At 37.8% G+C, this 72,089-nt stretch overlaps 3 protein-coding genes across 4 annotated transcripts in view; all 3 read left to right on the top strand.

Moving 5' to 3' along the window:
• Positions 1-1,041, top strand: part of LOC109205590 (pentatricopeptide repeat-containing protein At3g46790, chloroplastic) — a 2,599-nt gene extending 1,558 nt beyond the window's left edge. Inside the window, exon 1 of the mRNA XM_019368304.1 lies at positions 1-1,041. This exon is cut by the window's left edge and continues 1,558 nt beyond it. Coding sequence (XP_019223849.1) covers positions 1-632 — 632 coding nt within the window. The 3' untranslated portion in view covers positions 633-1,041.
• A 22,474-nt stretch (positions 1,042-23,515) lies between these two features.
• LOC109205588 (transaldolase) lies at positions 23,516-27,719 on the top strand. Its single transcript, XM_019368302.1, has 7 exons — positions 23,516-23,801; positions 24,976-25,147; positions 25,280-25,329; positions 25,815-26,115; positions 26,438-26,626; positions 26,721-26,903; positions 27,337-27,719. Exons 1-7 carry the CDS (start codon positions 23,611-23,613, stop codon positions 27,580-27,582), a joined length of 1,332 nt encoding a protein of 443 aa, XP_019223847.1. The 5' UTR covers positions 23,516-23,610; the 3' UTR covers positions 27,583-27,719.
• A 1,297-nt stretch (positions 27,720-29,016) lies between these two features.
• LOC109205589 (peptidyl-prolyl cis-trans isomerase FKBP19, chloroplastic) lies at positions 29,017-34,159 on the top strand. 2 transcript variants are annotated; one of them, XR_002064706.1, is made up of 10 exons: positions 29,017-29,229; positions 29,313-29,379; positions 29,467-29,586; positions 31,826-31,911; positions 32,007-32,057; positions 32,331-32,411; positions 32,521-32,565; positions 32,795-32,850; positions 33,634-33,714; positions 33,799-33,821. XR_002064706.1 is itself a non-coding variant. In XM_019368303.1 (10 exons), exons 1-10 carry the CDS (start codon positions 29,134-29,136, stop codon positions 33,892-33,894), a joined length of 774 nt encoding a protein of 257 aa, XP_019223848.1. In that variant the 5' UTR covers positions 29,020-29,133; the 3' UTR covers positions 33,895-34,159. The 2 variants fall into 2 exon arrangements, 1 of the variants encoding a protein (XP_019223848.1); XM_019368303.1 differs by having other exon boundaries at positions 29,020-29,229; positions 33,639-33,714; positions 33,799-34,159.
• Positions 34,160-72,089: the final 37,930 nt, after the last annotated feature.

The raw sequence follows: 72,089 nt of genomic DNA, 5'->3' as shown, positions 1-72,089 counted from the left end.
TGCGGATTGAACCAGGACCCAAAGTTTGGGGGTCTCTTCTTGGATCATGTAGGATTCATTGTAATGTTGACCTTGCTGAGAGGGCAAGCAGAAGGTTGTTCGAGCTTGAACCCACAAATGCTGGGAACTATGTACTTTTGGCTGACATTTATGCAGAAGCTAGGATGTGGGATGAGGTAAAACGAGTTAGGAAGCTTTTGGAAGCCAAAGGGTTGCGGAAAGTCCCTGGTTGTAGCTGGATTGAAGTAAAGAGGAAAATCTACTGTCTCCAGTCAGTTGACGAAATTAACCCACAAATTGAGCAAATTCATGCATTGTTGCTAAATCTGTCAATGGAGATGAAGCAGAATGGGTATGTGCCAAATACCAGAATCGTGTTGTATGATCTTGAAGAAGAGGAGAAAGAACGTATTTTGTTGGGTCATAGTGAGAAATTAGCAGTTGCTTTTGGGTTGATTAATAACAGTAAAGGAGAGACTATAAGGATTAGTAAGAACTTGAGGTTATGTGAAGACTGTCACTCCTTCACTAAGCTCATTTCAAAATATACAAACAGAGAAATTCTAGTCAGAGACATCAATCGATTTCACCATTTCAAGGATGGGGTTTGTTCATGTGGAGATTATTGGTAGCACTTGTCACTTGTGCATGTCATATCTATTCTTTGGTTTAACAATGGCACCTTCTTTATGGGGTTCTCGGTGGAGATTAGAAAGTTTTGGCACATGTACAATTTGAACACAACGTTTCCAGCTGTTACATCATATACGTTCCTTGTGATAACTTCATGACATAAACTGGAGTGGGATGATGGAATTGACGCTCACGATGATAGGCGAGACTATGAGAAGTTGCTCTTTATCTTATTAATTTTCATATCTGATAGCACCCTAATTGATATTTACATCACAGACGTGGCACAACAAGAAATTTACTTGCTTAGTTGTAAAAAGAAATCCACATTTAGTTTTGTAAGAGAAGTGTGTCCTGCGCTTGGTGTTGAAGAATTTTAATAAAGTATTAGGCTGCTTGTTTCATTGCGTTACACTTTTCAGTTGGATGCTGGTATTCTTTCACATCGTATCATAGATCACCTTTAATAAGCCTGTTCCTTTCATTTTGATCTTTTATCCATGTTTGAATCCTGGAATTGGATTATACATACTGATCGGTGCTATTTGGAGGTTGCATTAAGGCATGGCCACACTGGCGGAGGCAGGGATTCCGCTAAGGGGGTTCAAAAGAGAAAAAGTTAAAAAATTAAAAGAGACCGTGGCCCATGGGAATTGAACCGGTGACCTCACAAAGGTTTTAAACCCACTTGACTACTGAGTTATACTTTTGGGCTGTGTCAAGGGGATTCAAAATGTAGTATATAGAGGTACAAAATAAATTTTGCCTTATATGTACAGTGTAATTTTCTAGCGAAGCGAACCCCCTTCCGCCCCTGCATCGCCAGACCATCTTTAAATGTTATCTTCTTTAAATTTATCCTCTATGTGTACTACTTGCACATTCCATATAAATACTGGTATACCTTTTGGTTTGGATAAATCTTAATTGTCAGCTTCTATCACTGAATTTATTCTGTATGTGACATGTTCATTTTGCAATATCCCTTGTTTTTGCCTCTTTTATGCTTAGGTGTTGCTAGTGTCAGTACTCTAAACATCTATCTCAGTTTCTGGACTGGCTTAGGAGTATTATGTGCCAGTAAATGAATAGAAGCAGGAATTGACAACTTTTCAAAGCTAGAAGTTAACTGAGTTTAGCAACAAACAAAAGATACTTCACCTTATCTGATGATTGTGCTTTCTGGGAAGGGAATTGTATTCCCGCAACTTGCAATTGCTGGTAGCATTTTCTGATAGTCCATCAATCAAATTAGGAAGGTTGAGAAGGTATGTACTGCTTCATTGAATAGTATTAAGGAATAAATAGATAAAACAAAACAAATCCAGGAAAAGACCGAACAATCTGTGAATGCTTAGGGGGAAGTGTTATCATGCAATTGGTTCTTTTCATTTTTTCTTGCCGCTTCTCGAGATATGAAGTGTGTCAGTAATTTGACTGTTTTGTTTCTCTCCCTTTCAGAGATAAAATTTCGCAGCGAAGAATGCTCCAACTATAGACTTTGCTGATAAAACTGGTTGTGCTGTGTTATTTAATTTTTATAAAATATCACACTGCTCGAACTTTTTACATGTCGTACAGATATGAAATGGCTCTCTTGCCAATGTGATTCTTCTGAATCTATTGTTGGGTTTGGAAGAAAGTTTGCAATAAACTTGCATGCTTAACTGATAGAATATGGGAGCAACGACACTATTTCAGTTCCCCTGAAGGAGACTCCGAAGGTCTTCTTTTATTTACTTTTGATATAAAGTAAACTTTGGGGTCTCCTTCACTAGACTGTATAGTATCTTTGATCCATTTGATGTCAGAGTATAGAGAGACAAGAAATCTCTTCTTCTTTCTTTAGTTAAATCAATAAATGGAATATTTCTTATTGATCATTAATAGACTGAAACATTTTTAGCTACACCATTAAGGGTCATTTGGTAGGGTGTATAAGAATAGTGTTGAATAAGGTGTATATTAGTAATGCATGGGTTAGTAATGCAAGCATTAGTTATGCAGAGATTATTTCATACCCACTATTTGGTGTGGTGTATTAAAAATTAAAATGCATTACGTAATTTTAAAGAAAATTAGTTGTTTACAAAAATGCCCTCCATATTCTTTAGCTTTAAGGGACTTTGGTATTGCTAATAACATGGTTTGTTATGTATTAGTTATACATAGGATAATACCAAATAGGTTGTATAACTAATTAGTAATACATAGGTTGGAAAAGTGTACCAAACAAGGGATTAGTAATACCAAAAGCTAATGCATGCATTATTTTCTCTAATGCATCCTACCAAACATCCCATAAGTGTAAGCATTTTTCTACTTCAGCAAAGAAAGACAGAAAGTAGGCCTTGAGATTAGCTATGTGGCATACGGATGAAAGATAATAGTGGCTTATTCTATCCAACTAAATAATTAATTTACAATGTAATGGCATTTGATTAAATAGCATCTTCCTAAGAATGCATAAACTTGGACTTGCTTTTCCGCCCAGACCTCCAAAATTGTGACCTTTATAAGCCATATTATCTGCAAAATCTAGGACTACATTGCTCAATTCTCACACTTGAAATGGGATTGTAAATGTGGTGAATCTACATATTATCTTTTAACCCAAGCAAGATATTGCTAGTTGTGTACTCTTCTCCCATGATGCTGGACTTAGCAACAAACTATGGTAGTGTGGCTTATGGATGTTGTGCAGGCTCATTGAAACAAACTGCAATGTTGGCAGATTTAGCATTGAATCAGTTTCTTTGGTATTATACTACTTGTTTGTTAAACTTCCCATGATATCTTTGACATCATTCTCAGTTTTGTTCTTTCACTCCAAAAGTGAAATACTGCGAGTTTAGTACCAAATAACCGGCTCTTTTTTCATCTTGATTCATTCAAAGGTGTCCAAGCATTCATTTATAATTATTGTGATATGTCTTTTCTTCAATGCCTTTACAATATTCAAATCTTCTTTTCTTCTCAGGAACAATTTGCTTACTGCTTATCCGTCTGATGTACAAGGTAATGATTCGAATGCAGAGGTCGTAGTGGCATACTGGAAACTGAGGTGCTTGGTTTTACTCTCAAATTTTTGTTAGCTTAAAGGCTGAATATTTGCTTACACGGTGTTATTTACTGCCCTCTTGCTCAAAGCATTTGACGTTTGGTTCTATCAATTATTCATGGTTGATCTTTGTTAGTGATCAAATTTGAGAGAAGTACCCAAAATACTTAGCTAGGGAGTTGTAGTTGAGTTGATTATTCTCAGTTTGTTTGTTTACGTAACTAAACCTGCTTTGGAAAGGGCTAGTCTTGAACTGAATTTTGGAAAAACCTTTAAACCTCATTGAATGAGTGCTGCACTGCACTGTCTTCATTTACCAACCAACATCCATTTCTGTAATCTTACAAATTGCATCTGGTATTTTAGTATTAGGATTGTGGTCGCATACAGTTTTGTTTATGTACGATAACCATTGAATTGTTTTTCCAGATATGTAGTGGAAGTTCCACAATTGACTTGACCCTCACAGAGAATTTGGAAACCTGATATTTTCTCTTTGACATTATGTGACCAAAAACTCATCCAACTTGGCTAATCTTTAGTTTTCAAGTTCCAATGGGAAAAGGAATTATTTCTGGATGTAAAAGAATATCTTCAGAGTTGTTTATGCTGATTTTTCATCGGAATTTTAGAAAATCCCTCACATCTCTGTCGATGTAAATACAGTCTACGATCTAGATAAACAACTCAAAGTATGTAGAAACGAATGAGAGACATGTTAGGAAGGAAGAGCAGGCTGTTAGTTGGTTAGAGATTGAGCATGAATTCATGAGTCCATATTTTGGATGCAATATGTTGAATACTTTAGAGAAATATACACACTATTTTGCAATTGCAAGCTGATCAGACTCAAGATGATGATTTATTACATGATAGTAGAAGGTAAATTTTCTTCCATCTTTTTCCTCTGACACCCAAATGTTTGCAAAATAAATGGAGTTTACACGTTATGGTATTTGTTGCAGTTGCAAAAGTTTGTTGGATGTCCTTCTCTCTTTTGAATATCTGTAATTAGAATAACTAGTATTAGGACCCGCACGATGCGCTGATAATTAAAAAGAACAATCTACACCGTAAAGTTTAATATCTTAGTATTGTATATTTAATTTATTTTATTTTCTAAACTTATGATTTATAAATATCCTTGCATTATCTCTAATTTATTTCTATTATTCAATATTTTTAGTTTTTGATTTTATCTATTAGACTTGAGTTACGTGGACCTATTCATATTATGAATTTTCTTATCAAGATATAAAAAACTTTCTCATCTCAAATTTAAATAAGTTTTACCTTTTTTTCTATAATAAAAAATCTAAATTTTTTTCTCTATTTATTTTTTATTTTTGATATTATATTATTCAATAACTAATATTATTACATTGTCATGTAGATTTTTATTAGCTTGTTTGAATTTAATATCTATTTTTACCACACTCATTCTAATATAATATAGATAAAAATTTAAAAACTTTATCAAATTCAAATGAGTTTTATTATTCTATTTTCTAAATTTGACTGCATTTTCAAAAAATTATGTTATGCTTTCAAACTTAAACTAACTGCACTCAATTCAAATATTAATCACAAAAAAATATTTTCTTATTTGTTTGAACCCATTATATCTCAATGTTGTAGTAATATTTATGTATATAATATTCGTTTGCCCGATTTATTAATATTAATATGACATTATTATTCTTGTTATTAAAATATTTTTTACTAAAAGTGCTATTGTCCCTTATTTTATTTGTATTTCATTGCTACGTCACTGTAACTTCACGAGTTTAAGATAATGTTTTACCCGTATTTTCTAAAAATAGAAAGTATCACCGTTTTGATTTCATGTTGAGTTTTTCATTTTGTATTCAGGTTTATTAAGGAGTCATTTATATTTTTTATTTGTCGACAATTTGGTTACGCTTTTAAACATGTTTTAAAATGAGATTGTTGTTAAATTAATGGGAGCGAAAATCTTAGAAAAAAACTAAAATTGTTATAAATAGAATTGTATTTAAGGTGAATGCCTATATTCTAGAGAGATTCTAGGGTTTGTTACTTGGTGGCTAAGTCACGTTTCCCCTATAAATAGAGGGGCACTATTCTATTGTAATTAATCCCAAAAAGCAATAAGAATTCTCTCTCTCTTTCTTTGCAATATTCTTCTTTATTATTTTATAACACGTTATCAACACGAGACTCTAACCAATTGAGTAGAAGCTTTGGGATTGAGCGTAATGATTGTCAATTGTTCCATGAACTTCCCTCATGATTAAATTCTGGATTTAATGTAAGTATTTTACTTTATTTTTCTCTTTTAAATTCTTGACATTCTATAATTTGATTTTAAATACAAGCAGATACAATAAATTTTGATTGTAACTCTAATGGAGTTTATAAGAAATTATAACCACCCAAAGTGGTAAAATTTTTATGCCTTGCCATGATCAAATTCATGTATGATTGTGGGCAAAGAATTGAAAATCCGTCACATTAAATTTGCTTCATTCTCATTCTCTTAAGAGGATGTGATAGCAGTATGTAATAAGTCTGAAAGAAGACAAAATTATTACCGTGGAGTTATCAATGGATGTGGATGTGGCAATAGACGAAATTATAATCGGCATCATTGTGATAATGAGAATAATAAGGATTCTCAAAAAAATACTTCACTCTGTGAAAGTAATATTTGTCATCGATTTGACATAAGATTTTGTAAAGCACATATAGTTGATTATGGTACATTCATGATGCGAATGTGACAACATGTGATTTATGAATACATATTTATTCTTCAAAGAATATGAACATGCTAGTGGTAGTAAATATACCGCACTCACCTCTAGAAGGAGGTTTGAGATGATATAAGAAAATAGTGTCATTATTATGACATGGATGGTCATTGGTCACGTACCTATTGTACGCCAAAAACAATGTGATTATAAAGGACAACAACAATGTAAGAAACATATCTTGCATATAATTTTGACCATGACCATAATGGTATAACTTTCTCCTTGAAAGAGATATATTACCATATGGTTGTAGATGAATATGTGGTAGTACAAAATCAATTGAGAGCTCTGGAAGAGCCAATTATCACAATTTTGGAGAAATAAAATTGATTATCAGCAAGATATTGTGTTGTAGTAAGTCTCTAAAGTATTCGCGAAAGCGGTTGGTTATATTGAGACTATAAATAATCAGAAGATTTAATATCTTTATATTACTACAACTGTGGCGGGGTAATATGTATACAAAACTACCCGCTTTATTGCCTGATTTATACGACACAAATAAAAGAATACCGCAACAAAATGGATGTTTATTGATATAAAACCCATATCATAATAAACTTGATTGCACACGTCAAGGTGTAAACCTGAACTTTATCAATATTGATAATTTATCCAGTTGGCATAATCAGTTTAGCCATATCAATTTAAGCATGATGTGCAAAAATAAAAGACAATTCATATGGGTAAATATTAAAGAACTAGAAAGTTCTTTATGAATTCTCTTATATTGCATGTTCTCATTAATTATTTGTCACGATCCGGATTTCCCACCCTCGGGAGTCGTGATGGCGCCTACTAATGTGAGCTAGGCAAGCCAATTATTTGAACAATTTACTTTTTACCCATTTTATATTCATTAACAATTACGAAGAAATAACATTTTAACAGCGGAATTTAACATAAGCGGAAGAAAACAATAAGCTATCTGAACATGAATATCTAATACAACTGTTTGAGTCTCGACTACCCAGAACTGGTGTCACAGTTTACAGACGGTCTAAGAATACTACAAATAAAAGTGTGAAAGAAATAAATACCTCTGGAATTGCATGAAAGAAACAGGAATAGTAGATAGAAGGAGACGCCAAGGCCTGCGGACGCCTGCAGGACTACCTCGGGTCGCCTGGTGAACAAGAATCAGCAATCCCACTGCGGTTCGAAGTCTACAACACTGGGATCTGCACAAAAGACTGCAGAGTTTAGTATCAGCACAACCGACCCCATGTGCTGGTAAGTGCCTAGCCTAACCTCGGCGAAGTAGTGACGAGGCTAGGACCAGACTACCAAATAAACCTGTGCAATTTAACTATATACAACGGAAAACAAGTACAGAAAGAAACAATCATATACAGTCAAGTATGGGAGGGGGAACGCATGCTGCGGGAAAACATCGAATAGTAACAGAAGAGCAACAAATAAATACGAGGATCACCACAGTTCAGTTGAAAATAGGAAGGGGAAATCATGTTGCGGGGTACAACAAGTATCAACAAGAAACCACCAATTTGGTGTAGAGAAATCGTAACTCAGTTATCAAAAAAAATTAGGAAATCAAAGACAAGTACACGGCATCACCCTTCGTGCTTTTACTCTCTCTCACTAAAACAATACACGGCATCACCCTTCGTGCTTTACGCTCTTCCTCAACCAAACAACAATCACAAGGCAAATAGGGTAAGGGAATCTCTAACCTCGAAATGAAATCAAGTAACAACAGAAAATCAGTAAATAAACGTAAAGGACAACATAACTCAATTATCAGGAAGAATCAGGGAAATCAAGGACAAGTGCACGGCATCACCCTTCGTGCTTTTACTCTCGTCCTCACCATAAGAATCAATACAATAGGCACGGAATGGTACATCGTGCGGCACGGCATCACCCTTCGTGCTTTACACTCTTTCCTCTCCATGAAATCGATATAATAGGCACGGAATAGTACATCGTGCGGCACGGCATCACCCTTCGTGCTTTACACTCTTTCCTCACAAAACAAACAATGCACGGCATCACCCTTCGTGCTTTAACTCACTTCCTCACCCAAACAACAATCACAAACAATAGGGCAAGGAAATAAAGGAAATTTGCAATAAGAATCCCGGCAAGGGAGAAACAAGTCAAAAATTAAATCCCCGCAAGGGAACAACATCAATAGCATCAACATCCCGACAAGGGAGATAACAAATAAATCAATAATAGCCCGGCAAGGGTGACAACATAATGATCTCTTCTCTTTCTCACTTTTACTTCACAATTCAACAGCTCGAGCCAATGCTCTAGAGGTTTAATTATCACTTATACCTTCGCAACTCATTTCACAACTCGAGCCAATGCTCTAAAAGTTCAATTGACACTTATACTTTCACAATTCGTTATATAACTTGAGCCAACGCTCCTCAATGTTCATAGGTCATAATTCTTTCCACAAACTTTATACAACAAATAGAAACCATCACCACGGCATGAAAGACACAACAAAGTCATGATAATCACAATATAAAGACTCACGGGCATGCTAGACACCAACGTATAGATACTCGTCACCATGCCTATACGTCGTACTCAATAATTATCACATAGCAAATAGGACTCAACTCTTAATCCCTCAAGCTAAGGTTAGACCAAACACTTACCTCGATGCCACGAACACAATTCACGATCCAATTATAGCTTTACCCCTTGATTCCACCACCAATTCGCTCGTATCTAGTCACAAGTTACTTAATTACATCAATAAACGCTAAATGAATCAATTTGAATGCATGAAAATATATTTTCCAAAGTTTTACCCAAAAAGTCAAAATCGCCCCCGGGCCCACATGGTCAAAATCCGAGATTCAAACCAAAACCCAATTACCCAATCCCCCACGAACTCAAATATATAATTTGTTTTGAAATCGGACCTCAAATCGAGGTCCAAATCCCCAATTTTCGAAAAAACATAGGTTCTACTCAAAACATCCAATTTCCTCCATGAAAATCATTGATTTTGAGTTGAAATCATGTTAAAAGATGTTAAGGAGTGAAGAAAATGAGTTAGAAATCACTTACCAACGTTTTGGAGAATAAAGGTTGTTTAAAATCGCCTCTTATGTTTTGGGGTTTTGAAAAATGTAAAATAACTGAAAATCTCGTCTAAATATACTATTCTCAGATGCCCTGTGCGGACCGCACAAAATCAATTGCGGCCGCACAGCACTACTCGTGTTATGCAGTGACAGGTCTTAGTATTTTGGCCATAACTTTCTCTACAGATGTCCAAATGCCTATTATAATATGTTTCTGAAAACTAGATTCAAAGATATACAACTTTTATTTTTGAATCATCCCCAAATCCTTGTAGATCAAAAGATATGATCTTCCGAAGTTGGACTAGTGAATCTGTGCGGACCGCACAAAATCAACTGCAGCCGCACAGTCACCAGTGCGGACAACACAAAAACTACTGCGGTCAGCAATGCGGGTTCAGAGGTTTGCACTTCTCTGAATCTGCAATATCCATATTTTTAAGCCTAAGACATCCCAGGACCTACCCGAAACTCACCCCAACCCTCGGAACTCCAAACCAAGTGCACACAAAACCTCAAAAATATCTTACAGACTTATTCGTGTAATCAAATCGCCAAAATAACCTCAATAACAACGAATTAAACCTCAAAATCAAAGAATTTTCTCAAACTTCTCAAAACATCAATTTTTTTGCAATTTAAGTCCGAATCACGTCAAATGACATCCGTTTTACACCAAATTCCATAGAAACGTCTTAAATCATATATAAGACCTGTACCGGGCGCCGGAACCAAAATACGGGCCCGATACCATCATGTTCTAAGCAAAATTCATTTCAAATTCCTTTAAACAGTTTCAGAAAATAGTTTTCTTTAAAAATTTATTTCTCGGGCTTGGGACCTCGGAATCCGATTCCGGGCATATGCCCAAGTCCCATATTTTCCTACGGACCCTCCGGGACCGTCAAATCACGGGTCCGGGTCCGTTTACCCAAAACGTTGACCGAAGTCAAATTTATTCATTTTACACTCAAAACTTATCATTTTTTCCACAGATTTTCACATTTAAGCTTTCCGACTACGCGCTCGGACTGCGCACGCAAACCGAGGTGATGATAAGGGAGGTTTTTAAGGCCTCGGAACGTAGAATTTTATTGCAACACATGTGACAGAAGAAGGAAGTACCTGAGTCGGGGAAAAGATGGGTTTAACGGCTCCGCATATCGGACTCCGACTCCCAGGTCGATGCTGACCTCTCCACTGAACACGAACAGAAGGAAAACTCTTCGATCTCAACTGACGAACCTGCCGGTCTAGAATAGCTACCGGCTCCTCCTCATAAGACAAGTCCTTGTCCAACTGGACAGTGCTGAAATCTAACACGTGGTTTGGATCGCCGTGAGACTTCCGAAGCATGGACACGTGAAACACTGGATGTACGGCTGATAAGCTCGGCGGCAATGCAAGTCTATAAGCCACCTCTCCCACTCGATCCAGAATCTCAAACGGGCCAATGAACCTAGGGCTAAGCTTGCCCTTCTTCCCAAATCTCATCACTCCCTTCATAGGCGACACTCGAAGCAATACTCGCTCACCGACCATGAAAGCCAAATCACGAACCTTGCGGTCGGCATAACTCTTTTTCCTGGACTGAGCTGTACAGAGCCTATCCTGAATGATCCTGACCTTGTCCAAGGCTTCCTGAACCAGATCCTTTACACAATAACTGAACCTCTCCCGGCTCAAACCATCCAACCGGAGACCGACACCGCCTACCATATAAAGCCTCATAAGGAGCCATCTGAATACTCGACTGGTAGTTGTTGTTGTAGGCAATCTCTGCTAAAGTCAAAAATTGATCTCACGAGCCTCCAAGGTCAATGACACAAGCTCAGAGCATATCCTCCAAAATATGAATGGTCCGCTCGGACTGCCCGTCCGTCTGAGGATGAAACGATGTGCTCAACTCAACCCGCGTGCCCAACTCTCGCTGAACTGCCCTCCAGAAGCGTGAGGTAAACTGCGTACCTCGGTCCGAAATGATAGACACGGGCACACCATGAAGGCGAACAATCTCCCGGATATAGATCTCAGCTAACCTCTCAGAAGAATAGGAGACTGCCACAGGAATGAAATGCACTGACTTGGTCAGCCTATTAACAATGACCCATACTGCATCGAACTTCCTCCGAGTCTGTGGGAGTCCATCAACGAAATCCATAGTGATCCGCTCCCACTTCCACTCGGGAAGCTCAATCCTCTGAAATGAACCACCGGGCCTCTGATGCTCGTACTTAACCTGCTGACAATTCAAACACCGAGCCACATATGCAACGATATCCTTCTTCATTCTCCGCCACCAATAATGCTGCCGCAAATCCTAATACATCTTCGCGGCGCCCGGATGAATAGAATGACCAGGAGTCCCTTTCCACTCTAAACGAGGCAAACCTGGTAAGGCTAAGGTCACAGTCTTGGCATGACAGTCCAAGATAGCGCGGTAAGGTGATAACCAGTCCATCCCCAATATAACATCGAAATCGACCATGTCCAGAAGCAACAAATCTACTCGAGTCTCAAGACCCTTAATCACAACTACACAAGAGCGATGGACTCGATCCACCATAATAGAATCACCCACCGGTGTAGACACATAAACATGGGCACTCAAAGAATCACTAGGCATGACCAGATATGATGCAAAATAAGACGACACATAGGAGTACGTAGACCCTGGATCAAATAAAACTGAAGCACCTCTGCCATAAACCAGAACAGTACCTATGATAAGTGCATCGGAAGCCTCAGCCTCGGGCATGGCTGGAAGGACATAACATCGGGGCTGGGCCCCACCACCCTGAACTACATCTCTAGGACAGCCTGCTGCTGGCTGGCCTCCACCTCTAGTGGCCTGAGCTCCACCTCTAATACCTCTACCTCCACCTCTAGCTGGCTGGGCGGGCTGGACGAGTCCCTCAATGAACCTCCCCACTCTCTCTCTCAGTGGGAAGTATGATAAGAGCATGACGAGCCAAGTCGATGAATCTGATCTCGTACTGAGTAACAGTCATAGAACCCTGCTGGAGACGCTCAAACTGCCTCCGATATGCCTCTCTCTGAATGATGGGGAGAAACTTCTCCAGAAATAGCTGCGTAAACTGCTCCCAAGTCAAGGCTGGCGATCCGGCTGGTCTAGCTAAGCAATAATCTCTCTACCAAGTCTTGGCGGATCCAGACAAGCGAAAAGCTACAAAATCGACCCCATTGGTCTCAAATATCCCCATGTTCCTGAGAACCTCATCACAGCTGTCTAGAAAATCCTAGGGATCCTTAGTAGATGCACCGCTGAATGTATTAGTGAAGAGCTTGGTGAAACTTATCCAACCTCCACAAAGCCTCCGAAGATGTAGCTGATCTACCGCCGGTCTGTGCTGCTGCTCGGCTGAAGAAGCGGTACATGACCTCGCCATTTGCGAAAGGACAAGAGTAGAGGTTTCAATTTAGCTTTGAGAGAACAAAATTGCACGACAGGGAAGAATAGAAGTGAAACTTTTCCTAACTCTGTAGCCTCTGGGGGATAAATACAGACGTCTCCGTACCGATCCCTCAGACTCCACTAAGCTGGCCTGTGAACTGTGAGACCCGTGTAACCTAGGGCTCTGATACCAACTTGTCACGACCCGGATTTTCCACCCTCGGGAGTCGTGATGACGCCTACTAATGTGAGCTAGGCAAGCCAATTATTTGAACAATTTACCTCTTTACCCATTTTATATTCTTTAACAATTACGAAGAAATAACATTTTAATAGCGGAATTTAACATAAGCACAAGAAAATAATAAGCTATCTGAACATGAATATCTAATACAACTGTTTGAGTCTCGACTACCGAGAACTGGTGTCACAGTTTCACAGACGGTCTAAGAATACTACAAATAAAGGTGTGAAAGAAATAAATACAACACTGTCTCTGGAATTGCATGAAAGAAACAAGAATAGTAGATAGAAGGAAACGCCAAGGCCTGCGGACGACTGCAGGACTACCTCGGGTCGCCTGATGAACAAGAATCAGCAATCCCACTGCGGTCCGAAGTCTACAACACTGGGGTCTGTACAAAAGAGTGCAAAGCGTAGCATCAGCACAACCGACTCCATGTGCTGGTAAGTGCCTAGCCTAACCTCGGCGAAGTAGTAATGAGGCTAGGACCAGACTACCAAATAAACCTGTGCAATTTAACTATATACAACAGAAAAGAAGTACAGAAAGAAACAGTCATATACAGTCAAGTAAAGAGGGGGAAGGCATGCTGCGAGGAACCATCGAATAGTAACAGAAGAGCAAAATATAAATACGAGGATCACCACAGTTCAGTTGAAAATAGGAAGGGGAAATCATGCTGCGGGGTACAACAAGTATCAACAGGAAACCAAAAATTTGGTGTAGAGAAATCGTAACTCAGTTATCAAAAAAAATTAGGAAATCAAAGACAAGTACACGGCATCACCCTTCGTGCTTTTACTCTCTCTCACCAAAACAATACACGGCATCACCCTTCGTGCTTTAGGCTCTTCCTCACCCAAACAACAATCACAAAGCAAATAGGGTATGGGAATCTATAACCTCGAAATGAAATCAAGTAACAACAGAAAATCAGTAAATAAACGTAAAGGACAACATAACTCAATTATCAGCAAGAATCAGGAAAATCAAGGACAAGTGCACGGCATCACCCTTCGTGCTTTTACTCTCGTCCTCACCATAAGAATCAATACAATAGGCACGGAATGGTACATCGTGCGGCACGACATCACCCTTCGTGCTTTACACTCTTTCCTCACCATGAAATCAATATAATAGGCACAGAATAGTACATCGTGCGGCACAGCATCACCCTTCGTGCTTTACACTCTTTCCTCACAAAACAAACAATGCACGATATCACCCTTCGTGCTTTAACTCTCTTCCTCACTCAAACAACAATCACAAACAATAGGGCAAGGAAATAAAGGAAATTTGCAATAAGAATCCCGGCAAGGGAGCAACAAGTCAACAATTAAATCCCGACAAGGAAACAACATCAATAGGATCAACATCCCGACAAGGGAGATAACAAATAAATCAACAATAGCCCGGCAAGGGTGACAACATAATGATCTCTTCTCTTTCTCACTTTTACTTCACAATTAACTTCACAACTCGAGCCAATGCTCTAGAGGTTCAATTATTACTTATACCTTCGCAACTCATTTCACAACTCGAGCCAATGCTCTAAAAGTTCAATTGACACTTATATTTTCACAATTCGTTATACAACTTGAGCCAACGCTCCTCAATGTTCATAGGTCACAATTCTTTCCACAAACTTTATACAACAAATAGAAACCATCATCAAGGCATGAAGAGACAACGGAGTCATGATAATCACAATATAAAGACTCATGGGCATGCTAGACACCAACGTATAGATACTCGTCACCATGCCTATACGTCGTACTCAATAATTATCACATAGCAAATAGGACTCAACTCCTAATCCCTCAAGCTAAGGTTAGACCAAACACTTACCTCGATGCTACGAACAGAATTCACGATCCAATTATAGCTATACCCCTTGATTCCACCACTAATTCGCTCGTATCTAGTTACAAGTTACTTAATTACATCAATAAACGCTAAATGAATCAATTTGAATGCATGAAAATGGCTTTTCCAAAGTTTTACCCAAAAAGTCAAAATCGCCCCGGGCCCACATGGTCAAAACCCGAGATTCAAACCAAAACCCGATTACCCATTCCCCCACGAACTCAAATATATAATTTGTTTTGAAATCGGACCTCAAATCGAGGTCCAAATCCCCAATTTTCGAAAAAACCTAGGTTCTACCCAAAACACCCAATTTCCTCCATGAAAATCATTGATTTTAAGTTGAAATCATGTTAAAAGATATTAAGGAGCGAAGAAAATGAGTTAGAAATCACTTACCAACGTTTTGGAGAATAAAAGGTTGTTTAGACAAATCGCCTCTTATGTTTTTGGGGTTTTGAAAAATGAAAAATAACTGAAAATCTCGTCTAAATATACTATTCTCAGATGCCCTGTGCGGACCGCACAAAATCAACTGCGGCCGCACAGCACTACTTGTGTTCTGCAGTGACAGGTCTTAGTATTTTGGCCATAACTTTCTCTACAGATGTCCAAATGCCTATTATAATATGTTTCTGAAAACTAGATTCAAAGATATACAACTTTTATTTTTGAGTCATCCCCAAATTCCTTGCAGATCAAAAGATATGAGCTTCTGAAGTCATACCAGTGAATCTGTGCAGACCGCACAAAATCAACTGCGGCCACACAGTCACCAGTGCGGACAGCACAAAAACTACTGCAGTCAGCACTGCGGGTTCAGAGGTTTGCACTTCTCTGAACCTGCAATATCCATATTTTTAAGCCTAAGACATCTCGGGACCTACCCGAAACTCACCCCAACCCTCGGAACTCCAAACCAAGTGCACACAAAACCTCAAAAATATCCTACGGACTTATTCGTGTAATCAAATCGCCAAAATAACCTCAATAACAACGAATTAAACCTCAAAATCAAAGAATTTTCTCAAACTTCTCAAAACATCAATTTTTTTTGCAATTTAAGTCCGAATCACGTCAAATGACATCCGTTTTTCACCAAATTCCACAGAAACGTCTTAAATCATATATAAGACCTGTACCGGGCGCCGGAACCAAAATACGGGCCCGATACCATCATGTTCTAAGCAAAATTCATTTCAAATTCCTTTAAACAGTTTCAGAAAACAGTTTTCTTTAAAAATTCATTTCTCGGGCTTGAGACCTCGGAATCCGATTCCGGTCATATGCCCAAGTCCCATATTTTCCTACGGACCCTCCGGGACCGTCAAATCACGGGTCCGGATCCGTTTACCCAAAACGTTGACCGAAGTCAAATTTATTCATTTTACACTCAAAACTTATCATTTTTTCCATAGATTTTTACATTTAAGCTTTCCGACTACGCGCCCAGACTGCGCACGCAAACCTAGGTGATGATAAGGGAGGTTTTTAAGGCCTCGGAACATAGAATTTTATTGCAACACATGTGATGACCTTTTGGGTCATCACATTAATATACCAACTAAAATTGGGATTGAATCCCATAAATGCTGCAAATTTCAAAGGTGAATATGGGCCCATTCATATGTTATGTATACCACATAAAATGCATCTATGAGATGGTTACATGTGCGATTATTATTAACCCGCAACATGGTGTTTGCGAGGTAACTTGCTCAATAATTTGATTTAGAGCATAGTTTCCAAATTTTTTTTATTGAAGATAGTCCATCTTGATAAGTTGGTTTACATCACAATTGGTTTAGCAAAATCCACTTAATAGCTAAACAATTTCTTATGAGAACAGAGTTATCTATATCAGTTTGATATATGTTATATACCAAAGTATATTATTTTCTCCCCTCACAAGTGGTTCAGGAACCAAATAATTCCATCTTATTATTATTGATATGCGGTGTATATTTTAATTAACACTATAACGCACAAAGGTGGATTTTCAAAGTTGAGGAAGCAAGTTAATTTTTCTAACACGAGGGGGAGAAAGGATAAACAGTTGAGAAAAAGTTACGTGGAATGAATTATTATTTCTACCTCTAGATCCTCGAATAAGATAATATAAACTTGAAGTTCATAAAAAGATAATTCATGTGCAATATATTGCAAAGCATGCCAGACGCATTTCCTGACCCAAAGAAAGTAACTATATTCTCACTCCAAATACTCCTATTAGAATTAGTCCTAGAATGACAAAGTCTATGGTACACTTAAAACGTATAGACAAATCGGTTTCAAATTAAGATTCTTGATAAAGAAGATGAGCAAATGATCAAAATGATCATAATAAGGAGGCAAGTGATCTAGAAGATCACATGACATAACACTTCATAAAATCTCAAGAGAGATTCAGGTACCTGAAAATATGAATGAAGAGATCTCTATGTCATGTCTTTATGAAAAAAATGTTGGAACCGATATAAAATGTTCGTCGACGACATCTATGATACCGTTAAGTATAAATGAGGATCTTAAATTTGTCGAATATTGACACAAAAATATTGGCCAAATAGAAGAGACACAATTCGAATTGAATTGGTTTCATATGAAAGACAAGTATTTGGACCTGCAGTTCAAACACTTGAATGCATAAAGTCATTGATATGTGCAATCAGTTTTCGATATCTTATTTGTCTAACATGACATGAAAACTTGATATGTGTCTAATTAAAGTCTATTATATCGCTTAACTTATATGACAATCCTTGAAGGATTTAAATCGCTTGAAGCATATACAATTCTTGGTCCTAAAGTACCATATGATAAGTGTAATTTGTGCACATATGTATATTGTTATAACTATAAGCATGATAATGTGATAGCGGGAATTTTTACCTCTATGGAGATATTGAAAAGGTTATTCCACGACATTATATGAAGAGATTACATATATACAAGAATAGTGATTTCAAGGTGCAATATATTCATTCAAGTGATAATATGGCTGATTTGTTCACCAAATCTCTACCGATGTCAACCTTCAAGAAGCTAGTGTACAAGATTAGGATGCGAAGGCTCAAGGATGTGAACTGATGCTCTCATCAGGGGGAGTTAATACGCGTTGTACTCTTTTTCCCTTATAAGGTTTTGTCCCACTGGGTTTTCCTTGCAAGGTTTTTAACGAGGCAACCAAAAGGCGTATTGTTAGATATGTGTACTCTTTTTTCTTCTCTAGAATTTTTTTCCACTGAATTTTATTTTAGTTAAGATTTTAACGAGGTACATTATTTGTTGAATAGACATTCAAGGGGGAGTGTTATAAATAGAATTTACGGTGAATGTCTATATTCTAGAGAGATTCTAGGGTTTGTTACTTGGTGGCTAAGTCACATTTCCCATATAAATAGAGGGGTTCTATTCTATTATAATTAATCCCAAAAAGCAATAAGAATTCTCTCTCTTTCTTTGCAATATTCTTCTTTATTATTTTATAACAAAAAATAAGGATATCATAATTCATAGTAAATCATAAGTCCGTCCATCTGTTCAATTCTTGAGTTCACAAGCTATTAACTTATGAAAATTAAATTTCATCTACAACTCTGGTAAATTGAATAGATTAAATTAGTATTTCATGTGACAAGAAAATCTTAAAATTTGACATAATCGGTATAGTTCATTTTAGATAAAAACCAAATCAATTCGAACCATAAATACTTATTTAGGAAGCAGGCAACAAGCCAAGAAACCGATGATTAGTATGATTGCTTACAATATTGGTAGTGAATACTTGTTGGGAAGAAGCTAACAAGTAGATTTTTTGGCAAATAAAAATTATAGACATGAAGAAGATTTGCCTGTGTGCGACGATACGATTAAAAAAAACTTTTTGCTCTTAAATATTGATCTAATTAAGTAATGTAATTTATATGAAAATTTAATCTTACTATTTAGTATTTTTCGATGTAGAAAACACTATAGGAGCAATGATAAAAACATAAAAGTTCCATTCAATGTTTCTGATTTAGGGCCCGTTTGGCCATAAAAAAATCACTTTTTTGGCAAATTATTCCCTTTTTCGGAATTAATGTTTGATCATAAAAATTTCAAATCTCACTTGGAGCCTGTTTGGAAAGCCACCTTGGAAATGGATTTGGGTGTAATTGGATGTGATTACACAGTTTGGCATGTTTGTTTGGCCAAGTAATTACTTGATCAACATGGAATTAGGTATAATTGAAGGGGTGTAATTACACTCTCCAATTCTCAAGGGGGAGATGAGAATTTGTGGTAATTACACTGTGTAATTACAAGGTTGCTTTTTAGTTTCTTTCCTTTTTGTTTTTATTTTAATTTATTTTCTTTATAACTATTTATTTCTATTATTTTAATTTTTTAATTTTAGTTTTACTTTTTAACTTCTTTTGAAATTTTAAAATATATCTTTCTTTGTACATTATTTATCTTTTATTTCTCTATCTTTACTTCTTGTGATTCCATGTAATTGCTTATATTTTATTTTTTATTTATTTTATTATTTTATTTTTTTAAAACTACACCTCCTAATATTAGAAATAATGAGTCATTGCCAAACTTGGCATATAATGAGTGATGCAATTAAAGTGGAATTTTGTTATTGAATGTGGTTATAAACTTATCATGTTTCCTAATCTTAAGTTGCAGGAACTTACTATTATTATGTTGGAATTTGACATATGTTAAACTATTTTTCTTTTGAATTTTGAAATTGTGTTATATCCATGGTTCCAATTTACTTGTTTTAGTAGTATTCATGTTGTTCATTTTTTAGTTAGAATTGATAGATTAGTTTTGTGAAATATTTGAATGATGTTACGACGTTATATTTAAAAATATTAGTTTATTTTATCAAACATGAATTCCATGATGTTCTTACAAAACGTATATTTTTAATTTTTATAAGTATCTAAACTAAATATTATTAATTTAATATATATATCAATTATTTTAACAATATTAGTTATAAATATATGATTATTAATTAATGCATATTCACGAAAAAATATACATCTTAAATACCAAATATAATATCATTTATACTTATAAAAATTTATTGGCATATATTTGTTATATTAACTTTTAAGTTTCGATAATTACTTAATTTAAAATTTAATCTAACTGTGTAATTACACTTGTGCAACCAAACAGTAAACATGTAATTACATTGTAATTACACTATGACAAACAAACAGGTCGTCGTAATTACACAACTGCGTAATTACTAGGCTGTGTAATTACTAGGGTAGTAATTACACAGCCTAGTAAGTACGCAGTTGTGTAATTACGACGACCTGTTTTTCGGAAATTTGAAAAATTCCAAAAAGTTATTTTTCAAAATCTTCACTTCAATCACTCACAAAATTTCAAAAACAGCTCCAAATTATATTGATGTATCAACATAACTATAAATTTTAAATACTATTTTTATTTAAAAAATAATTTTATTTTTTTCGAAATTTCACAATTCTTATGTCCAAACGCCCACCAAGTATGATCCAGTCAACTTCGTTGCTGGATAAGAGTATGAACTTGTTTTACTTAAACGAGGGTTGGTCAAACAAATGGTGATTTAAACATTTGTTAATTCAAACTTAGCTTTTGGGTTTAGGGGGACGACTTTTGGCCGTGGCTCTTTCCGTTGGCGGTGTAATACAGCTGCAATAGGAAACATATTTGACCCCCGCCCGTGCCTACTGAGCCGGATAAACCAACTTAGAAGAATTAACTCTAGTTGTCGTTCACACAATCATTTAAACTAAAAATAGCCGAGAAATTTATAATATATGCATAATTTATATATTATAATATATAACTGTATATAATCAATATATAAACTATATATATGACTAGAAAAAATAAACAATAAATATGAACAGCTATTTATGTAAAGATCCCTAAAACTTATAACAGATAGATTCAACTAGAAAATATAAAAATATATGTAAAAAATTATTAAACATTTAGCTAAATCTCGAACTTATAGTTTTAAAAGTAAAAATGAGTTTTATTGTTAAAATTGAATTTAAATGTTAAACTCGTTTTTATACGCTATCAACGCTATCTTCTAAGTTATATGTACTATTCTTGTAACAACAAAGGAATGGTTGGCCAAACACAAAATTAGGAGGACAATTGCCTTGCCGTTTTAAGAAATACTTAAGGGCCGTTTGGTTCAAAATAAGGTTATCATGAGACTATGAGCCCGTTTGGCTTAGCTGATTTAGAGTAGCTGATAAGCATTAGGTGCTGAAAAGCACTTTTAAGTGCTGAAGCTGATTTAAAAAATAAGCAGTTACGTGTTTGGATAAAAGTGCTGAAATTAATAATATGCAGTTGAAGAACTGAGTATACGAAGAGTTATGTTTTAAAAAGAAGTATTTTAGGGATAGAATAGTAAATATTTTGGTCAAACTTAAACTGCTTATAAGCTGAAATTTGATAAGTTGGGGGAGACCAACTTATGACTTTTAGCTTATTTTTGGCTTATAAGCACTTAACTTATAAGCACTTTTAATTTTACCAAACGCCTAGATAAGCCAAAAAATGCTTATAAGCCAGTTTGACCAGCTTATAAGCTTAGCCAAACACCCTCTATAACTAAGATTATAACTCTGGGATTAGGATTATCTATTCCACCTTTTATATGTAATACATAATCCTGTTAACATGGTATAAAAATTATCCTGGTTTTAGCTAATACCCTCAACTAAATAAATGGTAAATTTAATTTTAAATTTTATAACGGGATAATCCGCATAGCCAAAGGTATCATTCGAAGTACCTGTAAGCTAGCCAAGGCACGACGGTTATAAATAAAATGAACATGTCCAAATTAACTTGATAGAATTGTGTAAAATCTTCTAATTTTTTTTCTTGTATGAATTTTTGTAAATAAGGTAACTAGATTATCTTGTATTAAGTATGTTATTCTTGCATATATCTTTGTAAAAAGAACTTAATTACACTAGGATAGGTATAGGCAAAACTCTTATACAAAGAGCCACATGATTAACTATTGAAATAGTTTATCAATTCTCTTTATCTCTTAAAAAATAATTAAATAAGAAATATCTTGTGACTTTATGCCGCTTATCTTAATTTGTTTTTCCTAAATTCTTATAATGAGATATTTGTACCTTTGGCCAAATCCACCTAACACCTAAACAGTAGACAGTGTCATAGTTGTATTAGTTAAAGGATTATTAAAATTCCAAGATCACCTTCTTTTCTTGGCTTTTACCTACCACCTAAAGCCAACCCCAATATGAAAACAACCCTTTATCTTTTCTTTATTAATTTTCTGACATTATCAAACACAAAGTCTAAGGGATCGTTTGGTTACTTGATTAGAGATATTATTTCAGCATAAAATTTCACATACCTGATATAAATTTTTTGGGAGGAAACGGTACAAAATACATAATTATAATTTGAATAGAAAAAATAATCAGGCATATATTTCATGTGCTTTATATTATTAATCTCTAATATCAAACATAAATGTTTCATTGGAAATAAATCATATAATTAAAACAACATTTGCAATGGACAAATATATAACCACCAAACCCCAATGTTTGGTTGGAGGAATTAGGGAAAGAAAAAGGAACCTGCATAATCAGTGCGGTGGTTATTAGCCATATAACAAAAATTTAGCTCAACATAACTAATGCAATATTTGATTGACAATATTAATAATATCTGTATTATGTTACGCGAATATTTACGTGTTAGTTTGTATGTAATTGGATATGAAATAAAATATTATGTATTACCATCAAAGGTTGTAGTTGGATACTAAGTATTTCTTCATCCTTAACGATAAATATCGTGTTCGTATCTTGAAACAAAATGGTATTTGGCTTTACCGTCTAAAATAAAAAATTTCGGCGAAATACAGATTAGTCGGGCTCTAAAGTAGGTATTGAATTTAAGTAAGAAAATCCAAAAAAAATACATCGACTCCTTGTTAGTTTTTTTAAAATAATAATAATAATAGTTTTATCAATAATTATTCACGATATAGTCCCTGTGTCATTATTAAAAACTCCCTCCGGTCCAAAATAAGTGATTTTTTGGTCTTTTTCTTGTGGTCCGAAATAAGTGATTTTTCCAGATTTCAAGAATGAATTAATTATTTTTTTCCTACATTGTCCATGGAGTAAATAGTGTTGGAATATGTGTTAGGAGTGTTTATGTGAGATAGTAAAGGTTAATATGGTCAATTTCATTGCTAATTAATGCTAAAAGGTGGATTTCTTAATCTGTGTGAAAACACCCAAAAAAATCACTTATTTTGGACGGGAGAGAGTAGTATATAAAAACAAACACTCTAACCAAACAACCCCTAATCAGCCGCACCAACCTTTCCCCTTAAACCCCCATTTCATCTTCGTTTATATCGTCGACGTCCATCGTCAAAACTATAAACACTCACCAACCCATTTTCGTAAACCCTCTCTCTTTTTCTCTTTTCTCTCAGCTCAAAAATGGCTACTATTTCTAAGCTCTCAAATCCAGCCCTCAACTACTCTTCCTCCACTTCTTTTACGACCAGATCTTCATCAACACCCAAATCCTTTCTTGATCTTCGTACCAACAAAACTACCACCTTTGACCATAGATTTTCTGCTTCTAAATTGTCGCTCATTTTCAATCCTTCGATCAGAGGCTCGTTGTGGTAATTTTTTTTCTCTCTATTTATTCATAGGATTCATTAAAATTAGATCATTCATTTGGATCATTTTTTTTTTAATTACACATAGCAGAGTTTTAGTTATTGTTACTTGTCTTATTTTATTCATTTACTTGTTTCTATTTACTGTGCTTCTATTTTCTATGTTTCGATTTGATCTCGGTTATATTCTTTCTATAAAAATGGTTTCTTGCCCATGTTTTTTAGACTGCCCTTGACGTAAAAAGCTTGCTGCTTTTCATTTTCATGTGATATGCATATTTATCAATTTTTTCTGCAAGGGTGCAGAAACTAGAAAAGTTAATTGAGTAGTCCGTTAGTTTTTTATTTTTACTAAAGTTGAATTCTTGATTGCTTAGAGCTCGTTTATGCCAAAAAAGTGATTTTTCTCCACACACACACGCACACAAAAGAAAACGAAAAAGACAGTTTTAAAAAATATATTATATTCAACTCTAAATTTGGTGCTCGGATGAATGACCCTTCAAACTCTTGCCTTTTGTATCCCTATTTAAACTTATCAAAAAAAATCTCTAATTAGATTGAAGTTAGAAATATATAGTCAGATATTTCAAATCTTTACAGAGAGAGGCGGATCTAGAATTTCTAGAATATGGGTGTACCACTAATGAAAGGAGGAAAAAAAAGTATTAAGTGAGAATTGATTCCTGTCCCCTTGGATAAATAACTCAGTACTCAACCAAGTGCACCATTTAGCCTCTTTGGAACATGGGAGCCAGCAGATAATATTAGACCAATTCTCAAAATACATACATAAATACCTATTTTAACGGAAAGATCATGGGTTCACGTGCCCCATAATTTGGGCTGTAAATCTGCCCCTGCAAATGCACATAATTGTTACTATGTAGAGGCCGTGCCAATTATTAGCTCTCTACATAATCTTTGGAAACTATTTCTTTGGAAACTTTATTAGCTCTTTACATAATCTTTGGAAACTGTTTCTGTTGTACTCAATTGTTTGTAACAGCATGCCAATTATGCTGATAAATTTCTACAATGTCACATAATATTTTAAAAAAAGAAGAAGATTTCAAATCCTTATGTGTCCCTTCTGCCTTAGTTTAGTTTGTCTAACATGTTATGCATTTGTACTGGCGCAAATTGGGTAATATTTAATCTTCAATTTATTTGACAGTGTCAAATGCTCTCAAGCTGATGGAAATGGAAGCACAGTGAAGAGAACAACTCTCCATGATCTCTATGAGAGGCAAGGCCAAAGTCCATGGTATGACAATCTCTGCCGCCCTGTTACGGATTTGCTTCCACTAATTGAAAGTGGTGTCAGAGGTGTAACCAGCAATCCTGCGGTAAGCTATTAACCTGTTGTCGTTTATTTCTGTGCCGTTCACTTATTTGAATAAAATTTCTACTGTTTTTAGTTTCTACTTGTTAGTCTACAATTCCATCAACCTACCTAACTGTTAGTTTGATGATTGCAGATTTTCCAGAAAGCGATATCAACATCAAATGCATACAATGAACAGTTTAGGTATGTAGATTTTGAAATGTTTCTCATTAGCAGTTGTGCTTTTTTTGGCAATAGTTTGTTGTTGAATGCTAGGGGTTTAGAAACCATTTATTTGATTTAACGTGAATGCCAAAATTGAAGAGTAAAGGAGGAGAGGAGGCACAATTTGAGGAAAGTTATGAGCGTTGGATCTTGGGAAAGTAAAGATAAACATTTTTGTTTTCCAAATGAATGTTGTTTGATCAAATACCCATTTAAAGGTTGGGCTTGTTATGTGTATTGCACCCTCCGACTCTTCCTTGTAGCTTTATATCAATGCCATTTTCAATGTTTATCACATTGTAATAGTGTTTGATGGACTTGCGGTAATATAAGATGTCGTTTACCTTTTTCTTTTTAAAGGGTCCTCTCAACAACATATTACGGGAAATGAATATATGATTTCTTCACCTGTGACTATTCGTTTTGCCTGTTTCCAACTCTGCGTATCTCGCTGCTGTTTTTAGGGAACTTGTTCAAGCTGGAAAAGATATAGAGAGCGTATACTGGGAACTTGTGGTAAAGGACATCCAAGATGCATGCAAACTCTTTGAGTCAATCTACGATAAAACAGATGGTGGTGATGGGTACGTTTCCGTTGAAGTCTCACCTAGACTTGCTGAGGATACAGAGGGCACTGTAGAGGCTGCAAAGTGGCTTCATAAGAAGGTTGAGCGGTCCAATGTGTATATAAAAATTCCAGCTACTGCTCCATGCATTCCTTCCATCAAGGAAGTCATTTCACTTGGAATAAGTGTCAATGTCACGGTGAGTTGATTCCTTGTTGCCTTTTTGACAACTTGACGTGTCATGCATGAGATTAAAGATTGCTTGTCTTCTCTTGCTTATAAAAGAGATAATTGTGTGGCACTGGATTAGTAAGTGATGAAGAGAATTATTTAATTAAAAAGGATTTATTACTACTGAACAATAAAAAAAAACACAAAAATCCATTACTAGTTAAGGTCCATGTTTGTTTATTTAAAGAAACTGCTTAAAATAATATGATGTTTCATGTTATTTTCTTCTATTTCCTGTTTGTACTTTAGTGGTTTCTGAATACTGAAGTAGCTCCTATGTCTATGCGCAGCTCATCTTCTCTCTTGCAAGATATGAAGCAGTCATTGATGCTTACCTCGATGGCCTTGAGGCCTCTGGGCTAAGTGATCTCTCCAGAGTCACAAGTGTTGCTTCATTTTTCGTGAGTCGAGTAGACACACTTGTCGACAAGATGCTTGAGAAAATTGGAACTCCAGAGGCTCTTGATCTTCGTGGGAAGGTAGCTAATACAGCTATGAATTTGTCTGTTCTTTTTGGGATGTTAGAGAAATACAAGTGACAGATAACCTCATGTTGTCTTACTTTCATTACAGGCTGCAAATGCGCAGGCAGCTCTTGCTTATAAGCTTTACCAGAAGAAATTTTCTGGTCCTAGATGGGAAGCTTTGGTAAAGAAAGGTGCCAAGAAACAGAGGCTACTGTGGGCGTCAACTAGCGTTAAGAACCCAGCATATCCTGACACTTTATACGTGGATCCTCTCATTGGACCAGACACGGTGAGTCATCTTATTGCCTTCTTGTTTGTGGTGACTGTGGCGCTTTAAAGTCGACGTCAAATCACTTTCTTGAATGGTGTTTTTGAGGCCATTATTTAAGTTCTCTCCTGTTAGCCTAGTGGGCTATATTTGTCTGCAAAAAGAATAATTCATCAAATCACTTTTCTTGGAGTGACCTCTAATGAAATATTACTCGAGGCATTTGCACAAATGGCCTTTTTTTTGAGGCCACTATTTTAATTATGTCTTTAGCCCAATGGGCTATATTTATCTGCAAGAGTAATAATTCATGCAATTACTTTTAAAAGGGAAATGGAACCCACTGGCCTAATGGGGACAGAAATTAAAGAGAGGGCCTCGGAAAATGCCATGCGAATAATCCATATTACCTTGTGTTTGCCTGATGGTTGACCTTTAATTAAATGTCTGTTAGGTTTCAACAATGCCCGATCAAGCTCTTCAAGCATTTATCGATCACGGCTCTGTTGCAAGGACGATTGATTCAAACGTATCTGAAGCCGAGGGTATTTACAGTGCCCTTGAGAAGTTGGGGATCGACTGGAGCTTTGTTGGGTCTCAACTTGAATTGGAGGGTGTGGATTCTTTCAAGAAGAGTTTCGATAGCTTGCTCGACAGTCTGCAGGAGAAGGCAAACACCCTCAAGTTAGTGAGTCTGTAAAACAAGTTTTATTGCTAGGGACTGAATAAATGATTAGTCCAGTTGCCTGAGTTTGCTGGATTTTGTAATGTATAATCTAAAAATGTTTGGTGGTAATACTATTTTGTGATAAGGAATTTGATATTGGTTTTGGATTTTGTGGTGGTTGTCACTTGTCAGCTTTCTAGATTGCAGTTGCCGGATTTGAAAATACCAAATGGATAAAAAGGTAAAGTTGTCTCAGTGTGATCTATAGGTCACAGTTTCGAGCAGTGGAAGCAGCCACTGATGCTTACATTAGGGTAGGCTGTCTTACATCATACACCTTGGGTGCGGTCTTTCCTGGGTCCTGTGTGAATGCGGGATACCTTGTGTATCGGGCTGTTCTTTTTTCTCTATTGTGTTATCCTGAGAGCTCGATTAAAGTACAAGACATCGTAGTTCATTACATATAAAACTAGAAATAATGTATCGGGTTGTTCTTTTTTCTCTATTGTGTTATCCTGAGAGCTCGATTAAAGTACAGGACATCGTAGTTCATTACATATAAAACTAGAAATAATGACTTTGTATTTATATTTTCATTGTTCACCTAAGTATTTATGCACTAATTTAAAAAGAACTTTGTATGATTTTGTCCGAAGATTCAAACAATAAAGTATGTCTCAATTAAATAAAAAAACTAATTGTGGTTGACTATAGAAGTTTTATGTCTCAATTAAATAAAAAAACTAATTGGGGTTGACTATAGAAGTTTTCTATATTCATTTTGTTTTATTTTGGATTCGTTTCACTCTAATACTAAACAATGATTCTTTCAAGGGAAATTAAAGGTTAGTTTAATTTTGTGAATCTCATTCTTATTCTTGCACGAACGTACAAATTTCTTATCAGATTAAAGAAAAACTTTCGCAAATATGGATTTCTTTGGTTAGTCTTTTACTTTTATTGGTCAAGCACATATTCTTGTTAATCCAACTACAACTATTTAGATGTTATTGGTTTGTATCATTAGATCATTCACAAGTGGGAGGGGATAGCGAGTAGAAACAAAATCATGTTTTTGGATGTATTTGGTACGACGAAAGTTTTATAGTATTTTCATCTTAGTTTTTATTTTGGTATTTTCATACCTAATTTCAATTTTTTTTTTGAACTGAGAGTCTATCAAATACAACCTTTTTTATATTTGGTATGACAAACGTTATTTTTCAAGAAAAATATTTTGTATCAAGGAGGAAAAATGACTTTTCATTTATGGGCGAAAGTCATTTCATTTACACCCATCTTAATATTTCATATTACTTATTCCAACTAATACCAATATATTCTTATAAATCTCTAATACTTAATTCAGACACTCAGATTCGCTATATTTAATATTTTAAAAAAATAAAATTCTTACCTTGAAAAAGGACTTTTTGGCATTAGAAGGGTAAGATGGTAAAATGAAGGGCAAAAGAAGAAGAAAATCTGAGGCCGTTGTTTCCTTCCCGCGAAGCTTCTCTCTCCTTCTACTATCAATCCATATCCGATAGCATCAGCTGCAAGTTTTGAGCTGATTTTACTAAAATGGCGACGTCATCCTTTTCATCACTGGGATCATTCTCACGGATACCAAATTCATCAACTTTTACCAAGATTTCTTCTTCTACTTCTTCATCCACGGTAACACTTACTAACTACTATCTCGCTTTTCAATTTCTTCTTTTTTTACTTAAATTGTACTACTAATTTATTGGTTTTATTAGTTGGGACAGCGGCAAATTGTATGTACAACATTTAGGGAACCAAATGTTGATTTATCCAGTTCCTCTGGTTGGTAATATTTTCAGTTTTTTCATGGTTTATTTTCTTCCTATTATTGTGAAATTTTAATTAATTTAATTCTTTAATTGGCCTCAGATGGTAATGAATGTTCGGATTGTAGAACTGTAGTCGATCGAAGGGGAGTGTTGTTGTCATCAGTGGGATTTTTAGCAGCAACCATTTGTAATGCTGGGAAGGCAGCTGAATTTGCTGACAGTAATATCTCTCCTATCCACATTTTATTTTATTTCTATTTTTTCATATTATCATAGGCGGAGGCAAGATTGAAACTTGATAGGTTTAACTTTTAAGATTCTTAGGATCAAAGTAATTATAGATTTGAAATTATGGTTTTAGACAGCATAAGAGTTGTCGCCATGTGACCAGGAGGTCATGGGTTCAAGCCTTGGAAACAACCTCTTACAGAAATGTAAGCGTAAAGTAAAATAGACTCAGTTTGGTCCAGCCCTTTCCGGATCCCGCATATAAAGGGAGCTTAGTGCAGTCGATCCCTTTTCACACACACGCACACATATATATATATTCGCGCTCCACATTGAAAATGCTGGTTCAGATGAACCCATTGCTCAAACGCGGTGTCCGACTCTACATATTAGCAATAATACTTAAAGTTCCTAAGGAGTAAGGACCTACCAGCACGCCTTTTTTATCTGTTGGCTGGGAAATGTGTGGTCAGTAAGCAGTCTATCAATCTATTATGTCTCAAAACCAAGCTAGTTGAGTTGGTCATATGAATATTCTGAATCCATTCCCCTCTGTTTGGGCTAATTTTATAACGATACTAAATGATTAGTCTTTCTTTTGGCCGTGGAACATGGCGACTCTGAGGCGGATGGAACCTATTTCAATGGGTTCAACTGAACAATTATTTTGAAATGCAGTGTAGATGCATATGTGAAAACACACTAAATTTCAACAAATATTATATTCTAAACACATAATTTCAAAAGTACATTGACTTTAGTGCTAAGAACCTAAGAACCTTAAAAGTTGAACACATCAAGTTTAAATCTTGGATCTGTCTTTGCCTGGCGTCAATAAGTGCAGATGGAATTTGAAGTTGAATATAAGCTGTTGAGAAAGATTTCTCTGTTTTTTTTCTTTCCTTTTCGTATTGTACATCTGGCTACTGGAGAGGAAGAAGCTTGGCTTTGCAGATATTTGCAACATCTCCTGATTTAAGATGCTCTAAAGATGTTTTTCTCTTCACCTCACAAATTACTTGTCGAGTAGATTGGCCATTACTAACTTGATATAGTTTTGTACTGGAGACCTAGAATCAGGGGCAGACCCACGTGGTGTCAAGAGGGTTCATATGAACCCGCTTCGTCGGAAAATTATACCGTGTATGAATATAAATGTCATCTAAAACAGAACAACTTTGTTATATATAAATAATTGAACCCACTTTGACATCAAAGTCATTGTGCAGTGATGGTCAAGTGGGTTCAAGTTTACCGGAACGTCCAGTGTTTGATCCTTCAGCTCAACACTTTTCTTTGCTTTTGGGCAGTTTTCAGCATTATGCTTGAATGGCGCTCAGCTGTAGTTACTTCAAATTAAAACTTAATTCAAAGTTAATTTATTTTTCTCTCACTGATTTCCAGTAAAACATGCAAGAATATTTGTTGAAATGATTTTTAATTTTGTAGTTTACTTTAGTTTGGTCTATATTGAAGTGTTTATCTGTTCTATATTGTCTTGTTGTTTTATATTATTATTATTTGGCTTATAAGATCTCTTCATCTAATTATTTGTATTTGTTTAGTTTATTTCACAACTCTTTTGTTACGTTTTTTTCCTTGTAAAGAACAACTTTGTTTTTGTCATGTAACAAGAAAAGGAATTCAGATTTTGTTACATGTTGCAGAGTTTAATATACTTTTAATTTGTTAACCAAGCTTAAAAATTTTAAAGCAAAATTTGTCAAATTAAGTAGATATTATCTTAAAGAGAAATTTAAATAGATTTTATAATTCTTTATTTTTTTTTAAAAAATGCACTACTTATTAAAAAAAGAGGCCGACTTAAAAATAATGACTTCATTTTGAGGTGGAAAGTAAAAAGAAAAAAATAGAGTAGCTAGCAAATCTTTATTGCTATGCCTGATGTTGATGTTGATTTTATGTCGGCTATTGTCGTGTCAATCTGACCCCGCCTATATAAAATTCTGGGTTCGCCACTGCCTAGGATGCTAGTTCTTTTGAGGGGTTTCCATTACATCGATTGTAGTCATTAGTTTGTTATTAATCAGCGAGTAGCTTGACCTTCTATAGTTGTCCTTAAGGAAGAGCTGGAACATTTTGGCTCTAAATTTGGGGGGGGGGGGGGGGGGGTTTGCTCCAAAAACTATCTTTTGATTTCTTTCATAATATAAAATGCCTATGTTGAGAGGAAACGACTATAATTTTTTGATTTCTTTCTGAACATACAGTGCCTGCATTGAGAGGAAAGGACTATGGGAAGTCAAAAATGCGGTATCCTGACTATAATGAAACTCAATCAGGTCTCCAGTATAAGGTTACTAAGACGATAGCATACATAAACGAGCTCTATCGTTTTTTTTCATCTATAGGTTGCACTGGATTTTGACCGAGTCTGACTAAAACATGCAGGATTTGAGAGTTGGAAGTGGGCCCACACCAAAGATTGGGGAGACAGTGGTGGTAAGCCTGTGATGGTCCACTCTAATTTATCTCTCGCGCCAAATTCGTTGTTTTAGTGGCCCGTTTTTAGCGATAATAATTGCAGAGAAAAGATAAGGTTTATTAATCAATTGACTTGTATTTACCTTTATAGAAGCAATTTAGAGAACTACGGTTCCAAGCTTACATTAATCTGAGTATCGTTTGGAGTTACATTTTTGTTTCTTTTTTGGTGAACCATCTTTGTTATCTATTGGATGCTTTAATTTATGTATCTTTAACAACTGAATTTAGGTTGACTGGGATGGTTACACGATAGGTTATTATGGTCGCATATTTGAAGCTCGTAACAAGACAAAAGGTGGTTCTTTTGAGGTACTAATCTGGATTGAATACAGTTAAATTGGGGATTCTTGCACAGTTTTAGGAACAATATTTGCAGTATTTTATGATACAATGTTCGTCATGTTTCATTATGCTACAGGGAGATGATAAGGACTTCTTCAAATTCAGAGTAGGATCCCAAGAGGTGAGTTTCTTTGGCAAACATCAAGTGCTATCCAGACAAGGGCGATTTAATTGTAATGCTATATGCCTAAAATATCTCTGATGTAAAAACCATGTTCTGAAATTGCATTATTATCAGTTAGTATTATTTGATTCTACCTCACTTGTCGGTTATGCTTGATCTTTTTCCTGGCACTTTTTAAAGCTGTGAGAAAGGTTTTCAACAGCATTGCTGTTTATCATATGTTCAGGTAATACCGGCATTCGAGGAAGCTATTACTGGCATGGCAATTGGTGGTATCAGAAGGTAATATAGCTGCATTTAGCTGATAACAGATCCATTTACCTTTAGTTTACCGATCATTGCATCCTTAAATAAAAGTTTGGACTCTTGTAACATCAAGTTTTGCTAAATTCTGGATTTTTTGCACTTGAAAGACCAAGAGTGTTGAATGGAAAAGAGAAAATCCACGTGTCGCCCCTTAAAACTAGGATAAGTCTGGTGGGATTAGACACAAATAGACTTTGAATGATTTTATATTCTCATTAATATGGGCTCGACTTGAATACAATTACCTGATGAGAAGCAGTGCCTCAGAGGACGGTAGTTGAGTCTTCACAGGTTATATTGATCTCCTATTTATATGGTCAATGTGATTGTAGTCGGGCGCCCAAATGCCTATGCTCTTTACTAAAATACTCTTTTGGTTGAATTGGTTCCTTTTTATATGTTGGATTTGATCTTAGCCAACTGAGACCTTATTTAGGCAGGGGCAGATGTAGCCTTACGACTACAGGTTCATCTGAACCCATAACTTTTCACATAGAGTGTATGTGTGTGTGTATATATATATACCGAAAATCCTAAAAGTTGAATTCATTACATGTAAATCCTGGATCCGCCTCTATATTTAGGGGGTTTCCAAAAATTAGCTATATTTTATCCACCTGTTCCAAGGAACGGCACCTGACAACGATGTTGCATCACATTGTCACTACTACTACATAGCTTCTTCAATACTATCTTCCCAAAGACTAGTGAGGACGACATCATGATGTATTCTCCTGTTTCATTTTCTCCTCGCAATAGTGCAGGATCATAGTTCCTCCGGAGCTGGGATACCCTGATAATGACTACAACAAGAAAGGTCCAAGACCAACGACATTTTCGGTAATCTCAATTCCTTATAAAGCTGAGTTCTACGGCACACACATCCGTTTTCTCTTAAAAAGTTCCATTTTTATATTTTTACAGGGACAAAGAGCTCTGGATTTTGTGCTGAGGAACCAAGGATTAATTGATAAGACTCTCCTGTTTGATATTGAGCTCCTCAAAATCGTACCAAAATGAAGTTGCTCGTTCAACTTTTACTACGACGCCCTGTTTAGCTGCATCAGCAAGTTTAACTTCCACTTGGACAAAAGGAATATCAGCCTAATGAACGACTGATTCGCCCCTTATAGAAAATTTACTGTCTTGTTTGAACGCATTAAATTGTCGATAGATTCATTTTGAAAATCAATGTAAACAATGATGGGTCTGGTACTGTTGATGTAACGACATCTCTTATGTTCATAAATTTGACTATTTATTATGAAAGTGATATTTCAGGACAGCATTTTGTTTGGTTTGTGAATAAGATTGTTGATTATTGTGTATTTTGGGGACTAGTTGTTTGAATTTTAATTTTGATATTGGACTAGTAGTTGTTTGAAATGTTACTGTTGCAGACTTGAAAATTACCAATCAAGACTTGGTATGAGCGCACTGATTACTTATTAGCTAGCAAGTCACTGATTAAAAAAAAATTATTATCAGATGTTATCTGTTCAGTCAACGGAGAGCTTTCGGCGCTTGACCGTTACTTTGCTTTTGACATCAAAAACCATGACATTCCAGTCAATTTCTGGGAAGGGAGAGATCAAGTCCAACCATAGCTCCATATTGCTTTTATCTGCAGATATGCAAATGGTTCCCCTAAGAACTAGGTTGCATATTTATGGCTGATGTGCGAGCAAAGTGAAAATAGCATAGGCTAGCCAGTTTTCAGACGGGTAATCGAAAAATAGTCAGAGCATTTGCAAAGTCATTAAAAAATAGCCATTAGTTTAACTGAAACACGAAAAGTTCTAGCATAATATGCTGGATTATGGAGCTCCTGCGTATAAACTTTCAGCATATTATGTTGGAACTCCAGTATAAAATTCCAGCATATTATGCTGGAATTTCATATATAAAAATATTCGAACTCCAACATATTATGCTGAAATTTTTCCGGAATTTAGCAGCAAGCATTTGTAATGGTGGGAAGGCAGCTGAATTTGCTGACAGTAATGTCCTCTCCTATCTACATTTTATTTTATTTCTATTTTTCATATTATCAGAAGCAAAAGCAAGATTTAAACTCGATAGCTTTAACCTTTAAGATTCTTAGGATCGAACTAATTATACGTAGAATTTATCGCCGTGTGACCAAGAGGTCACGGGTTCAAGCCTTAAAAACAACCTCTTATAAAAATACAAGCTAAGGCAGCGTAAAGTAAAATAGACTCAATGTGTTCCGACCCTTCCTGGACCCCTCTTATAGAGGGAGCTTAGTGCACTGAACCCCTTTTTCCACAATATATATATATATATGCGCGCGCGCTCCACATTGAAAATGCTCGTTCAGATGAACCCATTTCCTAAAGGCAGTATCCGACTCCACATATTACCAATAAAGTTCCTATGGACCTACCCGCAAGCCTTTTTAATCTATTGGCAGGGGAGTTTGTCGTCAGTATTCAATCCTTCAATCTACTGTGACTCAATACCAACCTAGTTGACTTTGGTTATATGAATCCTCTGAATCCATTCCCCTCTATTTGGGATGGTTTCATATTAATATTAAGTAATTTATCTTTCTTTTGGCCTTGGGACGTGGCAACTCAGATGGGGATGAGCCTTTTTTTAATGGGTTCAACTGAGCAAATATTTTTGAAACTCAGTATAGATGCATATGTGAAATACTAAAATTTCAAAAAATATTAAATTCTAAACTGTAATGAAAATAATCGCAGGGCGAGAACAATATTAGCGTATCTGTCAATGCAGCGGAAGAATTGTTGAACTCACCACCAAAAGAATTGCCCCAAGTCGAACTTCGAATCTCTTGGAAACAAAGTTAGAATTTCACGAACTAAATATCTTCTTGTGTTGATTGGGAAGAGTTTTTTTGATCCCACTCTTACCTTTTTTCTATAGTATTTCAGAAAAGAAGAAAGCGTATGTTTATATGGAGAGGGGAGATAGCAGTTATGGGAAAACTGTTCGCACTACACTTAAACATGTAGTAACATCTTTGAAGAGTCCCACTACACTTAAACGTGTCGTAACCTCTCTTTAAAGAGGTTATTTTAAACCCTATCTCTTCTAAAATTCTTTCTTTTCCAAATGGGTTGGGCCAGCCCTCATGGAGCGACCCGATACCCGGATCCAATATCCAACATCTCCCACTTTGCTCATGATGGGCTGGAACTCAAACCGGTATCATTATTAAATAACACACTTAATTCATACAGACAAGTAGTTCGTGCGACCTGCGAGTATTGATGATATGCTATAATTACATATTTTAGTCGATTATTACACTCTAATTTACTTCACTTTAGTTGAGTTTGCGCTTTAATCGCTAGTGTTTTGCACTAATTGTGCGTTTTATGCCTTGTAGGAGTGATTCCGAGCTATATAGATGTTATGGAATGAATTCAAGTGATTTGGAGCTTTGTTCTGAGTAAAAGCCCAAGGAATTAAGCCGGGATCGTGTTCAGGGGTCAAATTTGATAGTTAAGAACAAACGAAGACTCGAGTAGGCATATTACGCACTGTCTAGTAAAATAGACATAACTCCTTGCTCCGAACTCCATCTGGGCTATATAATATATGGTTGGAAAGCTAACTCAAAGGGCTAAAACTTTCATGTTTTAAGCTTTTCCAAAATTCCAAACAGAACAGGTGAAAAACGCGTTCGAAACCGCGACAGCGGACCTGGCGCGGACTGAGGCAGTGCACTGGGAAAATACCGCGCCCGGACCGCGACCGTGAGCGTCCAGACCTGAAAAATTATCCTTTTTCGCGTAGGAGAAGGTATAATTGTTTGGGCCGACCCTACTTGGTTATATACATGGAAAAACGGTATTTTGAGGAGGTTGGACATACTTTTGACATAATTTAGACCTAAGGAGGCCAAGGAGACCGGAGATTTAACCTAAGGAGGCAAGAACACACTAGGAGCAAGGCGGAGAATTCTTCTACGAGTTTTTCACTTCCTTCTTCCTATTTTCATTATTGGTTATGACTTTTAGTATTGTAGTTTTACATACTATTATGAATAGCTAATTTGTTATCTAGGGTTTTGATAGAATCTTTTGTAGGATGAATTCTTGTTAGGTTTTAATATAATTTAGCCTTTGAATTTATCTATTTGTTCAGCTACGTGTTTATTTCAGTTGATTAAATGTCCATCGATTGACTGTGCCTATTTATTATGTGTTGCTTGAGAAAGGATACATATTTAGGTGGTTGTTGAACAACGTCACTCCTAACGTATGTGAGAAATTAATACAACGGGTTTAAAGGCAGGTTTAGAAATAACAAAGCCTTGACGTGGTCATAATGAGCGGTTAGATAAAGCCAACTAGTGTAGTTCGAGAGAATATGTCTAGTAAATTGTTGTAGTTGCTCGAGAGAGAATTTCGGCACTTAAGTGCTCACGATCAGTAGAGAATATATTGGCAAAATTGTAGGGAACATAGCTAGAAGAATTCCGACAATTGGGGAAATCATAACTCTAGACCTCCTTAATTTAGTCTCCAACCCTTTGTCTCGTTAGTTGATAATTTTACCGCTTTGTAATATTTGCTAGTTAATTAGTTAGAAATATAAATCTCAATTTTTATAATTTAGAAAATTGTTCAAACTTGTCTTCTTAGTGATATTAAACAGATATAGCTAAGCCTTAGTTCTCTGCGGGATTCGACTCCGGACTTTTAGACCAGATTATATTTGCAGCGACCGCTTATCCTTTTTAGGACTAGAGTTGGGCGTGATCAAATTTTGGCGTCGTTGCCGGGGAACTAACGGTGTAGTTGTAGCTGTATATATTGTTAGGGTTCAACTTTTCACTTTTATTCTGTTTTGTTTTTTTTGTACTTTTTTTATAACTGTTGATTTGAGAAACATGACATCTTGGAATTATGGGAATTTAGGTGTAGATAATTCTACTATTGATCTCCATACATATTGTGAAGGAAACCACCCGTGGCAAAATTTTCAAAACGTTCCTGAGAGCGAGTTATGTGCACCAACTCAATCTTATTTGTGGAATGTGTGTGATGTGTGTGGTGGTAAAAATGGTCACTTTTATGGTTGTGCTTATATTTCTTATCTTCCCCCAACCCCTTACTATGATGATTTTACCTTTTCTTGTGAAGTTAACAGGAACAAAGAACCTGGGGATGCAAACCTGAAGGAGATCAAGGATATATTAAAGTGCCTTCTGAAACAAAATAATGAAAAACAATTGCAGATAGAAAGGCAAGAGGCAACTATTCGCAAGTTGGAGGCTCAATTAGTCAAGTGGTTGGAGCTTTTAATGCTCAACAAGCCAATATTGAGGAGAGTAGCCAAGAAGAGCATGAATTTGAGGTGTTAATTGGGGAGGTCAGAGTAGAACATCAACAACCTAGCCAACTACAATTTGAGGATGTCAATGTTGAAGAAGTTAGACTAGAGCCAGCCAAGGAATTTGAGGATATAAATTTTGTTGACTCTAGTATCATTGATGTTGAGGATGTTGAAAGTACTGAAGTTCATGTGTTTGAGCGCATTGGTCCACACTCCAAGCATTTTTCCACATTATGTTTGGATGATGATATGAAAATAGAGTCATCCGAGCCAATTGAAGAGTCAAGGAATGAGGAACAAGGTGCATATATTCTGGAATTCTTTTTGCCATAAAGTCAGGATTACATATCTCATACAAAGGCCAAGGAGTGCAGAATACTACATTATTTCCTTGGGCCAGTTAGATTCGTTCCACCGCTCCATGACCATAATCATAAGCTTGAATTAAAACTTGGGGTTCAATTCATAAGCTCGAGGTGGAGGCAAAAAGTGATTCACGTCGTGCCGCGACGTTAAATCAAGCACTTGTTGGGAGGCATCCCAGCTTTATTTTTTTTATTTTTAATTTAGTTTATTTTTTTATATTTATTATTGTATTATTCTTGTAGTGTTGATTTTTGATTTTTAGGAGCATGGAGCGCAAAGCCATTGGAAGGATGCAACAACAAACCAGATGGTTGGAACTAAGTGTGAGGTACCCGCACGAAGGACCAGGCCTGGGAGAAGTCTGAGTACTCCATGAGATGCGAGTGCTTCGGCCTTTGGCCTACCAGGGAGTTCCTTTTACCCTCTTGTATGTATGGATGCACATTGGGGAGGGGACAATGCACAATTTAAAGTGTGGGGTGAGGAGATTGTCTAGGTGACTTTCTATGTTATCTTAGTTGTGTTAGTTTAGTTGAATATTTTTTTTAAAATAGAAAAGATTGAACTTTTCCCGACGATGGATCTATTAGACAATTTTCTTGAGGGATTTAAGTCTGGAAAAAAAAATCTTTTGTCAGGTAGTGTAGCAATTCCCCCTTGGTTTTCCTTTGTGCCGCGGTTCTTTTCCAAGGATTTTATTTGAACCGGGTGTAGTTAGTTTTTTTTAGGAGCAGGAGCCAGTGTGAGATGAATTTAAGTGAAGCAATATCTCTTGACTTTGTTATGCCTTGAGAATAGTGAGTACTTTGGTTGTGATGCTTAGGCTCAGTTTTTGACTCTTGTATAAGTACCTTAAATTGTATGATCTTAACTTTGCTTAACTGCTTTAATTATAGTGTCTTGATGAGCCCGATCCGGAGTGAGTTATGTGCCATGTGTATGTAAGGTTTTGTGTTATTCTATGAATTGCATTTGATGCCTAGAACTTGCCCCGTGTGTTTGCAAAGTGAAATAGTAGTTTTGTTCAGTCTTGGAAGTGATATAGGCGTTTCTTTGTTGAGCCAGATATGTATATTTTACCCGCCTAATTGTTATGTATCGTAGTTAACCCCTTTGAGCCTATAATCCTGTTTCTTTAGCAACCACATTACAAGCCTTACCACTTGATTGAATTAACCATCTATTTGAACCATTGTAACCTCTCATGAGCACTTGAATTGTTTATGAATTGTGTAAAAGTTAAAGTGTGGGGTGGCTAGTTTGGTTTTTGAGTGGAACTAATGAAATAAGGAGAAATGAGCACTATTTTGAACAAGTAAGAGCCACTTGAATTGAAAAAAATAGTTGTATTGCTGTGGAAAAAAAAGTATTCCTTGATAAGTGGTGACTCTTGATGTAGTTGTGCTTAAAGAAGTATGGGGTAATATACATTAAGGTGAAGGTGGAGTTTGGTTTAACATAAGTATGTGGTTTGAATGTTAAAGTATATGTATTAAAGTGCTTAGGGAGGTGTAGTCACTCTTATATCTAAATGTATCCTACCCGTCCCGCAGCCTACATTACAACCAAATAAAGTCCTACTTGATCCTAGACTGAATGAGCTTGATTAGTAGAGTAGTACACTACGGGCAAGCCTATGGTGCATCTTTTGTGGCATATGAATGTTATTTCTGAGAGTGAGTGAATTCTTTCTATCTTGAGTTCCTAAGTGTTCTTAAATTTTATTGTGTGGAACTACTCTCTTTTGTTGTGTGAGGGCACTTGATTCAAGAAGGAGAGATAATGTCAGTGACCTCTATGTTAGAGTAGGTGAGTAAGTTGTGAATAATGCGTGATACTTGTGATTCAAATCTTGAGGTGAAGATGTTACGCTTTTGTGCTTAGTTTATTTTAAATATTCTTGGTGTGATGAATTAGGAGAATTGCTTAAAAAGGTCGTGTCTATATAAAGTGTAGTTTGATTGCTCGAGGACGAGCAATGGTTTAAGTGTGGGGTGTTGATGATAGGCTATAATTACGTATTTTAGTCGATTATTACACTCTAATTTACTGCACTTTAGTTGAGTTTGCGCTTTAATCGCTAGTGTTTTGCACTAATTGTGTGTTTTATGCCTTGTAGGAGTGATTCCGAGCTATATAGATGTTATGGAATGAATTCGAGTGATTTGGAGCTTTGAAGTCTGAGTAAAATCCCAAGGAATTAAGCCGGGATCGTGTTCAGGGGTCAAATTTGATAGTTAAGAACAAACGAAGACTCGAGTAGGCATATTGCGCACTGTCTAGTAAAATAGACATAACTCTTTGCTCCGAACTCCATTTGGGCTATATAATATATGGATGGAAAGCTAACTCAAAGAGATACAACTTTTATGTTTTACGTTTTTCTAAATCCCAGTAACAGGGTGAAAAACGCGGTCGAAAACGCGATAGTGGACCTGGACGCGGACTGAGGCAGTGCACTGGGAAAATACCGCGCCCGGACCGCGATCGTGAGCGTCCATACCTGAAAAATTGTCCTTTTTTGCGTAGGAGAAGGTATAATTATTTGGGCCCGACCCTACTTGGTATATATACATGGAAAAACGGTATTTTGAGGAGGTTGGACATACTTTTGACATAAGTTAGACCTAAGGAGGCCAAGGAGACCGGAGATTTGACCTAAGGAGGCAAGAACACACTAGGAGCAAGGCGGAGAATTCTTCTACGAGTTTTTTTACTTCCTTCTTCCTATTTTCATTATAGGTTATGACTTTTAGTTTTGTAATTTTTACGTACTATTATGAATAGCTAATTTGTTATCTAGGGTTTTGATAGAACCTTTTGTAGAATGAATTCTTGTTAGGTTTTAATATAATTTAGCCTTTGAATTTATCTATTTGTTCAGCTACGTGTTTATTTCAGTTGATTGAATGGCCATCGATTGACTGTGCCTATTTATTATGTGTTGCTTGAGAAAGGATACATATTTAGGTAGTTGTTGAACAACGTCACTCCTAACGTATGTGAGAAATCAATACAGCGGGTTTAAAGGCAGGTTTAGAAATAACAAAGCCTTGACGTGGTCATAATGAGCGGTTAGATAAAGCCAACTAGCGTAGTTCGAGAGAATATGTCTAGTAAATTGTTGTAGTTGCTCAAGAGAGAATTACGACACTTAAGTGCTCACGATCAGTAGAGAATACATTGGCAAAATTATAGGGAACATAGCTAGAAGGATTCCGATAATTGGGGAACTCATAACTCTAGACCTCCTTAATTTAGTCTCCAACCCTTTGTCTCGTTAGTTGATAATTTTACCGCTTTGTAATATTTGCTAGTTAATTAGTTAGAAATATAAATCTCAATTTTTCTAATTTAGAAAATTGTTCAAACTTGTCTTCTTAGTGATATTAAACAGATATAGCTAAGCCTTAGTTCTCCGCGGGATTCAACTCCGGACTTTTAGACCTGATTATATTTGCAGCGGCCGCTTATCCTTTTTAGGACTAGAGTTGGGCGTGATCAAGCATCAAGAGCTATAATATGTTTCAAACCTATTAAGGTTATTCTAAAGCTCTATGTATAAATCCGATCACATTCGGAAAGGATTCACTACTATCATGAGGATCTTATTACTCGCTATACCCCAGACATCACCTGCTACTCCAATAGCTAGTTATTTAATCCCTCATCCTCGAAAGAGGTGAACTCGAGTTCATGTTTAACTTTGTATTCATAATTACATTTGATACTCTCATGGTAAGAGTAATGGTCGACCTATGAATACAAGCTAAATTACAAAAAAAGAATTATTTATTTGTCTTCCCTTTCTACTCGAATCTTTCCATTCCAAATCAACTACTTTCCTAGACATGCATTGCATTACCGAATCACTCATGGCTATTAGTAACATGCTAAAATAGCAACACTGATTGGCACTTCAAGAAACAGTAAAAGGTCAAAGGGTATTCTAATAAAAGTTAATGTAACTTCTTTGGGTTCTTACACAATGAAGAAGCAGGGATTCTTTCTTCCATTATCCCATGGTCGATAGCACACGTGGTATGAAACACATGTTACGGTGTTCTCACCTTATATTGGCGTGTGTGTCTTATTCTTTTAATCATTCAACACCGTACAGATCTTGGTCTAGACACCTCCAAATATCTAACCCGAGTTTCTCACTTCAATAATCGTCAAACCATCTTCTTAGAGAAACTTGCATCTGGCTTACAAAACAAGTCATAATCGAATAGTGAAATTCGTAAGTCTGATTAGTTGTCAAGACCGACCTTTACAAGTAAATATAACCTTACATTATCCAAGGTTCTATAAGGTCTCATCTCTTCACGATTCTTAACGTAAGAGGCGATTGCTCGTGTGAGAGAGCCAATCTCGCGATTTGTTCGACACACTTTATCAACAAAACATTCATCACATGCATACGAGATATAAGCATAAATTCAAGAGTCAAATTTTGATGAGCATATTATAATACTAAAGTCATTTTACAATACACAAAAATGTTCATATCCTTCGCAAACCTAGAGCCATAACATGTTTATCAAAAAGGTCTCTAGATATCGCCTTTGTAAATTGATCAGCTATCATGCTTCGCGTATGAATGTATTGTAAATTTATCTCTCCACTTGCTACCATGTCTCTCACAAAGTTATACTTGATGTAAATGTGTTTGGTCTTGCTGTGATACTTAGGATCTTTTGTATATGCAATAGCCGCTTGACTATCACAATTTAGAGTCATGGGACCCTGAGAGTTCTTTGTAATATCCAAATGCTCAAAGAATCTCTTCAACCAAACAGTTTCTTGTACTGCAGACGCACAAGCCATGAACTCAGCTTCCATTGTTGAAAGGGTTGTACAGGTTTGTTTCTTACTTTTCCATGATATAGCACCACCATTAAGTAAGAAGGCATAACCGGATGTTGATTTTCTATCATTCCGATCACTAGCCCAATCAGCATCTGTATATCCTCTCAAGTATAAATCATTTCCACTATAACATAGTGAATAATCTGCAGTTCCCTTCAGGTATCTGAAAATTCTCTTCACAGCTTTCCAATGATCTCTTCCAGGATTGGATTGATACCTCCTAACCAGACCTACGGCATAACAAATGTCTGGGCGAGTACATATCATAGCGTACATCAAGCTCCCGACAGCACTTGAATATGAAACTCGAGACATGTCTTCCTTTTCATTTTCAGTCTTGGGACACATTTCAAGGCTTAAAGTTTCACCTCTCGCTATAGGAGTATCCATGGATTTGCAACCATTCATGCGAAAACGCTCCAAAATTTTCTTTATATAAGTTTCTTGAGATAGACTCGATAACTTTTTGGAACGGTCTCTTTGGATCTTAACTCCAAGGATATAGTATGCCTCGCCCATATCTTTTATGTCAAATGACTTTGAAAGCCATGACTTGATAGTTTTCAAATACTCCAAATTATTTCCGGCCAATAAAATATCGTCCACATAAAGAGAAAGAATTACAAACATCTCATTGGACTTCTTCACATAAATGCAATGGTCTTCATTGATCATGGTGAAGTCATATGAGATCACCTCCTTGTGAAATCTCAAATATCATTGCCTTGAAGATTGCTTCAGGCCATAAATAGATCTTTTCAATTTACAGACCTTCTTTTCTTGGCCTTCAATGATGAAGCCTACATGTTGTTCCATGTAGATTTCTTCGTTTAGTTCTCCATTGAGCTGTCTTCACATCCAATTAATGCAATTCCAAATCAAACGTGCAACAATAGCCAAAAGTAAGCGAATATAGGTAAACTTCACAACTGGTGAAAATGTTTCTTCATAATCTATTCCAGCTTCTTGGTAAAGCCTTTTGCCACCAATTGTGCCTTGTATCTTTCTATTGACCCATACGCTTTGCGTTTAACTTTGAGAACCCATTTGTTCCCAATGGCTCTACGCCCAGGCGGAAGGTCAACTAGATCCCAGACTTTGTTGGTTTTCATGGACTCTAATTCTTCTTTCATTGCTTTCATCCACTCACCTTTTCCAGGGCTCGATAAAGCCTCAGTCACAGACTTTGGCTTATCCATTTCTGTGGGAGATACCAAGAAAATATAATCTTCAATTTTATAAGTACGTTTGGGTATATTTTTCCTGGCACTCTTTCGTAGTTGAAATTCAGGTTCGTCAGAAGGATTTTGGGATTGAGATTTCCCACTCCCACTCCCACTCGGATCAAGAATAAGATCTTGATCAATTTGATTATTAACTGTGTCAGAAGACACTTGCTGACTATTTGAGTTCAATATTTCATAAAGAGGCTCTCCATTCTTTACCTCGCCCTTCTTTGGAAAATCATTTTCCAGAAATATGACATCTCGTGATTCAATCTCAGTAAAACTTCCATCCTCTAATTCACCAATGAACACATACTCTTTAGAGTGTTCTGAATATCTTATAAAGATACATTTTTTGCCTTTTGGACCTAATTTACCAAACTTGCTAAAGGAACCTTTTACATATGCAGCACAACCCCAAGGTCGTAAATCCTTTAAGTTTGGTTTATGACCAGTCCATAGCTCATAAGGAGTGGAAGAAACTGATTTAGAAGGCACTTTGTTGAATATGTAGGTTGTAGTCAATAACGCGTCTCCTCAAAAGGAGATAGGTAAATTTGTCTGCGCCATCATGGACCTTATCATGTTCAGTAGTGTTCTATTCCTCCTTTCTGCTACACCATTTTGTTGAGGTGTGTGCGGAATAGTTAACTGTCTGGTGATGCCTTTTTCATTACACAATTCTTCAAATTCTTTTGATAGATATTCACGCCCTCTATCGGTTCTTAAGGTCTTAATCCTTTTGTTTAATTGATTCTCAACTTCATTCAAATATTTCTTAAAGCATTCAAGTGCTTCAGATTTATGAGAAATCAAATAGACATAACCAAAGCGTGTGAAATCATCAATGAACGTAATAAAATATAAAGCACCAGACCTAGCCCTCACATTCATTGGACCACAGATATCAGAATGGATTAATTGCAATGGAAAATTACTCTCTTAGCCTTTCCAAATGGTTTACGTGTAATCTTTCCGGCAAGACAATTTTCACAAGTCGGTATTTCAATTTTAGAGAAAGAACCTAGATGTCCTTCCTTAGCCAATCTATTCATTCGATCCTGCCCTATGTGACCTAATCTTGCATGCCATGTAATAACATCAACATCATTGTTACTAGAATAACATGCGATAACACAACGGTCAACATAATAGTTATACGTAGAAGGATTACAATCTAACACAATAAAACCATCATAACGATGCCCAAATCCATAAAAAAAAACATTGTCTTGAGTAATTCTAAGACCACTACGACTAAAGTTCAAATTGAAATCTAAATCTAGAAGAACACTAAGTTTAGTCGAATCTCTGGAACATACAGGACGTCATGCAATATCAAAGATCGGCCACCACGCATATCCATTCTGCAAGTGCCTATCCTTTTGACTCCAAGCTTTGCATTATTCCCACATATACATGCTTTGGTCCAGGTGAAACTCGACGAAACTCTATGAGCGCTTCTCTATCACAGCTCACATGGTCGGTGGCCCCTGAGTCTACAATCCACACAGGATAAGATTCAGTTAGTGAAACAGTGCTAGAAACATATATAGCACTAAGAGATGCATTTTGAAATGCTACCTTTTTCGGCTCAGTGCACTCACGAGCAAAATGCCCTGGGACTTGGCAATTGTAGCCTTCATCTTGCTCTTGTCTTTCTTCTTATAGAACCGTTTTCCTTTCTTGGAACTTGGCTTGTTTCTTTTCTTGGAGGATCCTTCTCCTGTCTCCTTACCCTTTCCGTCATTTTTCCAGTTTCTCTTGCGCTTGAAGCTTGATCTCTTTGTACCACTTGTTTCTGCCACAAAGGAATTAGGTACAGCTTTAGCAGCACCAAGCCGCTCGTCTTCAAGCTCCACATGATGGGCAACATCGGCAAAAGTTTTGATGTTATCATAAAGTTAACCTTCAGATTTTCCCAATTATTGGGAAGAGACCGAATCACTGCCTGAACCTGCTGCTCATTAGAGAGAACATGGCCAACACTTTTGAGTTGGGCAATCATATTTGACATCACCCTTAGATGTTGCTTGACACCGTGATCATGACACTTTTTGTACGTGTCAAACTTGATTGTCAGCTGTCGAAGGCGAGTCACAGTCGTACCCCCATATGCCTCTCTTAAATGTGACCACATGGCTTGAGCAGTAGGATATTGCTCACATTCGTGGATGAGATCATCAGCAACTAAACTTACAATAATTCCACGTGCAGTGGAATCTTTCTTCTTCCAAATATTGTAAGTTTCCAGATCCCTCCTGTGTTGGCCAGTGTTACCCTCCTCTGGGTGACTCCTAGCATGGTTAATACTTTCAAGAGCATCTTGCTCTTCGAGTACATACTACATCTTACGACTCCAGATGTCGTAATTTTTGACCATTCAGGTTGTCACCCTTGTTCAAGTCAGCAGTGATACTTTTCGATGCCATGTCTATTATTAGAGACAATATTACAAGTTTAACTCATCAATATATACTTCAGTTAATTTATGCATGTGATTACACACTCAAGTAAATTAATTATAATATTAATTCTACATTTAGTATAGAATCGAACGGTCACTACGTTTCCATTCATCATCAATATCTAAATATTTTAGTTAATATTAAAGTCACTTCTTAGTGTGTACTTTATTTCAAGTCTCAATCCATTACAAAAAAAATGATAAACAATGTATGTAACTGGTGATACAAGTAACATAATTTAAATTTCATTAAGATAAATCACATAATAACAATATACAAGTTTGCTAGGACATACATGTACCAATCGAACACTAACTCTTGCACATACACGCTAAAAGGTGCAATGGGCCAAATATCATGATAAATCTCAGTTAAAATTTCACCCCAAGGCTCTCGAAGAGAGTCCCCTAAAATAGCTAATGCTTCCCAATCAGTAATTTCTACGTAATTAGCCAATTCAGCTCTTTTTAACCGAAAAATGTGTACATGTTCAAGAATAGAAACATCTGGGCCCATTTTTAATTCATTAAACTCCCTAAATTTCTTTTCTCTTTCTCTTCGTTCAGCCCTTCGATCCCTTAACTCATTTTGTCTCGCCCTTGGGATATTCCCGATGACTTCAGGCTCCGATTCTGAATCATTATAGAAATAAGTCCTGCGACGACGTACCCTTCTACGTTGTCCCCTTCCTTGACTTCGAGAACTCCCACTTGGAGTAATTCGAACTTGTCCCTGTTAAGACATATCTGAAATAGGACCAAGGAATCAGAAATATGGTTGTTACCATTTAATGCGACAACGTATGTCACAAATTTCTGGTATAAGAAAAAAATGATCATAAAAGGGTTTTTAAAGTTGGAAGATACCGTTTTTCACATAAAAAATATTTTCGGAAAGCCCAAAACGAGTATGTCATGAATATATAAGTTTTAGGCAAAAATATTTAACAAGTTATTTCAAAAATGCTGAAAACAGAAGCAGTTTTTCGTCAAAAATAGTCAAAAGCTACCAATCTTCAAAAAATCATATCTCACTCGTTTTTAATCTGTTTTTCACATATAATATATTTTCGCAAAGCCCAAAACGAGTAGAACATGATTATGTAAGTCTTAGGAAAAATATTTTAACAAGTTTTGGCCAAAACGCAAAAAACAAAAATAGAAACAGTTTTCTCTAAAACTTGTCAAAAATTAGCCTACAAAAAAAATCTCAACCTAAACTTATAAAACAGTGATTTCAAGACAATTTACATGAATAACTGAATCATTCAACAATCACTCTGATACCAATGTAATGAAAATAATCACGGGGCGAGAACAACATTAGCGTACCTGTCAACGCAGCAGAAGAATTGTTGAACTCACCACCAAAAGAATTGCCCTAAGTCGAACTTTGAATCTCTTGGAAATAAAGTTAGAATTTTACGAACAAAATGTCTTCTTGTGTTGATTGGGAAGAGTTTTTTTGATCCCACTCTTACCTTTTTTTCTATAGTATTTCAGAAAAGAAGAAAGCGTATGTTTATATGGAGAGGGAAGATATTAGCTATGGGAAAACTGCTCCCACTACACTTAAACGTGTAGTAACCTCTTTGACGAGTCCCACTACACTTAAACGTGTAGTAACCTCTCTTTAAAGAGGTTATCTTAAACCCTATGTCTTCTAAAATTCTTTCTCTTCCAAATGGGTTAAGCCAGCCCTCATGGAGCGACCCGATACCCGGATCCAGTATCCAGCATAAACCCATTATTTCAAAAGTACGTCGTGTTTAGTGTTAAGAACCTAAAACCTTAAAAGTTGAACATATCGAGTCTAAATATTCGATCTGTATTTGCATGGCGTCAATAAGTGCAGATAAATTTGAAGTTGAATATAAGTGGTTGAGAAATATTTCTCTTTTTTTTCTTTTTCCTTTTCCTATTGTACATCTAGCTATGGGAGAGGAAGAAACTTGGCTTTGCAGATATTTACAACTACTCCTGATTTAAGATGCACAAATTATTTGTCTAGTAGATTGGCCATCACTAACTTGATATGGTTTTGTACTGTAGACCTAGAGTGCTAGTCATTTTGAGGTTGTCATTACATCGATTGTAGTGCTTAGCTTGTAATTAATCAGCGTGTAGCTTGACCGTGTTTGACCAAAAAGTGTTAAGCTTTTTGTTAAACTAATTAATGAGAAAATAGAGGATAAATCATAACCAAGGATAATTAACTCTAGATCAAAGCACGTTAAATATGAGAATAGAATATAATCGAGCTTATAACCCTTTTTAAGATTATAAATGATATCGAACATAACGATAAGCTTACATTCTTGATGTACTGTTCCATAATGAAAGAACAAAGAAGAAAAAGAAGGAATGCCATTGATGTAACGACCCGACCCGTCGTTACGGGAGTTATCGCCCCGTTTTCCCCGTTTTATGCTTCTATATGTTTCATTATATGTGCTTGGAGAATTTGAAGTAATTCGGTTAGAGTTCGGTTAGAAATGAGGCAATAAGTCTCTTTGTGAGAAGGTTAGTTTGAAAAAGTCAACCGAATGTTGACTTATGAGTTGGAAGGCTCGGAATGGATTTTCGATGATTCGACTAGTTTCGGGGGATGATTTGTGATTTAGGAGCGCAATCGGAATTGAATTTGGAGGTCTGGTGTAGAATTAGGCTTGAATTGGCTAAGGTTGGATTTTGGTGAATTCCGGATGGTAGGTGAGATTTTGATCCGAGGGTCGGAATGGAATTTCGAGAGTTGCAGTAGCTCCGTTAGGTGATTTTGGATATGCGTGCAAAGTTTCAGATCATTCGGAGGTGTTTAGGACGGGTTTTAGATCAAATGCAAGTTTCGGAAGTTTTAGTTTAACTTAGGCTTGAATCCGTGGTAATTCGATGATTTTGATGTTAACGATAGTGTTTTGATGATTGGAACAAGTTCAAATAGGGTCTTGGGGTGTGTTGGTGCTATTGGTTGAGGTCCCGGGAGCCTCGGAGTGATTTCGGGTGGTTAAACGGAGAATCTTGATGTTTGTTGCAGGTCTGGTGCACCTGGCTTCTGGTATTTCCGCATCTGCGGAAAAGGAGCCGCATAAGCGGTTCCGCAGATGCGGCTAAGAGATCGCATAAGCGGTCCATTAGGGACCGGGGTAATTCCGCAAAAGCGGACGGGGTATCGCTTCAGCGGGTTCGCATAGGCGAAAATGAGGCCGCAGAAGCGGAATGGTGAGATCCGCAGAAGCGGATGTTTGGGCGCAAAAGCGGAAGGCCAAGGATTTAATGAAAAACTGCATAAGCGGTCATATGGCCGCAGAAGCGGTCCCGCATAAGCGGTTACGGGACCGCAGAAGCGAAAATTGCAGAAAGGTTTTAAAATAATATTTCATCCGCGACCCTTTCATATTTTTCCTCCATTATTGACGTTCTTAAGAGCTTGGAACAAGGAAATTCGAGGGTTTTGACTGAGAATCACTTGGAGGTAAGTCTCTTGGCCTAATTACTCGAGTTTATGGTACTTGTATCATAGAAATCAGTAGAATTTCATCAAAAACGGGTCAAGCTAGGGCTTGGAAAGCTGTGATGTAAAAATGGAGTTTGGAGAGTCAAACGAGCTCCGTTTCCGGTAAACTTTATACGTACGGACTCGTGGCGAGACGAGAAATCCGTTGGTGTGATTTTCGGAATTTTTCGAGAAGTGGGCCCGGGGCTCGGGTTTTACTAACTTCGTGAATTTTAGTACTTTTCGAGTATTTTTGATTGGGTTATGTTTCTTTAACCCATATTTATGTATTCGCTGTGATTTTGAGTAGATTCGATGCGCGAGGAGGTCGATACAAAGGGAAAAGGCATTGCGGACCAGTCTACGGCCGGTTAGAGGTGAGTAGTTGGTGTATATGATGGCCTGAGGGTTTGAAACCCCGGCTTATCACATTGTGACGCTATTGTAGGGCGTGACTCGCACCCCATGGCAGGTGCGGGATTGGTTATGACTGGGGATTGAGACTTAGTCCATCCCGAACAAGAATGTTTCTATATTGGCGACTGATACGCACCCTGTATTGAATATATCTGGGCTTATTGCCGTGTTTGGGGCCTTGTGCCGATCTGTAGCATCCTTAGAGGATGAATGTCATTGTGATAGCATGCTTTGTATAATCATTGATCTCAGTCCTGTGTTTAATGACTGTTATGAAATGCTAAGTCACTTTTCCTGAAGTTAAATATCTATAGTATATTCTTCTTAATAAATTGGAAATTGGGAAATTAATTGAATCTGTTACGTGACTCATATGCATATTGTGGACTGAGTATGGATCGGGCTGCACGCCGCAGCGATTGATATGATTATATTGCGCTTGGGCTGAAGGAGCCCCTCTGTACACACCCCCAGTGAGCGCCGTCGACGTTAAATGGATCGGGCTACGCGCCGTAGCGATCATGTGCATTGCATTGCATCCTTACATTATACTTGACTGATATATTTGAAGTTGTTTTGCTATTGGTTCGTAGTTAAGTGTTGGACTGTTAGTTTTAGCTTTACTTTGTGGCATTTCGTGGATTTCTTATCTTCAGACATTTTATATGCTTATTACTCACTGAGTTGGTAGTACTCACCCCCTACTCCCTGCACCTTGTGTGCAGAATCAGGTACTTCGGGAGCTGAGTTGAGCTAGCCGCTGGTTTCCAGAGTTCCAGGAGTGGTCGAGGTAGCTGCTATGACGTCCGCAGGACCCGACTCCTCCCTTATCCCTTTTTTTTATTTCTGTACTTTAGAACATACTTATTTTGAGGATTCTTGACTCTGTATTAGTTAGAGGCTCTAGACTCATGACCCCGGTCTTTGGGAGTTACAGTTTATGTCAGTATTTCGTATTGTTTTAATTGAGTATTAATATTTGATTTTAAGTACCTGATTAATTGGTTTTAAGCTTTGTGCTCGGGTTGAGAGAGTAAATGGTCGGGCTTGCCTAGCATTAGTGTTGGGCGCCATCACGACCGGGTTTGGGGTCGTGACAATTGATAGCTATGGGATCTATCTTTATTGATTCAGCAATGACGATTACAAAGATTCGCGACCAAGATCTAGACTTTCGCTTTATTTTCGTTAGAGATCTTCTCCTGTTCTTATGTCCCTCTTTCTTGAAGGAGAGAAGCCCCCTTTTTGTCTTCTTACCTCCTATATATATATTATAAGTATTCCCTTTTGTCCAACGGTCCTTAGCCAGAATACCATTATCCCTTGATTGTACTTTACGTCGCTCCCCTTAAGTATCACGACATATACTTTGCCGTACAAGCTTTCTGATGGCTCGATCTCGACAGTGGCCAAGATACTCATCGTTATTACGCCTTATGGATACGACCACGGCTTAGTAGACCCCTTGTCATTCCTTTTAGCACTAATCTAAGTGTGGTCACATTTTGGCCCATACAGTTAGTCCCTCCGCCAGTTGGGGTCGCCTCTTGGCGAGCTCAATGGGCGGACTCTGTCGATCCGAGAATTGGGAGAAATCTGAATGCTTTATACAAGGGACGAGCACCTCATGGTGAGGTAGCGACGTGACATTTCGAGAGCAGCGTCAGACCATCACGTCAGTTCAGAATGTCATTAATATTTCTCATGCGTCATTATGGCGCACGTTTTCTATGCATTGCATTGTTTCATGTGCCCTTTCCGTTTTCTAACTGGCGGCCCTTGGTTTTTCCGCTCAGGGCATTTATGTCCCTATAAATAGGGGCGCTCTTATTTGAATGTTACGCTTTTCAATTGCTTAAGAAAGAACTTTACAAATATTCTCCTTCTCTCTCATATTTCTGCTTCTGTTAGGATTCGCTGTGACCATTGTCTTTTTCCTTTACCATTTTCGTTTCTTTCGATCAAAGAAAAATGGCTAGTGCTTCTTTCCACTCTAATAAAGCTGTTGGTGCTCTGGTGCCGAAAAATGACACACCCCTACTCGAAGAGGGAGTGGAAATGGCGGAAGACGAGGGTTTTCCGATGGTAGATGAGGTGGTTCCCCGCCCAGGGAAGGCATTGACTTTAACAACCCTGCCGGAGATGAGCCAAAGCCCGTCTTTTCTACGATGGATGCGGCGGCGCTCACAGTGTTCAAAGACAAATGGGGGATTCCTGATCATATTGAACTGGTTCCATCTTTTCAATTCGAGCGAGGTCAGTTTAGACTTGTAAATTCGAGCGAGGTAGAAGTCTGACTTGCCAACTTGGGCGAAATCAGTTACGACTTGTAAATTCGAGCAAGGTCGAAGTCCGACTTGCCAACTTGGGCGAAATCAGTTTCGACTTGTAAATTCGAGCGAGGTCGAAGTCTGACTTGCCAACTTGGGCAAAATTAGTTTTGACTTGTAAGCTCGTATATTACTTCCTCTTGGTGATGGCCAGGGGCCATAGGAGCATCAATTCGAGCGAAGTCGGAAGTACGACCTGAGGTCGAATTGTTACCCGTTATGAATTCGAACGAGATCGAATTTCACTCAATTGGCGATGGCCGATGGTCATAAGGGTGTAAATTCGAGCGAGGTTGAAATTGTAACCCATTGTGAGTTCGAGAGAGGTCGAACTTTCTTTTCACTTGGCGATGGACGACGGCCGTGAGGTTATAAATTCGAGCGAAGTCGAAATTGTAACCCGTTGTGAGTTCGATCAAGGTCGAACTTTCTTTTCACTTGGCGAAGGCCGATGGACGTAAGGGTATAAATTTGAGCGAAGTCGAAATTGTAACCCGTTGTGAGTTCGAGCGAGGTCGAGCTTTCTTTTCACTTGGCGAAGGCCTATGGCCATAAGGGTATAAATTCAAGCGAGGTCGAAATTGTAACTCGTTGTGAGTTCGTGCGGGGTCGAACTTTCTTTTCACTTGGCGAAGGCCGATGGCCATGAGGGTATAAATTCGAGCGAAGTCAAATTGTAACCGTTTGTGAGTTCGAACGAGGTCGAACTTTCTTTTCACTTGGCGAAGGTCGATGGCCGTAAGGGTATAAATTCGAGCGAAGTCGAAATTGTAATTGTGAGTTCAAGCGAGGTCGAACTTTCTTTTCACTTGGCAAAGGCCGATGGCCGTAAGGGTGTAAATTTGAGCGAGGTCAAAATCGTAACCCGTTGTGAGTTCGAGCGGGGTCGAACTTTCTTTTCACTTGGCGAAGGCCGATCGCCGTAAGGGTGTAAATTCGAGTGAGGTCGAAATTGTAACCCATTGTGAGTTCGAGCGAGGTCGAACTTTCTTTTCACTTGGCGAAGGCTGATGGACGTAAGGGTATAAATTCGAGCAAAGTCGAAATTGTAACCCGTTGTGAGTTCGAGCGAGGTCGAACTTTCTTTTCACTTGGCGATGTGAGTGTTTGGAGGGATGGTGACATTTATCTGTTGCATTACTTTTATTGGAGAACATTACTTGTTGCCACATTGTTTATGCGTGCATCGGGGTGAATCCCGGTTTGTTCAATTTTGCTTTCATTGGAGAGTACTGTGCGTCGTTGCATAATTTTTATGTGTCGGTGGAGTCCCGGTTTATCTGGTCCCTTCTTTGCTCGGCCTGGAGAGGCTGTTGGCGGGACAGACGATGAACTTATTGCTTGGGTTACTGGGCACCCTGGGACTTCATCAATTCAAACGACGTTCGGACATGACTCATAATATTTAATCGGCTGAATTGGCGTAGGATTGTGTGGCGAGCATACGTGCAAGCTTTTTGAGCTCATGTTCTGCTGCTGTTGGAGAGACTATACGTTCCATGGACCTATTGCTTAGTCCAGGTTCCGGAGATTGTTTCTTCATAATGTCGGCCCGTTCTGAGTCGTTTCTGTTATTTGTAATATGGTAAGGCGCAGAGGGATTTGCTCGGTCATTGCCTACGAGATGATACGGTACGGAACGTTTTCCTGGTATGTTCGGTGGCGTCGTTCCTTGTTCGCGCCCCTGTGAGAATGCTCGTGTTCCTATCCCGAACCAAAAAGAGAGAAAGTATGATAAGTTTAACCCAAACGAAATTGCCTGTTACCTTGACCTGGTAAGTCGGTGAAGGGGGAAGGGCTCTATAGGGCTACTTGCTTCGTCCCGTGCTTGAATGGCGGTTTTGGATTTGGTAGCCGTGTTTGGCTTTGTCGTTAGTCGCGTCTAGGCTTCTCGTGGGCTGAACCTACTTTGCCCGTGGGGGATCTCGAAACCGAATCCCAATTTGATCCCATCCGATATGCGCAAACAATAAGGGAAACATGTCATATTTGTTCATAAATTAGATAGTGCGTATGGGTAAGAAAACAAGGCAGGATACGCCCGTTATTTCAAAGAATCACACAGTAGGCTATCGTCCCTCTTTCTTGAAAGAGAGAAGCCCCCTTTTCTGTCTTCTTACCTCCTATATATATTATAAGTATTCCCTTTTGTCTAATGGTCCTTAGCCATAATACCCTCATCCCTTGATTGTACTTTATGTCGCTCCCCTTAAGTATCACGACATATACTTTGCCGTACAAGCTTTCTGATGGCTCAATCTCGGCAGTGGCCAAGATACTCGTCGTTATTATGCTTTGTGGATACAACCACGGCTTAGTCGACCCCTTGTCATTCCTTTTATCACTAATCTACGTATGGTCAGATTTTGACCCATACAGACCGTCTATGGTCATTCTTAAGGAAGAGCTAGGACATTTTGGCTCTAAATTTAGGGGGGACATTGCTCCAAAAACTTTTTTTGATTTCTTTCATAATTAAAATGCCTACATTGAGAGGAAACGAGTGTAATTCATCGGTGTTTTTTGAACAGCATTGATAGGAAAGGACTGCGGGAGGACAAAAATAAAATATGGTATCCGGACTATAATGAAACTCAATCAGGTCTCCAGTATAAGGTTACTAATATGATAGCATACATAAACGAGCTCGATCGTGTTTTTTCATGTATAGTGTTTACCTTGAAAATGGTATTAACAATTATATTTGATTGTACGGTTCTAAAAATATGTGATTTATTTCAATACTAGTTGTTAGGCAATAGATGCTAAGTGTAAGTAAAGAGAAACAAGATATGCAAACCAATGTAGTCGCAAGGCTGGGCCTCAAGCTGGCTGGAACAGGGGCTTCGAGGCCTAGTTAGGGCAGTTAGCAATGAACAATTGATGAAGAAACAATGATAACGAAGGCCTTGAAGATAGCCTTTTGCAATTAATAATGGGCAATAAATGAAGAATAATAAATGAGTAATGAATGAACAAGCAATAAATCTATAGAGCAATTGTTGAACACATTTAGGCAAGAAAAGCAGAGAATGTTCTATTGTATTCAATATTCATGTGTGTTACAAAATGACAATGGTCCCCTTTATATAAGAGGGTGGGGATCCCAACATAGTACATGTCGAATAATGACGAGGAAATGCTATTGGTACAACTGTATAATGGCTCAATATGGATTTGTACTATTCTTGCAGACTTGGTAAGCTCTAACCACGTGTCCTTGGGAGCTTTCCCGCCTTTCCATGACGATCATCAATTTGTACTGCTCCGAGATTGACCACAGTGAACCTTCGATATGTTCCCACGAGGACGCACCTCGGGGTCACACTTCAAATTCTGCTTCGAGCTTCTCGAGGTCGGGCGTGGAGTGACACAGTAGCCCCAAAGTCAAACTCCCCAATTTTGGCCGTATACAGATAGTCCCCGCGTTCCTTAGAATGAAATGATAAGAAACGATCTTGAGTTCTTGCCTCTTCGATATGCCCATTGTGACGTCAGCCACGTGAGATCATTAAATGATGTGACAGAAAAGTTGTACAGAGATCTTTTCAACACGGTTCTCGAAAAGCCCACAAGCCGCTATTGGTCGCCCTTTCAACTCCTCCAATACACTTAGATGACTCTTATAAATATTCCAATTCCCTATCTTTTAAACTTTTGCGACATCTTTAAATCTTCAAATCTTTGTTAATAGTTTCCTGCCTTCACCCTTCTTCTGTGTTCACTTCTTACTTTGAAACTTTGTTGTAACCATGGCCAAGACTTCTAAGACAGTACCTCGAAAAGAGGAAGCCCCTTCTTCGTCTCGCTCGTCTAAGAGCAAAAAGGTAGTGCCTCCTTGCATTGTGGAGTGTATTCCTGGGCCCTTCGATACATCCTCTGATTTCAAAATTGAAAAACCTTCTTCGGTACCGGGCCGATGCGAGCCCATGCCTCGGTACATTAGTCTAATAACTGACATAGAGAAGGTGAAAATAGATTGCTGATGGGGAGAGGCGGTACTAGTAGAGATCCCTTCACCGAAAGAAGATATAACTACATACAGAGCTGGTTTTCTCAGCGTATATACGTATCCCTTTACCTTAGGTCCTGTAGATTCTTCTTCTCCACCGATAGACCCGGTGATCCTCGATTTTTGTCGACAATATCGAGTGTCCCTTGGTCAAATTTATCCCTCTTTTTGGAGAATCGTCTATTTGATTAGATATTTTTCAAACATGGTCGAGGGGATGCCTTTCACCCTCGGTCATCTGATTAGATTGTATAGCCCTCGTCTCTATTGAAGGGACCTAGTCAAACTATGGCATCGATCTACCAAAGCATTTTTTGCCAGCATCGACGAAGATAAAGACCGGGGGTGGATGAGCCGCTTTGTTCGAGTCAGGACTTCGGACCTCATCCCTGCCGAGAAGATGCCATTCCCTGAGGAATGGAATATGAGACGTAAGTGTCGTTACACCGATCATGTTTTATCATCTGAATGTCCTCTTTTCCTCTTTCGAACTAATTCCTTTCTTTTTTGAATTGATTCTCCTCTGGTTGCGTAGTCACCGTGTGGTTCCTCGGTGCGGTCAAGGACCTCCCGGGCTGGGTTAAACTTTTAGACTCCACCTCCTCATATGACAAGCGTGTTTGGCGTGATTTGGCCAAAACTCGATGGGAGGCCAAAAATCATGGTACGTCCTCATCGCTGTCACCTCTAGATTCCTTATAAATAGATTTGTTGGTGGTATGTTTGACATTTTACGCTTGTGCAGGCCTCGGGGAAGCCGTTTTAATGAGATCGCCGCCTCCTGGCGAAGAGGAGACCCAAAAACCCGCCAAAGATAGAAAGAGAGAGAAAGAGATGCTGGCGGAGTCCCCGAAATCAAAGAGAGCTAAGGCTCGAAAGCCTAGGGCCGATGCAACGATCCTATCTCCGGCAGTGATCACGCCCAACTATGCCTTATAAAAAGGACTAAGCGGTCGCTGCAAATATAATCCGGTTTACAAGTCCGGAGTCGAATCCCACAGAGAACTAAGGTTTAGCTACAGCTGTTCACTATCACCAAGAAGACAAGCTTGAACAATTCATAACCTATAGATATTAAGATTCTTGTGTTTAACTACTTAAATCACAAATTAAAATAGTAAATTAACAACTAACTATACTGAGGGTTAGAGAAAAGATTAAGGAGGTCTAGAGTTATGATTTCCCCTATTGTCGGAATCCTTCCCGCTATGTCTTCTATAATTTCGCCTAAGTATTCTCTACCGATCATGAGCACTCTTATTACCGTAAATCTCTCCCGAGTAATTGCGAAAATTTACTAGATGCACTCTCCCGAGCTACGCTAGCTGGCTTTTAATACAGCTCACTTCAGATCGCACCCAAGGCTTCGTTATCCCTAATCCCGCCTTTAAACCCTCGGCTATTGATCCCTCATATACTCTGGGAGTGGTGTTGTTCAACAATTACCTAAATATGCACTCTCTCCCGAGTTATGCATACTAAATAGGCACAGCTAATTGAGAGTTCTTCAATCAACCAGAATATAAACGTAGTTGAACAAATAGAGAAAAGCTATGGCTCAATTATATAAAAACATAACAAGAATTTATCCTACAAAAGGTTCTATCAAAACTCTAGATAACAAATTAGCTATTCATAATAGTATGTAAAACTACAATACTAAAAGTCATAACCAACAATGAAAAATAGGAAGAGGAAGGAAAAACTCGTAGAAGAATTCTCCGCCATGCTCCCAATGTGTTCTTGCCTCCAAGGGTGTTGTCTAACCCTAAAGTAGTGTCTCCTGCCTCCTTAGGTCTAATTTGTGTCCAAAATATGTCCCCCTCTTGTTCTTGGCCGGCCTCCTTTGTTTAATATAGGGTTTAGGACTTAAAATCCCATGTTTGCACTTTAGTCCCTGAAATTTTCGCTTCCTGCCGCGGTTTTACCGCGGTCGCGGTGGAACCGCGGCCAAACATGCCCTCTGATTCTTCAGTTGTCCGCGACCATCTTCTACCGCGGTTCTGCCGCGGTCGCGGCAAAAAACGCGATTTTTCACCCTGTTCCGTTTGGAATTTGGTAAAACATAAAACATGAAAGTTGTAGCCCTTTGAGTTAGCTTTCCAACCTTATATTGTGGAGCCCAAATAGAGTTCTGAGCAAAAAGTTATGTCTATTTTACTAGACAGTGTGCAATATGCCTCCTCAAGTCTTCGTTCGTACTTAATTATCAAATTTGAACTCCGAACACGATCCCGGCTTAATTCCTTGAGCTTTTACTCAGACTTCAAAGCTTTAAATCACTTAAATTCATTCCATAACATCTATATAGCTCGGAATCACACCTACAAGGCATAAAACACACAATTAGTGCAAAACACTAGCGATTAAAGCGCAAACTCAATTAAAGTGCAGTAAATTCGAGTGTAATAAGCGACTAAAATATGCAATTATAGCCTATCATCAACACCCCACACTTAAACCATTGCTCGTCCTCGAGTAATCAAACTCCACTTTTTTTATAGACACGACCTTTTTAAACAATTCTCCTAACTCATCACACCAAGAGTATTTAAAATAGACTAAGCACAAAAGCGTAACATCTTTACCTCAAGATTTAACTCACAAGTACCACACGTTATTCACAACTCACCCACTTACTCTAATATAGAGGTGACTAACATTACCTTTCCTTCATGAATCAAGTGCCCTCACATAACAAAAGAGAGTAGTTCCACACAATAAAATTTAAGAACACTTAGGAACTCAAGATAGAAATAATTCACTCACTCTCAGAAATAACATTCATATGCCACAAAAGATGCACCATAAGCTTGCCCGTAGTGTACTACTCCACTAATCGAGATCATTCAATCTTGGATCAATTAGGACTTTATTTGGTTGTAATGTAGGCTACGGGACGGGTAGGATTCATTTAGATATAAGAGTGACTACACCTCCCTAAGCACTTTAATACATATACTTTAACATTCAAACCCCATACTTATGTCAAACCAAAAATCCACCTTCACATCAATGTATATTACCACATTCTTCTTTAAGCACACTTACATCAAGAGCCACCACTTATCAAGGAATTTTTTTTTTTCACAAGAATCCAACTATTTTTTTTTCCAATTCAAGTAGCTCTTACTTTTTCAAAACAGTGCACCTTTCTCCTTATTTCATTAGTTCCACTCAAAAGCCAAACCAACCACCCCACACTTTAACTTTTACATAGTTCATAATAATTCACATGCTCATGAGAGGTTACAATGGTTCAAATAGATGGTTAATTCGAACAAATGGGTAAGGCTTGTAATGTGGTTGCCAAAGAAACAGGATTACAGGCTCGAAGGGGTTAACTACGATATATAATAATTAGGCGGGTAAAATATACATATCTGGCTCAACAAGAAAACGCCTATATCACTTTCAAGACTGAACAACACTACTATTTCGCTTTGCGAACACACGGGGCAAGTTCTAGGCATCAATTGCACTGCACAGAATATCACAAAACCTTACACACACATGGCACATAACTCACTCAGGATTAGATTCATCAAGACACCCTAATCAAAGCAGTTAAGCAAATTTAAGATCATACAATTTAAGGTACTTATACAAGAGTCAAAAACTGAGCCTAAGCGTCACAGCCAAAGTACTCACTATTCTCAATGCATAACAAAGTCAAGAGATATTGCTTCATTTCAAAACAAAACACAATGGCTCCTATTTCCCAAAAAAAAAAAAACCTACTACACCCGGTTCAAATAAACCCTTGGAAAAGAACCGTGGTTTAAAGAAAAACCAAGGGGTAATTGCTACACTACCTAACAAAACAAAAAATCTTTTTGGTATTTTCTTTAGACTTACTTCCCTCAAGAAAACTGTCTAGAAGATCCGTCATCAGGAAAAGTCCAATCTTTAAAAAAAAAAACAAACGACACAGCTAAAGTAGCATGAAAAATCACCCAGACAATCTCCTCACCCCACACTTAAAATTGTGCATTGTCCCCAATGCACACCCATACATACAAGAGGGTAAAAGAAACTCCCTGGTAGGCCAAAGGCCGAAGCACTAGCAGTTCATGGGGTACTCAGACTTCTCCCAAGCTTGGTCCTTCGTGTGGGTACCTCACACTTAGTTCCAACCATTTGGTTTGCTGATGCATCCTTCCAATACATTTGCTTTCCATGCTCCTAGAAAATAAAAAAATTGACACTACAAAAATAATACAATAAAAAAAATAAAAATAAAAAAAATAAAAGAAAGCAATAAAGCTGGGTTGCCTCCCAACAAGCGCTTGATTTAACGTCGCGGCACGACGTGAATCACTTTCTGCCTCCACTTTGAACTTATGAATCGGACCCCAAGTTTTGATTCTGCTCTATGATCATGCTCCTGGGGTGGTGGAACGAATCTGACTGGCCCAATAAAATAATGTAGTATTCTGCACTTCTTGGCCTTTAGATGAGGTGTGTAATCCCGATTTTCTGGCAAGAAGAATTCCGGAATGTAAGCACTTTGTTCCTCATTCCTCGACTCCTCAAATGGCTCGGACGACTCTATTTCCATATCATCATCTAAACACAATGTGGAAAAATGCTTGGAGTGAGGACCAATGCGCTCAACTACAAGAACATTGGGACTATCTACATTCTCAACACTAATGACAATAGAGTCAACTAAATATGTATCCTCAATATCCTTGGTTGACTCTAGTATCTCTTCTACAACATCGACATCCTCAAAATCTAGTGCGATTGATTGTTGGTGTTCTACTCTAGCCTCCTCCTCTAGCTCATCAATTTCTGTATCTAATTCACGCTCTTCTTGGATACTATTCACAATATTGGCTTGTTGAGCATTAAAAACTTCAACCAGTTGACTCATGTGAACTTTCAAGTTGTGAATAGTTTCCTCCTGCCTTTCTATCCGCAGTAGTAATTTACTCTGTTGTTCCAAAATGCACTTTAACATATCTTCGAGCTTCTTTAGGTCAGCTTCCCTAGGTTCTTTATTCCTATTAACTTCACCAGAAAAAGAAGAACCATCAAAGTAAGGGGTTGGGGGAAGGTAAGAAATATAAGCACAACCGTGAAAGTGACCATCTTGACCACCACACATATCACACACATTCCACACATAAGATTGAGTTGGTACACAAAACTCGCTCTCAGGAATATTTTGATAATTTTGCCTGGGTGGTTTCCTTCACAATATGTATAAGGAGGATCAAAAGTAGAATTACCAACAACAAAATTCTCATAATTCCATGATGTCATGTTTCTCAAATAAACAAATAAAACTAAAATAAAAAAAATAAAAAAAATCAAATAATAAAATAAAAGTTCAAACTTGAAACCTAGCAATATGTACACCTACAACTACACCGTTAGTTCCCCGGCAACGGCGCCAAAATTTGATCACGCCCAACTATGCCTTATAAAAAGGACAATGCGGTCGTTGCAAATATAATCCGGTTTACAAGTCCGGAGTCGAATCCCACAGAGAACTAAGGTTTAGCTACAGCTGTTCACTATCACCAAGAAGACAAGCTTGAACAATTCCTAACTTATAGATATTAAGATTCTTGTGTTTAACTAATTAACTAACAAATTAAAATAGTAAATTAACAACTAACGATACTGAGGGTTAGAGAAAAGATTAAGGAGGTCTAGAGTTATGATTTCCCCAATTGTCGGAATCCTTCCCGCTATGTCTTCTATAATTTCGCCTAAGTATTCTCTACCGATCATGAGCACTCTTATTACCGTAAATCTCTCCCGAGTAATTACGACAATTTACTAGACGCACTCTCCCGAGCTACGCTAGCTAGCTTTTAATACAGCTATCTTCAGATCGCACCCAAGGCTTCGTTATCCCTAATCCCACCTTTAAACCCTCGGTTATTGATCCCTCATATACTCTGAGAGTGGTGTTGTTCAACAATTACCTAAATATGCACTCTCTCCCGAGTTATGCATACTAAATAGGCACAGCTAATTGAGAGCTCTTCAATCAACCAGAATATAAACGTAGTTGAACAAATAGAGAAAAGCTATGGCTCAATTATATAAAAACATAACAAGAATTTATCCTACAAAAGGTTCTATCAAAACTCTAGATAACAAATTAGCTATTCATAATAGTATGTAAAACTAAAATACTAAAAGTCATAACCAACAATGAAAAATAGGAAGAGGAAGGAAAAACTCGTAGAAGAATTCTCCGCCTTGCTCCCAATGTGTTCTTGCCTCCAAGGGTGTTGTCTAACCCTAAAGTAGTGTCTCTCTGCCTCCTTAGGTCTAATTTGTGTCCAAAATATGTCCCCCTCTTGTTCTTGGTCGGCCTCCTTTGTTTAATATAGGGTTTAGGACTTAAAATCCCATGTTTTGCACTTTAGTCCCTGAAATTTTCGCTTCCTGCTGCGGTTTTGCCGCGGTCGCGGTGGAACCGCGGCCAAACATGCCCTCTGATTCTTCAGTTGTCCGCGACCATCTTCTACCGCGATTCTGCCGCGGTCGCGGCAAAACCGCAGTTTTTCACCCTGTTCCGTTTGGAATTTGGAAAAACGTAAAACATGAAAGTTGTAGCCCTTTGAGTTAGCTTTCCAACCATATATGTGGAGCCCAAATGGAGTTCTGAGAAAAAGTTTATGTCTATTTTACTAGACAGTGCGCAATATGCCTCCTCAAGTCTTCGTTCGTACTTAATTATCAAATTTGACCTCCGAACACGATCCCGGCTTAATTCCTTGAGCTTTTACTCAGACTTCAAAGCTTCAAATCACTTAAATTCATTTCATAACATCTATATAGCTCGGAATCACACCTACAAGGCATAAAACACATAATTAGTGCAAAACACTAGCGATTAAAGCGCAAACTCAATTAAAGTGCAGTAAATTCGAGTGTAATAAGCGACTAAAATATGCAATTATAGCCTATCATCAGGAAGTTGCTGATAGTCTTCATACTGAAGACGAAGACGATGACGGTTGCCCACTGGTACATAGGGCAAGACGAAGCGCTGATGCTTCGGAGGTTGCCGGGCAAAAGACTGCCGAGTCAGAGGTGGCCGATGCGGTCCCACCTCGTATTGAGGAGACCCTCGAGGAGGGTTTGGATGCAGTCCCCGAGCTGACCATTAAAAAGGATACAACTTGTGCCGATGAGTACTTGGTTGGCGCATTAAGAGGATCCCGCTCTGAGGCCCTTCGAAGGCGAGAGGAAGCCCCGATAGAGGTTGATGTCATAGGCGATCTTCAATCAGGCCCGTTGTTTTCCTCAAGGCAAATACGGGATGCCCAGAACAGGGAGACTCCCAATGTGGGGGCATCCCGGGGAGAAGATAATGCATTTGGAGATTTTTTTTGCCGGTGTTGAAGAGGATGCTGATCTCGATGCTTCAATCGTTCTCGAGGAGGCCGCAAAACTCCAAAGATAGGTGATTTTTGACATAACCTTTGTGCCTTGAGTTTTGATCTTTGTTTTTCTAACTTTTTTCCTTCGTGCTATAGGTCACGATGTTGTACGACCAGTCCTTCTCTGAGTTACGAGCTGAACTGACTCATTGTGAGGGGGAGTTCGATAAGCTCGCTTCGGAGCCGAATGAGCTAAAAACTCTATTCGCCCGAAGGGAAGAGGAACTGAACAACCTTTGAGCAAGTTCGGAGAAAGTGCTCCAAGAGCGGGCCAACTTCATCGAGCAGGTAGTTCGGTAGTCATGAGCCTGCCTTTTGTTTTCATAACTCGGTGTTTATTACCTTGACTCGGCATTTGCAGATTGAGTGAAATGATGCCCTAGCGGGGTAGCTTCAGGAAGAGATTGCGGCCAAAGATGTCGAGATCCTTGAGCTGAAGCCGTACAAGGATAGCATGGCCATGGAAAGGGATACTCTTCGAGAGGACCTGGCCTCGACTCAGAGTCTTCTTCAAGGTGCTAAAGAGGAGGCTCTCAAATTCAAGGTGCTTCATACTGAGTCGGCTGCCGCGTTATCCACGGCCAAGTCTGAAGCCGATGCACTCATATTCTCGTATTGGGAAGATGCTGCTGCCACGAATACTCGAGCCAGGGAGATATCTGAAAAGGCCGAGCTCAAACTGGCTCGCGCCCTCGCACATGCTCGATTAGAAGCTCGGAGACAAGCCTTTGAAGAAGTGCACGCCAAGGGTTTCGATCTCTCTTTTGAGATCGAAGAAGCGAAGGCCTTGGAAGAGGAGTCGGCAGCTCCAACTACTTCGGACGAGGGCTCCGCTAGTAGCTCGGGGAGTAGCGAAGATGAAGACTAGGCCACCTTTGCTCTTTTTACTTCTTCTTCTTTTGTATGTGGACTCCGCGTGGGAGTTTTGTAAATTCACCTTTGTAAATATATTTTTGGAATGCGAAGGATTTTCTTGCTTAATATCTTCAAAGTTTTTCCTTTTTAGTGTTCATGCCAAAGTCAAGCTTCGAACTTGAATTTAACTCATTCGGGCTCGGTCTTGGAGTAACAGAGACCCTTGAGGTTGGGTTGTTCTGGTTTCAATCGCATACCTTCCCTCGGTTGGGTTGGTAAGAATTTATTTGACTCCTCGATCCCTCGAACACTGTGTGGTGACGTCATTCCTGTGATATGACCATGAAGTGACCGAAGTGGCCCCATCGGTATATTTTCCCAAAAGGTCATAATTGCTTTGTCCGAGCTGATTGGCTATCAAAGTTAATGAATAGTCGCCGCTCTTCTTATATATACTTGCTTTCCTTTCATTGAGGGCTTTGCCGCTTTGTGCAACTACCTTTCTCTATAGAGTTCCTTTTTTTTTCCTGGTTCTAGTGCCGCATTAGATCAAAGCTTTCGCCTGAGTTTTCATCTTCCCTTTCTTGTTTTGAAGGAATCATGGCTACCATGCCCAAATCCGCTCACCAGAAAGAGGGAAGTCCCACCTCTGCTTCTCGCCCGGCCGGTAGTGTGATAACTGTGATTTTAACACGTTTTATGCCCATACTTGCCTATGCCTTATGTATGAATTGTCTTAAAATAGACCCAGAATGCTTACAAAGTGCGCTTGATTGCAGGTTTGAGCGACAAGATGACGAAAGTCAAAAACCAGCTCGAAACAGAGTGAAACCTGCTCAAGTATCAAAAATCATTGAAGTAGGGACAGGAGGACCTAGCGCGGACCGCACTAATTTGCTGCACGGCCACGCTAGGAGATTCAGAGAGCACCCATTTCAGGAGTCTCCAAGCGCGGTCAGCGCTTGTTCTACGCGGTCAGCGCTGGTGTCTACGCGGTCGCGCTTCAATGTTGTGCGGTCCGCGCTCATTAGCCTGTGCGGCCGCGCTACTTCTTTGTGCGGTCCGCGTCCCCAATTCCAGAAGTGAATGATAGAAGGCCAAGACCCCTACGCGGCCGCGCTGCATTTATGCACGGTCCGCGCCAGCCCCGCAGGGGTATTTTTGTCCGATTTTTCCGGCATAGTATAAATAGAATATTTTATTATTTCTAGGTTAAGTTTTAGACATCAGATAGCAGCAGCACTCGTGAGATTCAAGTTTTAGCCTATTTTGGGCATTTTAACCTTGTTTTAACGTGAATTCGTGTAGATTAACTTCCTAGTTAATTATTATGTTGATTTTATCTACTTCTTCTTTAATTTCTGTTGCCATTATGTCTAGCTAAACCCATTAGCTAGGGTTGTGGCTCAACCCTAGTGTGGGTAATTAATGGGTGTGATTGTTTAGTGCTTGAATGATGTTGGGTGTTTGATATTTGGGTTGATTTTATGTTTTAACTAGGATTTGGTGGTTGCAAACACTAAGTCTAGCTTAGTGAGTCTTGACTCTTCTTGAGAAAGAGTGTCTATGACTCCAAAGTTAACCCAACAAGGAATTGGGATGGACCCATGAGAATGGTAGTCCCAATTAACGGGTAAGACCTCGAGAGAGTGATTACCCAACTTGAACCCTAAGTTGCTTGGTTTGTTAGCCTACCCAATTGGTCTCGAGAGAGTCAATTGGGCAAAATCACTCTTTCTACCGAGAGGTGTGAGAGTGAATGCTATCGTGCAACGGTTATATCATAAGCCCCATAATCATCATTCTCGTATTAGGAATCTCGACCCGTTAGTTGACCACCTAGGTAAATGCCACGACCCTAGTGTCTTTCTCTATCTTGCATACAACCTAGAGTTACTATCTTAGCATAATTTAGTAATAATTAGTAGTTGTTAAATTGTAGTTGATAATCACAAAAACCCAAAAATGATAGAAGATCAATTAGAAGCAAACACGCAATTCTAGGCTAAACAAATATCCAACTCCCTTTCTAACTCCCTGTGGAAATTGACCCCGATACCACTATTGGGTAAAAGTATTAGCGCCCACTCTTCCTAAGGTTGAGTCCGCTGCGACCTAATCACTTACCAGTTAAGCAAGAAAGCAAGTAGATATGCTACAGCAGTTAAGTTCCAGAATCATTTGGCCTTGGCTTTCAGCCGGCCAAGACCAGAAACAATGAGCACAGAATCAGAGTAAAAGAACTAAGTTTTAGTGAGAGTATGAGAGTTCGAGTCTTGTCTGAAGGGTGAGAGGGGAAAGGGTTTAAATAGTGTTCAATTAGGCAGACAAATAAGGGAATAAATCAAACATACAAAAATAAGGAAAGAAAATAAATCCAGAATCAATTGAAGTCAGAGTTCAGTCAATTAACGAGTAATCAGGCAAGTATTACTTAGAATAAGGTAAGTGTCATATAGAATCAACTGTCAATCAGCGCATAAGGTAAAGAAGTAAAGGAACAAGGTAGGGTGAACAAAATAAGGAAAATATTAGTACTATACGAGAAAGGAAAGAGTAAACGGAAGTCAGTAAAAGGTTTCAACCCTAATTTTCGGGTAAAACCATAAAATCAACGGAGATAAAGGGCAAGAGTCTCATGTTTCATAGGATGAACATAGACAGGAACATGTTTAGATAATACACAATCGAAACAGATATGGCCCCAAAATAAAAAAGGTTTGAAACCCTAATTTTAGGTAAGCCATAAAATCGATAAAAACAAAGGCAAAGAATCAAGTATTTTAGTAAAATGAACATAGACAGGGGTTATTCATAGAATCGTACCAGATCTGGTTTGATTAAAGAAGATTTGAAACCCTAAATTGGGTAACTAAAAGATTTAACAAAAAATAAGCAGATTTATATCGAATAACATAAAAAAATAAGGTTAAAACCAGTTTTGGGTTTGAATCGGAAAGATCTGAAAACCCTAACCTTAGGGTTAAGTAAGAATCCACAATATATATATATATATATATATATATATATATATATATATGAAAATATTCGTACTTACAGAGGTTAGAGTGAACACAGACGGAAATAATCAATAGGTTAGAGATTTTGAACCAGATTTGGTTCGTATCTCTCTGGATTTGCTTGCCATTTTAGGAAAGTTGTTATGTAACACCAAAGAACGGGTAGCCAGTAAGGAAATAGGACCAAATAAGGCAAGGAATCACAGGTTGATTCCATTTCTGGGGTTAGAATCAGAGGGGAGATGGGAGTGAGTCGCTAGGGTTTCAGAAGAGAAAGGGGGGGGGATGAGAGAGATTGAGGGCGGCGCAGTGGGTGAAATCGGGTTAGGGTTAGACCGGGTAGGATATAATTAAAAGGGATTGGGGTGTTGTGAGCCGTTGATCTTCAGAGATCAACGACTATGATTTTAAAAAGGGAATTGGGTCGGGTTTTTCAAACGGGTATGGGTCTAGGTCATGGGTATTTAGGTATTGGGTATTAGGGTATTGGGATGGGGTAATGGATAGTGTATAGGTCCGAAATTAATTAAGAAAAAGGGCTAGATTTTAAATACCCAATTAAACCAGTAAATAATTTATAAAAAATAATTAATAAATAACAAAAATACCACTTGTGCATGGAAATGATTTAAAATAATTACTTAATAGAAAAATATAAAAAGTTATTTTTGTGTAAATAATTTAATTATGCATATAAATGGACTATTACTGCAAATATGCAATTTTAGCCTAAGGATGCAAAATAAGTATATATATAAAAATATTTAAAGCTTAATATGGATATAAATGATGAAAAAATTTAAACAATAAATCATTATAAAATTATTTGTGATGCAATTAATAATTATTTATATAAAAATGCAGGAATAAATTAATTAAAAGCCTTTAAAAATTATAGAAAATTATAGATAATGATGAAAAATACTTGGTGATGCTCATGCACTATTTTGAAGGTATATATGCGTTTTTGAAATATATGAGGGAAAAATTGGGTATCAACAGGTGGTATGTGGTATATTATTCATATACCCCATAATTTAATCCTCATATTTCCGGAATACCCCACCAATTCCTCCAATGCTTGAGTTGCCCTTAGCCATTCGTGTTGTGTTTATAGTGCCCCCTCATGGGAGGGCTCTCATTTAACTCTGGTATGGAATGGCTTCCTGATAACACCTTTATGTGCCAACATATAGTACTTTGTGGATTTGAAGATGGTGTTTTTTGCTGAGATGTTATCCTTCTTATTATTGAAAAGGTTGTGATTTCTTGCTAGCCAGATGTGCAAGAAGAAAAAAGGAAGGATATTTTCCCAGGGAATAATATTGTTAAAAGAAAGCTTCTTTAGCTTGTTCCTGGTTGTTGGCCAAAGATGTGCTGAGAAGATGGGATTCAATTGCTGACTTTCAGTAGTTCCCTTGGCTAGTATTTTATGGCAGAATTGGGTTGCATTGGGGCATTCAAAGAAGATGTGGTCACTAGTTTCAGGCATTGTTGAGCAAAAACAGCATTGAGGGTTGCCCCCAATTTTGTGTAGGAGAGCTCCAGTGGGTAGCCTATCTTGAGCAAACAGCCAGATGAAGTTTTTGATTTTTTTAGGAACTTTTAACTTCCATATCCAATTGAAGTTACCTTCCTCCTCTGTCAACAGATTCTCTTTATTGTTGCTAAGGAACGTATAGGTTAATTTGGTAGTGAAAGATCCTTTTGGAGTCAGTCCCATATTAGCCTGTCTTCCTTGGCAGAGTTAGTATGGATGAAGGTTGATTTGATCAAGTTAGTGTTGGCCCAAGCTGTAGTTTTGAAGACTGACAAAAGAACTCATACATGGACCGGGTCCATCTTGTGAAGCACAATCATGATCAACCCAAACATGTGAGACGTACGTGAAGGAGATAAATCTAACTTATCAGAAATAATATCTCCTGATCTGATCGAAAAGGTTGCATATTGGATAAGGAGAGAAAGACTCCTTACACGAAGAGAACTCAGTTTAGAAAGAGGATAGTGTTAGAATATGAGATCAACTAGAACCCAATAAATATCAGTGTTGTTCTTTTTTACAGGTAATGCACATAAGCAGAAGTTAAACGTGAATTGAGAGAAAAATAGCAAGGCAATTTTGCAAGCAATTTATGTGTGATTCAAGCTTGCAATCCTAAAGCTACTTGAACAAGATAGAAGAACCAGTTCCAAGTGTCTATCTTTTATTCTACTTCAATTGTAATTGGTGATTTTACATTGTACCTTTCAGCTTTTATAGAAGCAATTGTATTAGGTACTTAGAGTGTTCAAGTTAGAGTTAACTTGAAGTTGTCGCAACAGTTGAGGTTGTGTGCCACAACGGGTTTAGAGTTAATCCTAGGTTTACAATGAGTTTTTGTAAATGCAGTTTTTGGCTCAGTGATTTTAGTGGAAGTTTGGGAAAATCCTACTGAGTAGTAGGTCGTGGTTTTTTCACCTTTTGAGCCAGGTGTTTTCCACATAAAAACTCTGTGTTCTTTATTTTCTTTACTTAGTATTCCGCAAACAGTGGTAGTTGGAACACATAGAAGAACCAGGTCCTTCTATAATCAAGTTAAGCGAAAATTGGGTACCACACAAATCACCCCCCCCCCCTCTTGTGTGATATTAAAGTATAAAACATCAATTGGTATCAGAGCGGGTTATCCTTGAAGAGGTTAACACCTTAGGAAAAGATCAAGATGAGTGCACCACCTGGAAACTGGGAAGGGCAATCCACTGCTAGGCCCCCACTCTTTAATGGTCAGTATTATTCTTAATGGAAGAACAGGATGAAAGACCACATCATAGGAGAAGACTATGAACTCTGGGACATAGTCACTGATGGTCCCCTGGCTGCTACAAAGAAGAATGCTGAAGGAGTGGACGTGCCAAAGACAAAAGCTGACTGCACTACTGAAGATTTGAAGAAATGGGAAAGAATGCCAAGGCAAGAAATGGCTTGTGTGTGGACTAGGTCCAGACGAGTACAGCAGGATTCAAAGATGTACCACTGCTAAGGAGATATGGGACACTTTACAAGTGGCTCATGAAGGAACTCCTCAAGTAAAGAGATCAAGAGGAACACTGCTATATTCTCAATATGAGAATTTTACTATGAAGGAAGGAGAAACTATCCAGGAGATGTACACAAGGTTCACAACACTAACAAATGAACTTAAATCTCTTGGGAGAATTATCCTTGAAGAAGACAAGGTTGAGAAAATCTTGACAAGGGTCTTACCGGTAACTTGGGAAAGCAAAATCACTGCTATTCAGGAATCAAAGAACATTGCTACTCTCAAGTTGGATGAACTGATTGGAAATCTCATTGCCTATGAACTTAGAAGGAAAACCATGAAAATGGATGCACCCAAGAAGGAAAGGTGTTTGGCTCTCAGAATAGCT

This window comes from Nicotiana attenuata, unplaced genomic scaffold, assembly GCF_001879085.1.
Source record: "Nicotiana attenuata strain UT unplaced genomic scaffold, NIATTr2, whole genome shotgun sequence".
NCBI lineage: Eukaryota > Viridiplantae > Streptophyta > Magnoliopsida > Solanales > Solanaceae > Nicotiana > Nicotiana attenuata.
The sequence above is the reverse complement of the archived record's forward strand: the minus strand, read 5'-3'. Positions and strand labels throughout refer to the sequence as shown.

Bases quoted from the DNA above. Each gene is read 5' to 3' on its own strand.
- LOC109205588 (XM_019368302.1), top strand. From the start codon at position 23,611: ATGGCTACTATTTCTAAGCTCTCAAATCCAGCCCTCAACTACTCTTCC. The intron at 26,627-26,720 runs GTAGCTAATACA...CTTTCATTACAG, and splicing joins CTCTTGATCTTCGTGGGAAG to GCTGCAAATGCGCAGGCAGC. The intron at 26,904-27,336 runs GTGAGTCATCTT...AATGTCTGTTAG, and splicing joins CTCTCATTGGACCAGACACG to GTTTCAACAATGCCCGATCA.
- LOC109205589 (XM_019368303.1), top strand. From the start codon at position 29,134: ATGGCGACGTCATCCTTTTCATCACTGGGATCATTCTCACGGATACCA. The intron at 32,412-32,520 runs GTACTAATCTGG...ATTATGCTACAG, and splicing joins CAAAAGGTGGTTCTTTTGAG to GGAGATGATAAGGACTTCTT. The intron at 32,851-33,638 runs GTAATATAGCTG...GCAATAGTGCAG, and splicing joins GCAATTGGTGGTATCAGAAG to GATCATAGTTCCTCCGGAGC.